Source organism: Zingiber officinale, chromosome 9B (assembly GCF_018446385.1).
Source record: "Zingiber officinale cultivar Zhangliang chromosome 9B, Zo_v1.1, whole genome shotgun sequence".
NCBI lineage: Eukaryota > Viridiplantae > Streptophyta > Magnoliopsida > Zingiberales > Zingiberaceae > Zingiber > Zingiber officinale.
Genome location: NC_056003.1, coordinates 10,969,213 through 11,041,301, shown reverse-complemented (window position 1 = coordinate 11,041,301; position 72,089 = coordinate 10,969,213). Strand labels below are relative to the sequence as shown.

Below are 72,089 nucleotides of genomic sequence, written 5' to 3'. Positions count from 1 at the left end.
AAATGAAGTTAATATGGAGGGAAGAAAAATATGATAATGAAGGGAAACTCCCCTCAATACATGCACTCAAAAAATATAGGGCACGCCTCTATAATTCATAGAAGCAAATACACATCAAGGAAAGGACACTCCCCCTAAACCTATGGAATGATAGGGTACACCCCTACGTATCACATAAGAAAATAATTAATCAATAGGGTACTCCCCTTTAAGATATGCAACAAAAGAGTGCATCCCCTTTCCATAGAAAAAAAATAAGTAAATAAATAAAGACAGAGTACACCCCCGCCAAAATATAAACCCATAAAAATGAAACATATGATATATCACACATGAATAGTAGCTACAACCCACCAAAATATTACACAAAGACTAAAACCATCCATACAGTAAGTGTCAACAACACATATCAAAGAGGGACATAGAACTTAAACATATCATCACCAGTCAGAGGATCAGTGTCAACAGGAGGATCAGTGTCAACCGAAGGATCAACAACAACCGAATGAACAACAATCACTAGAGGAGGAAATTGAGGAGGAGGATGATCTGACATCCATGAGCACACTAGATCAGTCAAAGAAGTAACTCTCATCTGAAAATCAATCTGTCACGCCTAATAGTCGCAAGTTTTGTGCTCATCTCAGCCATATCAAGGTCACAATCCATGCACAACTCCTTAAAATGTGTATCCATGGTCTCCTCAAGATCAAGGATGTTAGACCGAAGATCATCATCCTCACCATAGGCATCGTACGCAACAATATCCTCCTGACCAATTGCATCAGGATCTCTAGCAGGTGCTTGCCCTGCATCTTGTGGTCGCTGCCTCGACCCCTCACCCAAATTACAACCATCAATCCCTCTCAGGTGATCGCCATAGAGCTCGATGCTGTACAAAGAAAAGGATATACTGAAAACCCTGGAGTACTTCTTCAAAATCAACTCTGACTTACCGCGTGACACGTCAAATTGAACAAATAATAACTATGTTATGATAATATAACCAAAGGGCATATGAAATGTAATAAGAATCAGTTTGATGAAATGGATGATGTAGTGAAAAATATTCAAAGTCACATTGATATCAAGGGCATAACGGAATGCATATAGCATGAAGAAGTATGGAGGATGAATGATAGCCAAAGAACAAATCACGATAGAAAGAAGATAATTAATTACAACCTTAAAAAGAGCAATATCCTTAGTAGATATTTTAAAGGCATAAAAAGTTTTTATGTTAGCATTAAGGCCATCATGACAAGGTCACTGGTAAAAATGCTCATACATGAAGGAGATGGAAAGATGTTTAAAAGATAATGGCAATAGGTCAGGCAACGTTGGATAACAAACAAACTCATTTGAGAATGGATGACACCCTAAAAATTCTTGTAAGACTTTAGGAGTAAAGTTTAGATTTTGCTTAGGAACCCGAATTCAATATTGCAAACCATCAGATGAATGCATGTTGTTGTAAAATTCAGATACCAACCCCTCATTGATGTCATGCTCACCAAATATTGTGGACTCCAATTGATAATGTCGAATGATGTTAATAGCATCATAGCAATGATCCTGGACGAACTGTTGGTTGATCGACCGAGCAGGAATAAGCTTGAATTTGTTTGAATTGAATACATGTTGAAGTGCAACATTTGAAAAATTAGAATTTGTTGGCAGTAGAGGGCGGGTCAGGATGAAGCCTCACCAAAAGCAACCAGCTTTTGCTTCTTTCTAAAGATAATGAATGATAAATATATCAACAATGCAACAGCACAAAAACAATATGATGGATGATGCATGAATGGAATGCAACACTTAACAAATTAGCGAGGTTGTCATAAAGAATAAAATCAATGAATATAAACTAGTATTTAGGTTTTTACTTCGGTCGCATTTGTTGCTTAGCAAGTTAAATAGGTCAAGAGAGAAGGATGAGCTGACATAGGTTCACCAAAGGAAGAACTGTTGCTGGAAACATATCGACACCAAAAACCTAGGTTTGTGGACAATTATAAGCTATAACCGATTGAGTTTGAAGAGAAAAACAAGAACCTAAACGAACCTAGGGCTTACCAGAGTGACCTAAATCGGGCAGGCACTACTGAAGAGACATCAGAGACAGAGAATAGTGGGCAATGCCAATGTCGAAGGGCTACAGCTCAGGGAAAAATAAGTGAATGAATCGATTAGTTAGGGCACGTGTTTTGAATCGAGCCTTCCAATCGATTGGAGACTTTCACCAATCGATTAGGTGAGACTTTAATCGATTAGCTCAAGCAATTCAAAATAGTTCTATGCATAGAAAAATTAGCACCAATCGATTAGTATTGCTGAATCAATTACCGCGATCAATTCAGAGAGGTTCTGTTCGCAATAAAATTACTCACAATCGATTAGACCAATCAATTGGTTGGGCTGAATCGATTCAGTGAGATTCTGTACTTGTAAATTTTACTCATAATCGTTTGATTCAATCAATCAGAGACCATTCTATGGTAACCCACAAAAACTTGTAACTGATTGTCGACTTCTCTAATAGATTCTGATCCTCTCTGAGAAAAATCATAGAGATCACCAATTGATTGGTAACTGATACCAATCGATTGAGATTACTGATAAAGCCTAATTAACACCAATTTTTCCCAATTAGTCTGAATTGGGTTTAGTGAAATGTATTGGTGTATTTTCGTTTAGTGAAATGTTCGATCATGATCTTTGGACCAAATATACATTAATTATGTATTGATCTTCCTCATAATTGGTCAAGTCAATGATTAATAAAATATTTCAACCTTCTTGCTCAAAGTAATGCATTATAACAAGCATTATGACTAAGGAGATTATCCCTAGCATCTTACTCCCATCTAACTATATCAAAACACAATCAAGGGAAAACCTATGTTCTTGTGAGATGCATTTTGAAGGTAAAATGAGCTTCAATGAGTTCCATACTTGAAGTGATCATGAAAGGTTGTTTATTTACTCAACAAGACACATTCCAAATTCCCTTCATAAATAACTAAATTCAGCTACACAAAGTAGTTTAGTGAAGATATTGGCTAACTTAGATTTTGACTCAACATAACTAAGGACAATATTATCTCTAGCTACATGATCTCGAATAAAATAATATTTTACCTCAATGTGTTTTATCTTTAAGTGATGATCACAAAGTGTAAGTATCCAAGGTGAATTTTTATATGATCAACCGGGTTAAGTTAGACTTTACATTTTTGATGCCTTGTGTCTAAATGTGCAAGGATTTAAGAACACAAGAATTCGAGCTAAAGATGTAGTTAGCCAGAATGATGACACGGGAAGTGAGTCAACAGACGGTACATCCGAGGGACGAGGTGCTACAGAAGAATACATCGATGGATGAGAAGGATATACATGACGCTTCTCAAGGATAAGAATTCAGAGTGGAAGACTACTCGAGGAGAAGGCTGGAGTTGGGTTCAGGTGAGTTCAACTCTAGATGGTTGAAAAATCACCCAAGCGACCAGAGCAGAAGTCAAAAAAATTAACATGAAGTTGATTTGTCTAGGTGCCTGGAACAAGTCTAAGCGTCTGGACTAGGTCTGAGTATCCAAGCCAAGTCCAAGCGTCCAGACTAGCCTGGTACAGAATAGGCGGCTCATCCAAACGTTGTTGCGGATGACACTCAAAGTCCACATCAACACTTCAAACGCTCGGACTGGTCCATGAGCTTTGGGGAGGATAAAACTTTATTTTTAAGAGTCATTACGAAGCAGATAAGGTGCATCGCTAGGATGTCTGGACATGCTCTAGGTGTCCAAAGCTACCACATCAGCCAACGGACAAATTCAACCAGTAGGCTATAAATAGAGCTCTAGTCCTAGAAATTCGAAACAACACTTTTTGTACTTCATTTTCCTCTTTGTTTTTTGTATTTACAATTCATCCTTTCAAACGTTGTATGGGGCTTCTTTGCCTCTAACTTTGTTAGAAGAAGGAGACATTTCTAGTGCTTACATTACCTTGAATTAGCAATATTTTTGGTTGCAAACTAAGTAAATCTCGGTAGCCTAGTATTTTTTTATATGCATTTTTTGTTTATTTATTAAGTGTTTATCTAACTCAAGTTGAAAGAATGAGAAAGGTATAATCATCATTTTAGGGCAATTCACCTCCCTCTTGCCAATTGCACTGGGATCAACAATGGGTATTAGAGCTCAACCACCTCAGAAAGACTAACTACCAACTAAAGCAACAAGATGATGGTTGGTTCAAGCATTCATCCATCGAAGTTCGAGGGAGGTTTCATGTAATGGAAAAGCCAGATGGAGGTATTTAAAATAAATTTTGAAATTTTATTCATAATTAAATATGATTTTGTAGTACCCAAAGATCAACATAGAATAGAGAAGGAAGAGTATCTTTGGAACAAGAAGGAGCAAGTCGACTTCCTAGCCAACGGAAAAGCAAAATTTCATCTATTTACCGTACTACCGCCTCAAGAAGTCAATCGGATCGGAACCTATGACTCAGCAAAAGAACTTTGGGAGAAGTACTCAGAAACCAACCTATCAAGATAGGATATCCTCTAAAATCAGCTAACAAAATTCCAGATGAATAAGGGAAAGAAGGTAGCTCAACTCCATGTAAAGATCAAGGAGCTGATCACCCAACTCAACAACCTCAGAGAATCAATAATGAATCATGACTCAATCTGAAACGTGCTCAACACCTTTTTGAGAACACAAGAATGGTCAACCTTAGTATATGCATACTACATCTCTAAGGATTTGGAGGTAAGTACTCTAGAAGAACTATTCTTGACTTTTGAATTCATGAGTCTAGATGTGCAAGAGTTACAAAAGAAATGGAGACAAACCAGAACCTATCACTACAGCCAGAAAGGGTGAACCAAACTTAGAATCATCCCTCGACGAAGATAAAGAAGCATTCATGGTAAGAAAATTTTCAAAGTTCTTTAAAACTAACAAGTTCAACAAGTCTTAGGCCAAAAAGCTAATAAGGGGAAGAAGAAAGGTTCGGTGCTATAACTACCAAGAAGAAGAGCACATCAAAGATAACTGCCCTAAACTAAAGAATAAGATAAAAGAGAAGGATAAAGGGTCAAATAAAACCAATCACAAGAACCTCAAAGCAACGTGAGATGAGTCGTCATCCGAGTCCAAGCTAGAAGAGTATGCTAGACTAACACTAATGGAGGATCACCAGAAAGACAACAAAAGTACCTCAGAGATGAGCATAGATAAAGGGGGATAATGTTAGGATGTATACTAAAAGTCTAGCTTTTGGTATAAACATTTATCTAGAAATAAGAATCACATTGGTCAAATGTCTACATTTATGATAAATGTAGTTGTTCAATTAATTTATATTGTAGATAACATGGTGTGTGGTGTCACACACAGAAGATCATATTATCAGTACCTTATAAATTATAATCAGTAGCTCACGACCAAGATGGAAAGGAACAAATCATTGGAAGGTCGTAGTGTAATTAGGTATTAGTTTATCTTAACTATATAATTACACTAGTACACTTAAAGTGTATTGAGTAGGACCATTAGAGGTCATTTCTTTTATACTGACTTTATAAGGAACAAAGACCTCAGTTATTATGGAAGTGTGTGCTCTTAATCCTAATATAATAATATGCACATATATTTGATATTTATTTCTTTAATTTATCAATGGGTGAGATTTAGTTCGATAAATCAATAAGCCCGATAAGTTGGGAAATGATATCACTTATAGTGTGTGTTGTTGATTATAGAAGGAAACTGTGTCCTAGTAATCTAGGTTGAGAATGTCCCCAAGAGGAGCTCATAAGGATTGTCATGTTAAACCCTGCATGTGGACTTAGTCCGACATGACGATAAGTTTGAGTGGTACTACTCTTGGACTAAGATATTAATTAAATGAGTTGTCAGTAACTCACTTAATTAGTGGACATTCGACATCTTAAACACAGGGAGACTAACACACTCATAATAAGAAGGAGCCCAAAATATAATTTGGGATTGGTGCAGTAGTTCAATAATAGTTCTCTAGTGGAATGAATTATTATTGATAAAATTAAGTTGTGTGTTCGGGGCGAACATGAACTCCGCCCATGATGACCAGTCATGGCCGGTCCCAAGCCCGGATAAAGGAAGAGGGTTGCGTTAGGTTGCCAGCCAGCGTCAAACTATGGCAAAATTTCATGAATGAATCCATTAAACTATTGTGCTAATGCTAGGTTGTTCCCCGGAAGGAACGCGTTGCAGGGTCCGACTGTAACGTCTTGGCAAGGACCGCTACATCTCCAGAACTCGGGTGTAGTGATAAATATGCAAGAGTTCGCGTTACAGGGTCCGACTGTAATGTCTCAGCAAGGACCGCTACATCTCCATGAGAACTTGGGTGTAGTGTTAAATAGGCAATAGTTCTCACACCATAGGTTAGATAAGAACAAATATGATAGGAAAACTAATAATCTAAGATTTGGAACATGGAATATAGGAACTCTCACTGGTAAATCAATGGAGGTAGTAGATATGATGATTAGGAGAAAAATTAATATTTTGTGTGTACAAGAGACAAAATGGACAGGTGAGAAGGCAAAGATGATAGAGAATTCGGGTTTTAAGTTATGGTACACTGGAAATAGTAAAACAAGAAATGGAGTGGGTATTATTATTGATAGTTTGTTAAAGGATGAAGTTGTAGGAGTAGTTAGAAAAGGGGATAAAATTATAGCCCTTAAGATAATAGTGGCGAAAGAAACTATGAACATAATTAACGTATATGCACCACAAGTAGGATTAGATGAAGCTACCAAATTAAGGTTTTGGGAGGACTTAGATGAAATATTACAAAATATTTCACCAAATGAAAGGATTTTAATAGGAGGTGATCTAAATGAGCATGTCGGAGTGAAAAATGAGGAATATGAGAGAGTACATGGGAGCTATGGGTTTGGAACGAGAAATGAGGAAGGGAAAACTATATTAGATTTTGCGATAGCATATAACCTTATATTAGCTAATACGTTTTTTAAGAAAAGAGAAAAACACTTAGTCACATTCAAAAGTGGGAATAATAAATCGCAAATTGACTTTCTTATGGTTAGGAAGAAGGATAGAAAGATTTGTAAAGATTGCAAAGTCATCCCTGGAGAAAGCTTAACTACCCAACATAGGGTAGTAGTGTTGGATATACGCCTCAAACATAGTATCAATAGAAAGAAAATATATACAATTCCTAGAATTAAGTGGTGGAAGTTAAAGGATGGGAAGCAACATATATTTAAAGAGAAGGTAGAAGTACAAGCATTAGGTGAAATATACGATGACTCTAATACAACATGGGATAAGATGGTATCAAAGTTGAAAATAGTAGCTAAGAGTGTCCTCGGTGAGTCAAAGGGGCATGCACCGCTAAGTAAAGAATCTTGGTGGTGGAATGAGAAAGTACAAGAGAAAGTGAGGGAAAAACGAATAGCTTATAAGGAATTATATATTTGTAAGAACGAGGAAAATTTAAAAAAATATACAATAGCCAAGAAAGAAGCTAAGAAAGTAGTGAGTGAAGCAAAAAATGAAACTTTTGAACGGTTATATCAAAAATTGGATACAAAAGAAGGGGAAAAAGATATTTATAGAATAGCTAAAGCGAGAGAAAGAAAAACAAGAGATCTTAGCCAAATAAAATATATTAAAGATGAATGTAATAGGGTATTAGTAAGCGATGAAGAAATAAAAGAGCGGTGGAAGAGGTATTTTCATCAACTTTTTAATGAAGGTTTAGGAGACCAACTTAACTTAGGTAATTTAATTAGGTCAAATGAGCATCGAAATTTTAATTTTTATCGTAGAATTCAAACTTCAGAAGTAAAACAAACTTTAAATGAGATGCACAATAGAAAAGTTGTTGGACCAGATAATATTCCGATAGAGATATAGAAGTGCTTAGGGAAGCAAGGTATTGAATGACTTACAAAATTATTTAACATGATATTCAAAACGAAAAAAAGGTCTGATCAATGGAGGATAAGTACTCTAATTCTCTTATATAAGAATAAGGGAGACGTACAAAATTATGCAAACTATAGGGGTATTAAACTAATGAGTCATACTATGAAACTTTAGGAAAAAGTAATAGAAAAAAGATTAAGGAAGGAGACCATAGTGACAGAAAATCAATTTAGGTTCATGCCTAGAAGGTCGACAATAGAAGTTATACATCTTATTAGACAATTAATTGAAAAATATCGGGAGCAAAAACAAGATCTACACATGGTATTCATTGACTTAGAAAAAGCTTATGATAGAGTCCCAAGAGAAATTATATGGAGAATTTTAGAAAAGAGAGGTGTTAACGTAACATATATTGAACTAATTAAGGATATGTATGAGGATGTAACGACCAGAGTAAAAACTTCAGGCGGAATAACTGAAGCATTTCCAATAAAGATAGGGTTACATCAAGGATCAGCTCTAAGTCTCTATCTTTTTACACTAATTATGGACGAACTCACTGCACACATTCAAGACATAGTACCGTGGTGCATGTTGTTTGCAGATGATATTATTTTGGTAGATGAGACACGTGAAAGAGTAAATGCTAAGTTAGAATTTTGGAGGGAAACACTAGAAGGGAAAAGTTTTAAGCTTAGTAGATTAAAGACAGAATATATAGAATTTAAGTTTAGCGATATTAGAAGTAATGAGACAATTGTTAAGATAGGAGAGGACGAGTTGTCTGTAACCGAAAAATTTAAATATTTAGAATCATTTTTGCAAAATGATGGAGGGATTGAGAGAGATGTCTTACATAGAATACAAGCAGAATGGGTGAAATGGAGGGGAGCGTCGAGTGTTTTATGTGACCGTAAAGTACCTCTTAAACTTAAAGGTAAGTTCTATAAAACCGCAATTAAACCTGCTATGTTATATGGAGCTGAATGTTGGGCTATGACCCGAGCACATGAGCAGAAGATGAGAGTTGCAGAGATGAGGATGTTAAGGTGGATGTGTGGACATACGAGGATGGACAAAATAAGAAATGAGAGCATTAGAGAGAAAGTAGGAGTTGCATCTATTGAGGAAAAACTCAGAGAGACACGTTTAAGATGGTACGGACATGTACTTAGATGACCAATAAATGCTCCAGTTAGGCGATGTGAAACTATGATAAACATGCATATAAAACGAGGAAGAGGAAGACCAAAAAAGACTTGGTTAGCAACAATAAAACAAGATAAAATTTATTTAAATATAGATGATGATATAATAGGAGATAGAGCTCAATGGCGTAAAAGGATTCATACAGCCGACCCCACTTAGTGGGAAAAGGCTTGGTTGTTGTTGTTGTTGTTGTTGTTGTTCGGGGCGAACACGGGATGCTTAATTTTATCGAGAGACCAAAACCAATTCCTCCTCTCGGTCCCTATCGTAGTCTCTTGTATATAGAGATTTATACCCACCACATACCCACCTTCTTACCCATCCAATGGGGCCGGCCAAGCTAGCTTGGAACCCAAGCTAGGGCCGGCCAAGACCAAGTGGATGAGCCAAGTTGGTGGCCGGCCAAAGCTTGGGTCCCAAGCTTAGGTGGCCGACCACTAGAATATTAAAAATAATTTTTATTAAAATTATTTCTTATGTGGATATCATGGTTTTAAAAGAGAGTTTAAAAATTAAAAATTTCCTTTTATAGCTTTCTACAAAAGATTAAGAGAAGAGATTAATTTCTTTCCTTATTTGTAGATTAAAAGGATGGTTTTAATTTTTGGTAAAAACTTTCCTTATTTGTAAATCATCTACATGTTTAAAAGATAGTTTAAAATTTGAAATCTTTCCTTATTTGTTGATTAAAAGGTGGATTTTAAATTTTAAGAAAACTTTCCTTTTAACCATGTTCATGATTTAAAAGAGAGTTTAAAAAAAATAAATATTCTCTTTTATAAGTTTCTACAAAAGATTAAGAAAAGATTTGATATCTTTCCTTATTTGTAGATTAAAATAGATTTTAATTTTTAGAGATAACTTTCTTTTTATCCACATGTTAAAAAGAAAGATTTTAATTTATAAAATTTCCTTTTTATTAACCAATCATGAAGGGATGAAAATTATTGGAGAAATTTTTAAAATTTCCGGAGACAAATTAGGAAGTTTTAATTAATTAAAATTCTCCTTATTTGTAGCTTTAATATGGCCGACCATTATAATTGATGAGAAGAAAATTATTTTTAATTAAATAAATTTTCTTTTTCAATGGCAAAAGAATTAAGGAAGTTTTTATTAAATTTTCCTTATTTGCCAAGACCAAGGATTATAAAAGAGGGGGTAAAGGAGGCTTCATTGTGAACGACTCTATTCTATTTTCTCCCTCTTTTCTTCCTTGGTGTGGCCGACCCTTCTCCTTTTCTCTCTTCCTCTTGTGTGGCCGAAATCCTTTATCTCTTGGAGCTTTGAGGAGGTGGCCGGATCTAGCTTGAGGAAGAAGGAGAGAAAACTTGCATCCCTTGGAGCTTGGTTGGTGAAAAAAATTCTTCATCCTTTAGAAGATATGCTTGGCCGAAACTTGAAGGAAGGAAGAAGAAGGTGCCTTGGTGGTTCTCGTCTCGGAATATCGTTGTCCACACAACGTCCGGGATTAGAAGAGGAATGTGGTAGAAGACCTAGAGGTTTTTGTTTACAAAAGAAAAGGTATACTAGTATTTAATTTCAGCATCATACTAGTTTTATTTCTTTGTAAAAATACCAAATACAAGAGACATGCGATTCTAGTATTTTGAATTAGTTTTCGATGTTGTGTTCTTTTGTTTTTCTTTTCCTTGTGATTTGATTGTTCCTTTTGGTTGACCTAAAGTTATTTAAGGAAATTAAATATTAGCTTTCCTTAAAAGGCTTTGTCTAGGCGGTGGTGGTTGTTCCCATATCCAAGAAGGTCATGTGGCTCGCCATGCAGTCCTGGAAGCCAATTTTGGAAATTAATATTTAATGGAATTAATAACCTAGGTGATTTGGATCGAACGTGTTAAGTTCCACAGGAGATCCAAATCTAAACCTAAAAGAACAAATAAATTAAACTTAGGATCAAACGTGTTAAGTTCCGCAGGTGATCCAAGTTTAATTTAAAAGAACACATGGTAGCTAGGAGAAGGTTCAGACCTTTGTACAAAATTTTTGTACAGTAGAACCGATAGGTTTTCCGAGTAGCAACCAACAATTGGTATCAGAGATAGGGTTTTTGCCTCTATGTATTTGGTATTAGTTTAATTATGCACATGTCATACATAATTTAGGCAGGATAATAGTAGGATGTGCTAACTTTGTGGATGCAGGATCCAACTATTATGGCTTATAGATATTGTGTGTGTGATTGGACCCTTGGACATGTCAAGGGCATTTTATTACGTGTGCATGATTGTATTATAAAATACAGCAGGAGCTGTATTTAGTTTTATTAGGATTTTATTTTTTGATCTAGTTACATGTACATTCCTTTTATGGAATATATGATCTGATCCTGTCCGAATCAGAAGTCAACGGACGCTGGGGACGTGGCGCTCCCTGCTGGATCCTTGAGTGCTCCGGCAAACCTGCAACAAACCGAGCTGGGAGGGGTGTCCCGGCGACGGCCCTCCGACGCTCAAGTCAGGCGAGGAATAACAAAGAGGTGGCTTCAGAGATTAAGACCCGCGTACCTCCGATGAAGAAATGGAGGCCTTATATAGACCTCTCGAAGGAGCCTGGGCGCGCCAATCAAAGCAATCACCTGCTTTCGACCATACTCAGGTATGGGTTTGTCAGAAGGGCATCCACAAGGCCATACCGCTACTGTATCAACCTCTCCATGATGTGACGGCGAGATCCTCCATCGTGCACTCTTGTGTACGGCGTAATCATCAGACATGCCTTTGCTGACATCCCATATCCTGAGCCGAACGAATAGGCCGCTCGGCTAATCTTTGTATCCTCGCCCTTATCCTGGCCGAGCGGACCACCCGCTCGGCCCTTCGGTCCCAGCCGGGCGGACACCCGCTCGGCCATTCAGTCTTCCCGCCTTGGCGTCGGGGTTCCGCTCGGACCTACTCAACTGCTCGGCGCGGCCATTAACCGCTTAGTCAGCCCTCCATCTGTCCTCAAGCTGGGACCCTTCAGGAGGTGGGTCCCCCATTCTTACCGCCGGATCACTTGCCTTCCCTTCAAGTCTAGTCGAAGGAGGCAGTGAGTCCGACTGACTGGACTATGTGTCCGAGCGGGCGGTCGTCGCCTTACCGTCGCTTATAATATCCCTTGAGTCGTTCGGCCCTTATGCCAAATTCAGCCGCTCGGCTCTTCGTTTTGGTTGTCTTGTCGCTCAATGTGGATGTTTGCTTGTCTAAATCTTCTCGAAAATCATGCAAATCCTCTTCATTAAGCCGAAGCATGCGTGGTATGGGCACATTAATTGCGCCTGGTGACAGAGCGCCACGTGGCTCTTCTTGCGTGGCGGTGATGATCCGTACGATGGGACGCCGATTACTTTGAAATGGACGGTTAGATGATGACCTCGCCTCTCGTGACCTGCATCCGACGGACGAGGCCGACCATCCTCGTTCGCATAAAGCCTTCGTCTTCGCCTTTACGCTGCAGTCTCTGTTTCATTCCGCGTCTTCCGTCGAAGGTGCCCGCGGCTGCCTCATTCCGACTGTCCTAGTTCTTGCCTCTTGGTGGTTTTCGGCTTTCTGGTGATCTTCTCCGCTCATCTTCCCTCAGTAAACTTCTCCCTTCCTTTCATTCGGCCTTTCCCTTTCGCGTGGGACTTCTTTCGTTCCCTTGCTTGCGAACTTTTATCTGTCCTCCGTTTCCGAGTTTCTTTCGGCTTCCTTCTTTCTTTTTCTTGGTACTTTAGTCATGGCAAGCACTTCCGTACCCACTGTTGATGTTCATGGCCCTTGGTATCTAACCATGGAGAGTCGATTTGATGAAGAGGGCGCTCGGCGCCTTGTTCGGACGTACGGGATTCCTGATGACCATGAAATAGTTATAGCCGACCCGACCAACCGGCCCCATGACCCTCCGATCGGCACCATTTGTTTTTTTCTAGACCAATTCCAGGGCGGCCTTAGATTTCCTACCCATCCCTTTATTTTGGAGGTTTGTAATTATTTCTGCATCCCGCTCGGCCAACTTGTGCCGAATTCCTTCAGGCTGCTGAGCGGGGTGGTCGTCCTCTTTAGGCTGCACAGTATCCCACTCGACCCCCAAATATTCCACTACTTCTTCTACCCCAAACAATCCGAGTTGGGTACTTTTATTTTCCAAAGTAGAATAGGCTTCAAATTTTTTGAGAATATGCCGACCTCCAACAAGCACTGGAAGGAGTTCTTCTTCTATATACGACTTCCCGAGCGGCCAGCATTCAGAACCAAATGGCAGACCGCTGTGCCGACCCAGCCGGAGCTCGGCAAATTCAGAAGCAATCCAGCCTACCTTCATGCGGCAAACTGGTTGTCCGGTCAGCGGTACAAAATCGACCAGTTGCTTCTCAAGGGGGTGTTGTACATTTTTGGACTATCTCCCGTTCGGGCCAATCTCCCCTACCGCATGAGTAAGGACTCTTTACTCCCTTCGCCTTTTTTATCTAACTGATTTTAATTTTTTCCACTGCAGCTGAAGTCATGTGGCGCTCCAAGGCTACCGATCATCTGAAACTGAAGGCCGTGGAAATCGAGGCGGCTACAAAAAAAGAACTCACCGAGCGGGGTCTCATCCCCAGCCGCCCGGCAGGGGCGCAGTCCGCCCCTGAAACAGAGGTTGCCCCGTCCGCTTCAACGGAGGTTGAGGCGGATCCTGTTTCCTCCGCTCCAGCCGAGCTGGGAGTCCCCCGGGCCGGGGATTCACCACTGGAAGTTCGGCGAAAACGTCGAAGAGACCCCAGCCTTCCGCCGACCCAAGATGGCGAGCCACAGGCGCCGATCGGGGTCGCTTCGCCAGATCGCACGCCATCGCAGATCGGGACCCCAGTGGCCTCGCCCACCGCACAGCCCTCTGGCTCTCCTCCACGGACTCGTCGTCGCTTACGACGGTTGGGCGAAACTTCAACCATAGGGGAGTCCTCGGGCCAGGCGACTGCGTCTGAGGAAGTGCCGGCCGGCCACCCTACCATCAAGACTACCCTTCGATTCCCCTCGGAGGAATATTTATTGTCCGCCGATCGGCCATCAAGCCCCGTTCATGAAATAACCTTGACGGGTCCGCTCGCCAAGCTTTTCGAGGACGCCCAGATTCGGGTGGCCCTCATGACGCCTAAGCAGCTAGGCGATAACAACATGCAGCAGGCCACTCAGGTAAGTTCATTTTTCTTCTTGTGCCCTGCTACTGTTCGGTTCCTGATTTTATTATTTTCCTTACAGCATTGGGCCGAGCAAATCGCCACTAGCCATCGGCTAGCCGAGCTGGAGGATCTCATGGAAAAACTCCAAGTCTCGGGGGGTCCATCAGCCGAGCGGGAGAAACAAGCCCTCGAGGCCGAACAGAAGAAGGCCGCCGACCTGGCTACAGAGGTGGCTCGACTCGAAGACTTGGTGAAGAAGCGCGACGGAGACGTGAAGCGCGCCAGTAGCCGGAAGAGGCGGGCGATTGCTGATCTGGACAAGATGAAAGTTGAAGTCCGAGCCCTAGATCAGCAATCTAAGAAACTGGAAGCCCAACTAACTGCTGAACGGGAGGGGCGCTCGGCTGAACGTACTAAAGCGGAGGTCGACCAGAAAGTTCTCCAAGATTCACTTATTGCCTCCCGGGCGGCGCTCAGAAAATATAAGGAGGGAGAGCCGAGTCGCCTAGCAGCAGCGCGCCAAGAATACTTCCGCTCGGAGCGGTTTGGCACAAAATTCGGTGGCAACGTCTCCTCAACTTTCGCCGAGGCGGTCAAGGTCACCATGGCGTACTTGAAGAAGGGTGGCCACCTTCCTGCGGGAATGCACATTCCTGCCTCCGACCTGGCGGCCATGATAGATGATATCCCGGACGCCTTTTTTAATTTTGAGGACCCGGAGTGAGGCGAGTTCTTCCAAGTACTTCTTGTATTTCATCCTCTTTGCTGATGTAAATTTTTGCATGTGCCGATCGGCCAAATTGTGTTCCTTTGCCTGTATTTTTGTTTGCCCTTCATTGCCCTTTTTTAGTCTGTTTGGTGCTTATTCGTAGAATCAGTTAAGCTCCACGTGTTTCCCACTGGACGACCGCTCAGGTTAATCAATTGGCTTGTTTTCCTCGAAATCGTTTAGCGATTGGCTGCACTATTTGTATTCAGTGAATGCGAAGTATTGGCAAACCGATGGCCGATCGGACTTAATCAATTTAGTACTTGCGAACGCTCGTTATTTGGCGTCCTTAGTTCCGTCCAGTAAGTTCACAGTCGGGGGCCTTCGCTCTCGAGCTCCCAGCTCGAATATTTATAGCCGATCGGCGCGGCTCTCGATCTTTAACGACGGAGCTCGTCGGCGCGGATATTTATAGCCGATCGGCGCGGCTCTCGATCTTTAACGACGGAGCTCGTCGGGATTTTATAGCCAATCGGCGCGGCTCTCGATCTTTAACGACGGAGCTCGTCGGCGCGGATATTTATAGCCGATCGGCGCGGCTCTCGATCTTTAACGACGGAGCTCGTCGGCGCAGATATTTATAGCCGATTGGCGCGGCTCTCGATCTTTAACGACGGAGCTCGTCGGCGCGGATATTTATAGCCGATCAGCGCGGCTCTTGATCTTTAACGATGGAGCTCGTCGGCGCGGATATTTATAGCCGATCGGCGCGGCTCTCGATCTTTAACGACGGAGCTCGTCGGCGCGGATATTTATAGCCGATCGGCGCGGCTCTCGATCTTTAACGACGGAGCTCGTCGGCCTTTCAAGGCTACCTCCTTACCAGGCCGAGCGGCCTTGGCCTTCGTTTGATATCCCGTGCTCGAACAATATTTATGCCCGGCCGAACAGCATGGGCTATTTGCTTACAGAGTCTTTAAATATATAAACCTCCCGGCCGATCGGCTCGGGGGCCTTCACTTCTCGAGCGCTTGGCTCGACCAATTTACATCCGGCCGAACGGCTCGGGGCCTTTGTTCCTCGAGCGCTTGGCTCGACCAATTTACCTCCGGCCGAACGGCGCGGGGCCTTCGTTGTCGAGCGCTTGGCTCGGATAATTTACCTCCGGCCGAGCGGCACGGGGCCTTCGGATACTATACCTCCGGCTGAGCAGCTCGGGGCCTTCGTCGTCGAGCGCTTGGCTCGGATAATTTACCTCCGGCCGAGCGGCACGGGGCCTTCGGATACTATACCTCCGGCTGAGCAGCTCGGGGCCTTCGTCGTCGAGCGCTTGGCTCGGATAATTAACCTCAGGCCGAGCGGCACGGGGCCTTCGGATACTATACCTCCGGCTAAGCAGCTCGGGGCCTTCGTCGTCGAGCGCTTGGCTCAGATAATTTACCTCCGGCCGAGCGGCACGGGGCCTTCGGATACTATACCTCCGGCTGAGCAGCTCGGGGCCTTCGTCGTCGAGCGCTTGGCTCGGATAATTTACCTCCGGCCGAGCGGCACGGGGCCTTCGGATACTATACCTCCGGCTGAGCAGCTCGGGGTCTTCCCATCGAGCCTTTGGCTCGGCTAATACACTCCCGGCCAAGCGGCGCGGGAGTTTTTACTCAAGAAACTACAAATTTATGAGCAACAGAAATAATTGAAGAACTGACCTGCCGACTAGCAGGGGATCTGACCCAATTTCTTGACTCCCGAATACCCGTGGAGTGAGAAGAATATATACTTGTCGAAACTCATCAAGGCTTCCTCGTCGGACCGATATCGGGGCAGGCGTTGCTCCCACTTGAATTCCGGTTGGAACCCCATTTTTAATGCTTCTCCAGTCGTTCCTCCTGGGCCGCTCGGATATCCGCTCAGCTTGAGCCTTCTGTTTCTGTTGCTCCACGAGCTTAGCTACTCTTGCCTCAATTAGAGCGTCGAGTTTCTCCTGGGAGAGCGTCACGGTGAGGTCGTCCAGCTTCGTCCATTGTTTCCGATCGGAAGCAGGAGCGTTCTCACAGACGGCGCCAAATTGATCCTGTCCGAATCAGAAGTCAACGGACGCTGGGGACGTGGCGCTCCCTGCTGGATCCTCGAGTGCTCCGGCGAACCTGCAACAAACCGAGCCGGGAGGGGTGTCCCGGCGACGGCCCTCCGACGCTCAAGTCAGGCGAGGAATAACAAAGAGGTGGCTTCAGAGATTAAGACCCGCGTACCTCCGATGAAGAAATGGAGGCCTTATATAGACCTCTCGAAGGAGCCTGGGCGCGCCAATCAAAGCAATCACCTGCTTTCGACCATGCTCAGGTATGGGTTTGTCAGAAGGGCATCCATAAGGCCATACCGCTACTGTATCAACCTCTCCATGATGTGACGGCGAGATCCTCCATCGTGCACTCTTGTGTACGGCGTAATCATCAGACATGCCTTTGCTGACATCCCATATCCTGAGCCGAACGAATAGGCCGCTCGGCTAATCTTTGTATCCTCGCCCTTATCCTGGCCGAGCGGACCACCCGCTCGGCCCTTCGGTCCCAGCCGGGCGGACACCCGCTCGGCCATTCAGTCTTCCCGCCTTGGCGTCGGAAACCCAAGCCCATGGCTGGGTTATCTTTGGCTCCGCTCGGACCTACTCAACTGCTCGGCGCGGCCATTAACCGCTTAGTCAGCCCTCCATCTGTCCTCAAGCTGGGACCCTTCAGGAGGTGGGTCCCCCATTCTTACCGCCGGATCAGGATCGATGGATGTAAATTTTATTTTATGTTCGATCTAGTTTACATGTACATTCCTTCGAGGAATATAGGATCGAAAAATGTAAAATTCTATTTATGTCACGGATCGAATCTTGCAAGGTGTGGAACCTTTTGAGGACCAGAGGCGCAGCGAAACAAGGAGCAAGATGGATGCGACAACTAGACCCGGTGGCGGTGGCCAAAGATGGCAGCAGCTAGGGTTGGCGACACACGGAGGACAGCAATAGATAAAAGTCATAATAGTTGAAAATTAGTTTTTCTATTTATTGCTTTTTATGTTGTGATGTGTGTGCTTGTTAGTATGCATGTTTAGTAGGCTAGCATAGTCAAAATTCCTCACTTTAAATAACTAAGTGGGAGAGGAGTTTATTTTTTAAATAAATTCCACGGTCTCCATTACTGGTTTATAAGTGATGCAACAAGCTTGCGCGTTGACTCTGAGTGTCTTCCTCCATATCGGATGAGCTTGTTTGTGGATCACTAGATTAAACTTCCATTTTGGATGACTATAGGAAGTTAATTAAGAGCGTGTGATCTTCCCCATCGGAAGGGGCACAATCTTATTAATGGACTTAGTGTCAAGTAATGGTATACACTTAGGCACGTCTAATAGTATCCTCCCCATCGAAGTCACTGCTATTATTTGTGTGACCGAAGAAAACCAACTATTAATTTGTCAAATAAATAGGTTGACAAGATAATAAAATTAAAAACTCCTCTTACAAATGTTTGATTTTGTATACGTCCACACTATCGTGGCATACAAAATTCGCGGTATTTGAGATAATTTTATTTTGTCATAAAGATTTATTGACAAGATAATTAATGGGTAAAACCCTCCTCTTACAAATGTTTAAATTTTGTATACGTCCACACTATCGTGGCATGTAAAATTCACGGTGTTTGAGGTGTTGGTGAATTTAAATAATATTGTTTAAGGAATCAATGTTATTTTAAATTCAAAAGTTTTGACCAAATATTTGATCAAAGACAGATTAACTATTAATTTTATTCGTCATAAAGTAAAGTTGACAAGATAATAAAATTAATAGATAAAATCTCTTCTTTGATTTTGTATACGTCCACACTATCATGACATACAAAATTCATGGAGATTTTAAGGAATTGATCTTGATCAAATATTTTTGTGATTTAAAATGTTTGTCAACTCTCTAGATGTTATACTATAGAAAAGACTTAGTAGTCCCAATTGTAATAATTGGAAATAGGACTTGGACATTAAGGAAGACTATCTTCTTAGAATTAAGAACAATATAGGTGTATTTAATTCATTAGTTGAAACATGTTTAGTGGTGTTATCTACCAGAACCTGGAGTGTAGATACAGATGTCATTAATCATGTCCGTAATTCATTGCAGGGTTCTAGGAAACCCAACAACTAAATGAAAATAAAAACACCGTCCACATGGGCACTGCTGTAAAAGTGGCAGCTGTTGCAGTGGGAGATGTTTATCCTTTAATAGGAATAAAATATGGATTATTAGAAATTATCTTTACGTACTAAGTTTAGAAAGAACCTGATTTCAGTTTCTAAACTATTATAGAATAGATATTGTGTCTATTTTGATAACAAAGTTGTTATCAAGAAAAATAGAGAAGTTATCTATTCTGGTATGTTGGTTGACAATTTATAATCCAATAACTCCCACGATGCAATAAATGGAAATTATAACACATCTTCTAAAGAGAAAGCAACCTTCGAAAATGAACCAATCATATTTTTGGCATCTAAGGCTAGGTTATATTATCTTGAGTAGGATTCAAAGGATAATAACCAATGAACTCTTGGGTTCATTGGTAGTGGAAATCTTTCCAACCTGCGAGTCTTATTTGGAAGGAAAAATAACCAAGAAGCTTTTAAGTTTAAGGGGTAAGGAGCCAAAGATATGTTGGAATTGGGGCATTCTGATTCTGTGTAAACCTTTGACTATCCAGGCAAGAGGTTGTTTCGAATATTTCGTCTATTTTAATAGACGACTATTCGAGATAAGGATACATTTACTTGACGCACTGCAAGTCTAAGTACTTTGATTAGTTCAAAGAGTACTAGGCTGATGTAGAGTAAAGGTAAAAGTATCAAGACACTACGGTTAGATCATAGTGGCGAGAACCTCTTAGGAGAGTTTAGGAGTCACTTATCAGAAGACGGGATTTAATCTCAACTAACTGCACCTGGTACACCCCAACAGAATGGTGTAGTAGAAAGAAGGTATAAGGCTCTTATGGAATAATTAGATCGATGATGAGTTATTCAGAAAATTACCAAATTTATTTTAAGGATATACACTAAAAACGGAAGTGAACATAGTACCTTCTAAGTCAGAACTCTCTACTCCCATAGAATTACAGATTGGGCGTAAGCCTAGTCTGAAGCATATTCGGATTTGGGAGGTCTAGCACATGAGAGACACTGATAAAGTTGGACAGGAATTCACTTGTTTGTGGGTTATCCTAGAGAAACGAAAGTAGGTTTATAGTCTTAAAAAATAGAAGGTCATTGTTAGCATCAATGACCGATTTTCAGAAAATGACTATGTAATAAACCACAAGCTCATAAGTAAATTTGTTCTTAAAGAAATTATAAAGGACATGTCTAATCTAGTACCAACTGTACAAGATGAAATTGTAGGACCGTTGGGCCGGCTAGAAGGGTTGGTAAATAATCTGTCAATTAAAAACAGACAACCCTTCCTCGAACGATTAAGCTAACACTTGTAAAATGAATTAAGCAGATAAATAAAAGCATAAAAGAAAAGATGAGGCACCAGATGTTTACTTGGTTACAACCGATGTGGTTGTTAATCCAAGGAAGATTAAGCTCAAAAACTCCTTCAGGCGGAGAATCCTCTTACAGCGTTTAGGCACAGAAAACAGAAGCTTAATTACAACTAAAGCATACAAGTGTTTGGAAATAGAATGATCGTGATTGTTGAAAAGCTTCTGGACCAAGGCTATATTTATAGCCTTGGTCAGGGCGCCTGGAAGGGTTCCGGGTGCCCTGGGGGGATAAAATTTATCCCCCAACGGTTGGATCGAGTCAAAGCTCGATCCTGTGAAAAAGTCACTTCCGGACACCCGGAAGGGTTCCGGGCGCCCCGGACAGCTCCGGGCGCCCCAGAGCCAAAAGTCAACCTAGTTGACTTTTGGTCCGTGCTCTCTTCTCCAGTTCAGCTCGCCTCTGGTCCGGGTCTTTCTGCTCCGGCTCCGCTTGCTTGGGTGATCTCTGACATCCAGAATAGGGCTCACCCGAACCCATCTTCCGGTCTTCTCGAGAGTGCTTCCCTCTGGCTTCTCGTCCCTCGGAATTGCCGCGTGCCCCTTCTCGTCCACCAGCGTACTCATCCGCAGACTTCGTCCCTCGGTCGCACCCCGTGCCGACCTTCGCGCTAGCTGCGTCTCTTGCTCCCCGAGCAATCTTTCGCTCCGGCTTTCGTACCTCGGAACCACCGCGCGCACTTCCTTCTCGTCCGCCGGTGTACTCTTCCGCAGCACGCACCCCGTGCCGACCTTCTCGCTAGCTGCGTCTTCCGCTCGAGTACCTGTGTTCCTAAGCTCCTGCACACTTAGACACAAGGTTAAATACACACAGGACCTAACTTAACTTGTTGATCACACCAAAACAACCTTGGGGTTCCAACAATCTCCCCCTTTTTGGTGTGATCAACCCAAGTTAAGCTAGGGAAAAAAAACATAAAACATAAACTAACTTATATTGCAATTAAGTGCAATAAGATAGAAAATTTTAATTTTTCTCTACCTCCCCCTAGACTTATACTTCTTCTTCTCCCCCTTTGATCACAATAAAATGGGGTTTAAAATTCTAAGGGTTTAAAGACTTAGAAAATTTTGAAAAGTTATCTGTTAAAATATTTCTAAGTCAACAATAGCTTTATGAAAAGTTTCTAAGTAAAAAAAACTTTCTAAGCCCAAAAGACTTTTATGCAAGAAAATTTAAACATTAAAAAATTTCTATGCATTTATTTATTTATTTAGTTCTTAATTCTATTTATCAGAAAGTTTTAAATTTCCATTTTAACTTATCATAATTTCTTAAATCAATCTTTAGATTTAATGCCACAAAGATTATACATGCAGAAATTTGTATCATGTTAATTTCTATTATTTTTTGAATTTCAATTTCACAGAAATATTCAGATGGCATAGATTTTAACTTGATAAAATTTTTCGACAATATAAAAAATTCTTTCGGCAATGTGCAAAATTCGTTTGCAGGAATATTTTGTAATTTGCAAGAATTTTTTAACAATAAAAGTTTGCAGGAATCTATTAATAATAGATTTCTTAATCTGAAAATTTTGTTTGATGAATCAATTTCTAATTCACAAAACTTTTTCAGTAAAGTAATTTGTAATTTGAAATTTTTAGATCCGGAAAAAGTTTTCGATAATATTTCTAAGTTGCATAATTCTTTCGTAAAAATATTTTGTAATTTGCAACAATTATTCGACCGAAGATTTTCTAATCCGAAAAGTTATTTCGATAATTCAAATTTTGGTTCGCAAAAATCTTCAGGTAATTTGATTAATTGAATCAGTTGTTCAGAGGGTAGAGGTCATACCTTACTTACCTCGTCGGTCGTTGGTTCTCCCCCTGTTGAATTAATTTCTTCCAAAGATTCTCCCCCTTTATCGATCTCGGGATGTACTTCGGCTGTTGGGGCTGTCTTGGTAATTTCTTCCGTCTCGGATTCTTCTGATGGCGGCTCGATGTCTATTGAGGAGACGACTTCAACCGGTTCTTCGTAGAGCATTAAGAACTTTTCCCAAAGTTCTTTCGCGCTTTTGTACTCTCCGACTCTGTCGAAATCTTTAGTTGGTATTGCGCTTAGAATGTGAAACTCTGCCCGACCGTTTGCCATTGACTCGTCACGTTGCTTCTTGTTCTATAGGCGTAGATCGAGTTCTTCTCCGTTCGTTGTCTTTGGTGCTTCATAACCTGTTTTCATTATTTGAGAAATACCAATATCAGAGTTAAGAAATACCGTCATTTGTTGCTTCTAAAAAGCAAGCTCCCCCTCGAATGCTGGTGGGTAGTCGCTAGCTCCGGCCATTGTTTTGTTGCTTCAGACGGCGGTTAGTCCTTCTGAGGCGTACTCGGCTCTGATACCACTTGTAGGACCGTTGGGCCGGCTAGAAGGGTTGGTAAATAACCTGTCAATTAAAAATAGACAACCCTTCCTCGAACGATTAAGCTAACACTTGTAAAATGAATTAAGCAGGTAAATAAAAGCATAAAAGAAAAGACGAGGCACCAGATGTTTACTTGGTTACAACCGATGTGGTTGTTAATCCAAGGAAGATTAAGCTCAAAAACTCCTTCAGACGGAGAAGCCTCTTACAGCGTTTAGGCACAGAAAATAGAAGCTTAATTACAACTAAAGCATACAAGTGTTTGGAAATAGAATGATCGTGATTGTTGAAAAGCTTTTGGACCAAGGCTATATTTATAGCCTTGGTCGGGGCGCCTGGAAGGGTTCCGGGCGCCCTGGGGGGGATAAAATTTATCCCCCAACGGTTGGATCGAGTCAAAGCTCGATCCTGTGAAAAAGTCACTTCCGGGCGCCCAGAAGGGTTCCGAGCGCCCCGGACAGCTCCGGGCGCCCCGGACAGCTCTGTGCGCCCCGGACAGTTCCGGGCGCCCCGGAGCCAAAAGTCAACTTAGTTGACTTTTGGTCCGTGCTCTCTTCTCCAGTTCAGCTCGCCTCTGGTCCGGGTCTTTCTGCTCCGGCTCCGCTTGCTTGGGTGATCTCTGACATCCGGAATAGGGCTCACCCGAACCCATCTTCCGGTCTTCTCGAGCGTGCTTCCCTCCGGCTTCTCGTCCCTCGGAATTGCCGCGTGTCCCTTCTCGTCCACCAGCGTACTCATCCGCAGACTTCCTCCCTCGGTCGCACCCCGTGCCGACCTTCGAGCTAGCTGCGTCTCTTGCTCCCCGAGCAATCTTCCGCTCCGACTTTCGTACCTCGGAACCACCGCGCACACTTCCTTCTCGTCCGCCGGTGTACTCTTCCGCAGCACCTCGTCCCTCGGACGCACAGCGTGTCGTCCTTCTCGCTAGCTGCGTCTTCCGCTCAAGTACCTGTGTTCCTAAGCTCCTGCACACTTAGACACAAGGTTAAATACACACAGGACCTAACTTAACTTGTTGATCACACCAAAACAACCTTGGGGTTCCAACAGAAATATCACAAGAAATTGCAACACGTATCATAAATGATACACGATTACAGACAGTGACTCATCGTAGTGTGAGGGTTGTCAAGCAAACCTAAAAGATTCATGTTTTGGGAGAGTTTTTGGACTTGATCCCAAATGAACATGAGCCTGATCCCTGACATATGATGAAGCATTCCAAGATAAAGATGCAGCATCTTGGCAAAGAGCAATGAATACAGAATTAGAATATATGTATAAAATCTAGAAGCTTGTAAAACCACCAGATGGTGTAAAAGCCATTGGGTGAAAATAGGTCTACAATAGGAAAAGATGGATAGACAGGAAGGTGGAAACTTTCAAAGCAAGGCTTGATGAAAAAGGAAACTTTTTCACTGGTAGTCATGCTTAAGTCTATCCGGATTCTTTTATTTATTTGGCAAGTAGATGTCAAGACAACATTCATTAATGGAAGTCTTGAAGAAAACATCCATATAAAGCAACCAGAAGGGTTCATTGCAAAGGGCAAAGGGCATCTTGTGTGCAAGCTCAATCAGTCTATGGACTGAGGCAAAGCTTCAAGATCTTGGAACATCCGATTTATCAAAGTAATCCAGACCTATGGATTTATTTAGTAACCGGATAAGTCTTGTGTATACAAAAAGTATGATGGAAACGTGGTGGTATTTCTTGTACTATACGTAGATAACATTTTTGGTAGTTGGAAACAATATCAAAATGTTGTCAGAAGTAAGGGTATGGTTGTCCAAACAATTCGATATGAAGGACTTGGGAGAATGTATATATTATTGGGATCAAAGTAATAAGGGATCGCAAGAAAAGAATATTTTACTTATCCCAAGCTTCATATATCGAAAATATCCTTGCTCATTTTAAGCATGCAAAACTCCAAGAAAGATTTCTTACCTTTTTAGCATGGAGTAACTTTATCTAAAGAAATGTCTCCGTAGACATCAAAGGAGATAGAGGAAATGAAGGCAGTTCTTTATGCTTCGGCTGTCGGAAGCCTAATGTATGCTATGCACGAGATCAGAAATCTATTTTGCCAAGGACATAGTTAGCAGATATCAAAGTAACCCTAGACAAGGACATTGGACTGCAGTAAAGCATATATTAAAGTACCTTAGAGGCACTAGAGATTATATGCTAGCTTACAAGGCAGTTAATTTGGTCCCTGTGGGTTGACTTCCAGTCGGATAGGGACAATAGTAAGTCAACCTCGGAGTTTTGTGTTTACTTTAGGAGGTAAAGTCATAACTATGGAAGAGTGATAAGCATAGGTATTTTTCTGGACTCCACCATAGAAGCTGAGTATATGGCAAACCTCTGAGGTAGTCATAAAAGCTGAATGACTCGATAACCTCAAGATAGACTTAGATATGATTTCTGGTTTGTCCAAAGATTATTACAATTGTAATAATAGTGGTGCAGTAGCAAACTCGAAGAAACCATGAGTCTATAAGACAAGTAAACACAATAGAGCGCAAGTACCACCCAATACGAGAGATCGTATAAACGAGGAGAAGTTGTTGCTGCCTAGATTGCATCAGATGATGACCTATAGATCTTTTCACTAAAGCCCTTAAGGCAAGAGCTTTTGATGGGCATGTTGAAGGGTTGGGAATCAGATGTATGGCAGCAGATATAGCAGCTTAGTCTTTTAGTATAAGTGGGAGATTGTTAGGATGTATACTAAAAGTCTAGCTTTTGGTATAAATATTTATCTAGAAATAAGAATCACATTGGTCAAATATCTACATTTATGATAAATGTAGTTGTTCAATTAATTTATATTGTAGATAACATGGTGTGTGGTGTCACACACAGAAGATCATGTTATCAGTACCTTATAAATTATAAACAGTAGCTCACGACCAAGATGGAAAGGAACAAACCATTGGAAGGTCGTAGTGTAATTAGGTATTAGTTTATCTTAACTATATAATTACACTAGTACACTTAGAGTGTATTGAGTAGGATCATTAGAGGTCGTTTCTTTTATACTGACTTTATAAAGGAACAAAGACCTCAGTTATTATGGAAGTGTGTGCTCTTAATCCTAATATAATAATATGCACATATATTTGATATTTATTTCTTTAATTTATCAATGGGTGAGATTTAGTTCGATAAATCAATAAGCCCGATAAGTTGGGAAATGATATCACTTATAGTGTGTGTTGTTGATTATAGAAGGAAACTGTGTCTTAGTAATCTAGGTTGAGAATGTCCCCAAGAGGAGCTCATAAGGATTGTCATGTTAAACCCTGCAGGTGGACTTAGTCCGACATGACGATAAGTTTGAGTGGTACTACTCTTGGACTAAGATATTAATTAAATGAGTTATCAGTAACTCACTTAATTAGTGAACATTCAACATCTTAAACACAGGGAGACTAACACACTCATAATAAGAAGGAGCCCAAAATGTAATTTGGGATTGGTGCGGTAGTTCAATAATAATTCTCTAGTGGAATGAATTATTATTGATAAAATTAAGTTGTGTGTTCGGGGCGAACACAGGATGCCTAATTTTATCGGGAGACCAAAACCAATTCCTCCTCTTGGTCCCTATCGCAGCCTCTTGTATATAGAGATTTATACCCACCACATACCCACCTTCTTACCCATCCAATGGGGCTGGCCAAGCTAGCTTGGAACCCAAGCTAGCGCCGGCCAAGACCAAGTGGATGAGCCAAGTTGGTGGCCGGCCAAAGCTTGGGTCCAAAGCTTAGGTGGCCGGCCACTAGAATATTAAAAATGATTTTTATTAAAATTATTTCTTATGTGGATATCATGGTTTTAAAAGAGAGTTTAAAAATTAAAAATTTCCTTTTATAGCTTTCTACAAAAGATTAAGAGAAGAGATTAATCTCTTTCCTTATTTGTAGATTAAAAGGATGGTTTTAATTTTTGGTAAAAACTTTTCTTATTTGTAAATCATCTTCATGTTTAAAAGATAGTTTAAAATTTGAAATCTTTCCTTATTTGTTGATTAAAAGGTGGATTTTAAATTTTAAGAAAACTTTCCTTTTAACCATGTTCATGATTTAAAAGAGAGTTTAAAAAAAAAATATTCTCTTTTATAAGTTTCTACAAAAGATTAAGAAAAGATTTGATATCTTTCCTTATTTGTAAATTAAAAGAGATTTTAATTTTTAGAGATAACTTTCTTTTTATCCACATGTTAAAAAGAAAGATTTTAATTTATAAAATTTCCTTTTTATTAACCAATCATGAAGGGATGAAAATTATTGGAGAAATTTTTAAAATTTCCGGAGACAAATTAAGAAGTTTTAATTAATTAAAACTCTCCTTGTTTGTAGCTTTAATATGGCCGGCCATTATAATTGACGAGAAGAAAATTGTTTTTAATTAAATAAATTTTCTTTTTCAATGGCAAAAGAATTAAGGAAGTTTTTATTAAATTTTCCTTATTTGCCAAGACCAAGGATTATAAAAGAGGGGTAGAGGAGACTTCATTGTGAACGACTCTATTCTATTTTCTCCCTCTTTTCTTCCTTGGTGTGGCCGGCCCTTCTCCTTTTCTCTCTTCCTCTTGTGTGGCCGAAATCCTTTATCTCTTGGAGATTTGAGGAGGTGGTCGAATCTAGCTTGAGGAAGAAGGAGAGAAAGCTTGCATCCCTTGGAGCTTGGTTGGTGAAAAAAAATCTTCATCCTTTAGAAGATATGTTTGGCCGAAACTTGAAGGAAGGAAGAAGAAGGTGCCTTGGTGGTTCTCGTCTCGGAAGATCGTTGCCCACACAACGTCCGGGATTAGAAGAGGAATACGGTAGAAGACCTAGAGGTTTTTGTTTACAAAACAAAAGGTATACTAGTATTTAATTTCCGCATCATACTAGTTTTATTTCTTTGTAAAAATACCAAATACAAGAGACATGCGATTCTAGTATTTCGAATTAGTTTTCGATGTTGTGTTCTTTTGTTTTTCTTTTCCTTGTGATTTGATTGTTCCTTTTGGTTGACCTAAAGTTATTTAAGGAAATTAAATATTAGCTTTCCTTAAAAGGCTTTGTCTAGGCGGTGGTGGTTGTTCTCATATCCAAGAAGGCCATGTGCCTCGCCATGCAGTCCTGGAAGTCAATTTTGGAAATTAATATTTAATGGAATTAATAACCTAGGTGATTTGGATCGAACGTGTTAAGTTCCGCAGGAGATTCAAGTCTAAACCTAAAAGAAAAAATAAATTAAACTTAGGATCAAACGTGTTAAGTTCCGCAGGCGATCCAAGTTTAATTTAAAAGAACACATGGTAGCTAGGAAAAGGTTCAGACCTTTGTACAAAATTTTTGTACAGTGGAACCGATAGGTTTTTCGAGTAGCAACCAACAGATAAACGTCAGAAGAAAGTAGCAATAGAGGAGGAGTATCGAATTATGAGGATGATACGATAAGTGAGGTACGTCTCCTACTTCCTAATCTGCTATATAAAGGTATACAAAAGCTTTGTAGATCATTATGTAAGATAAGGACAAAATGCATACAATTAAAAAGGGAAAATTTAGACTTAAAACTACTTTAATGCATGACCCTTAGAAAATTTTGATAAACTGAAAATTAAAAAAGATAAATTAAAAGAATAAATAAAAACATTAAAAAAGAATTATACAGGTTCAAACGTTCAGAATTTCAAACTTTTCAAGTACTAAACTAGTATTTTAAATTTCATAAGGGTCAAATTAAAATACGAAATATATTCCAAGAAAATATATTGTTAATCCAGTAGACAAAAACTTATTTCGGGTTCCAAAATCCATTGTAGATAATTGGCAATTAATAGTATTACTGTCAAAGCATCTTTTCGTATACTTTATATTTGATTTTTTTTTTTTTAATTTTTGGTGTGATAAAACTTTCTGTTTTCTATATAAATAAAAAAATTTCAAGATTTTTTAACCAATAAATAATTTTTAATAAAGTTTCTATCGAAAGATGAAATTTTAATATTTAAAATTCTTGACATTAATTTTTTGAAAACTTTGATTTTTCTAAAACTAATGGCTAGATTTTGAATGTTCATAAAAATTTACAATAATCTTTTAAGTCAAAATTTATTTTTAAATATTTTTATTTTAAAAATACATATTATATCTAAAATGATTTATTTTCATTAAAATAAATATTGTTTTCTCAGGAAAAATTTAATACTGATCTAGATAATTATCTTTGTCAGTGAAAAAAATCTTTAGAATTTTTAAAAGAATAAAAATTATTTTTAAATTATTTTTAACAAATCTGATTTTTAATTTTTAGAAATTCGAATATTCAAAAAATATTTTTTTTTAAATTTTCTCAAACTTTGTCACTATTTCAATCACTCTTAGAAAAAAAAATAGATTTTTTTCAATATATGCCCCTATTTTTTTGATGTGATCAAAGGGGAGAAATTAGGAATTAAGTTTACGAGGAGGTATAGATTATTTTTCTTTACTTATTATAATTGCCAAATTATTGTATTAATTTACAATAACGACTTATTTTATTGTATTCTTTATCTTGACTTAACTTGGATCGATTACACATCAAAAAGGGAGAGATTCTAAGTACCCCGAGTGAGTTTTGATATGATCAACCAAATTAAGCTAGGCTCTACGTTTTTGATGCATTGTGTCTAAGTGTGTAAGGACTTAGGAACACAAGAAATCGAGCGAAAGATGCAACTAGCGAAAAGGATGGCATGAGAAGCGAGTCTATGGGCTTTGTGCATCTGAGGGACGAGATGCTACGGAAGAGTGCACCAACGGACGAGAAGAATGCATGTGTCGTTTCCAAGGATGTGAAGCCAGAGGGAAGACTGCTCGAGAGAAGGCTAGAGTTGGATTCAGGTGAGCTCAACTCTGAATGGACGTAAAATCACCCAAGCGACTAGAGCAAAAGCTGGACAAGTCAGTGCGAAGTTCACTTGTCCAAGTGCCTAGACTTGAGTCCATGCATCCAGACCAGCCTAGTATAGAACAAGCGCCTCATCGAGACATTATTATGGATGACGTTCGGATTCCACATCAGTAGCACTCCAAGCATCTAGACCGGTCCAGGCACTCAGGCGAGGATAAAACTTTATCTTCAAGAGTCGTTGCAAAGTACATGAGGTGCACCGTTGGGGGTGCTCAGACTCGAGGGCTGCCATATCAGTCAACGGATGAATTCAACCAGTAAACTATAAATAGAGCCTTGATCCTAAAAGTTCAAAGCAACACTTTTTGTACTTCATCTTCCTCTTTAATTTCATATTTACAATTTGTGCTTTCAAACGTTGTACGGAGCTTCTCAGCCTCCGAATTTGCTCGAAGAAGGAGACTTTGCTAGTGCTTACATTACCTTGGATTAGCATCATTTCTGGTTGCAAATCAAGTAAATCTCAGTAGCCTTGTATTTATTTATATGCATTATATTTTTATTTATTAAGTATTTATCTAACTCAAGTTGAAAGAATGAGAAGGGTATAATCATAATTTCAGGATAAATCACCACCTCTTGCTGGCCTCATCGGGACCAACACAAAGGACTTGTACATTTTGTAGATGAGTTTATAGTCCTCTAAAGTGTGAGTCATCCATAACAATTGTGATATATACTCTCCCATAGTGATATATTTAGCTTCAGTTGTGGAGAGTGCAATATAATGTTGATTGCTACTTGACCAACTAACTAAGGAGGATCTAAGAAATTGATATCCGCTACTAGTGCTCTTTCGATCCAACTTACATCCGGCATAACCAGAATTTGAGTATCCCACAAGATCAAAAGTTTTGGTTCTTGGATACTAAAGACTTACATTTTGAGTTCCCTTAAGATATCAAAGAATTTGTTTGACGACACATAAATGTGACTCCTTGGCACAAGATTGAATCTTAGACACATACCTACGACAAACAATATATCAAGTCTACTAGCCGTGAGATAAAGGAGGTAGTTCTCCATGCGACTCTTCCAGTAAGCAAAGTTGTTTCCTTCATAATAGGGTGGTTGCGTAGTACTATGGACCTCTTTTAGAGATATCTTTATAGCTCTAAACTTTTTCTCTTTTGGATGTGAGTCCTCTGAAGTAACCTTGCTTTGATACAACTTGTTAGGACACTTGGGGTGAATAGCTCATTTCAATTCTTCTTCTTAATTTTACAGTGGATAGTTGATGTTAAGCACACTACAATGTTATCTCCTTAATGTACTTGGTATCCACCTCCTTGAAGTGACTAATCCAAGGATTCACACTAATCACAACTTTCACTATAAACTCTCCTTTTCGAAACAACACTGAAGGTAAAGAAACCTTTTTATAGTGAGATTATAAAGCTCTCCAAATGAAATAACTAGGGGTGATCACGGATCGGGTTGGTTCGGTTATTGGGATAAAATACTATCCGGCCCTACTAGATCGGATAATGTAATATCATGACCCTACATCCGGCCCTATATCCGACGGTTATTATGTATTAAATATCCGACGGGTTGTCAGTTATTTGGATATCCGACCCTATATCCAATGAAATATAAAATATAAATATAAAATAATAAAAAATAAAATATTTTAAAATGATAATAGACATTACTCATTATACGTTGTAGTAGCTAATCGTCAATAGCTGCTACAACGTGTAACAACTTATCGACAGTAGCTACTACAACGTGTAGCAGCTTATCCGCAGTAGCTACTATAACGTGTAACAACTTATCGGCAGTAGTTGCTACAAGTAGGGGTGATCGCGGATCGGGTTGGTTCGGTTATTGGGATAAAAAACTATCCGGCCCTACTAGATCGGATAATGTAATATCATGACCCTACATCCGGCCCTATATCCAGCGGATTTTGTTTTTTCGGTTCAGTTCGGATCGGTATAAGCGGGTTGGTCGGTTTGGCGGGTTGACTGCTCACCCCTAGAAATAACAATAGTAAAGAAGAAAAGAGAGATTATAAGTTTTTGGCTTAGCTTTTCTTCTCTTGGTTGCTTGAAAATCTTGCAGATGGAAGCTTGGCACTGAGATAAGCAGAAGAATATCAATGGAATAGTGGTTTTTCCTTATGCCCTAACCCCCTTTTTAAACGCTTCATAATAAGGTCATTTCTCTACTTTTTTGTCACCACTAATTGATTGGCAAAAACCCCAACCAATTACTGATTGCCTAACTATATGTTGAACGGTCACTAACTTCAAATCAATGGTTGAGATTATCCCATTTTGAATCCTAATCAATTAGGACTTCCAACCAACCGATTAGACATCTTAATCAATTAACCAATTGATTTGGAAGCCTTACTTGGCCTTATATATAATAATGTATATGGACTAATGTCAACTCAAGCATGAGAAGGTTATAGCTACTTCATTACCTTCATCGATGATCACTCACGATTTGGGTATGTATATCGATTGAGATACAAGTCTGAGGCTTTTGAAAAGTTCAAAGAATTCAGACATGAAGTAGAGAAATAACTTTTAAAAGTATTAAGATAATATCGAGATAGAGAATACTTAAGTTAAGAGTTTTAAAATTATCTCAGAGACAATAACATAATGTCTCAATAGACTCCGTTATACACACCACAACACAATGGTGTGTTAGAGAGAGAAAACTAAAACTTGTTGGACATTATTACGTTGATGATGAATCATGCGAATATTTCCAAATCCTTTTAGGATTATCCACTCAAATCAGTTGTTTACTTACTAAATAGAGTCCCAATTAAGACAGTCTCTACTACTCCATATGAGATATAGACTGGTAAAAGACCTCACTTGTCTTACTTAAATACATGGGGTTGTCCTGCTTACATAAAGAGGATTGTATTAGATAAGTTGGATGCTAAGTCTGATAAGTGTCTATTTATTGGTTACCCTAAGAAAATAAGGGGTTACCATCGCTATCATTCCTTGGAATAAAAGGTGTTTATTTCAAATCATGTTATATTCCTATAGAGAAAGTTTTTCTTGTAGAAAAATAGTGAGAGTGAAGTTGAACTTGGGGCATTTCAAAAGACTCCAATAGACATCGAAAATATGTCTAATCAGGAACCATAGCCAATTACTCATGAGGATAAGGTAACGGCTAAACCTATTATTACACTACCTTTTCATAGATCTAGTAGAACACGTCTAATTTCTGAGAGATATGAATTTCTCGTAAGTGAATCAAAAGACGTATTACTTATTGAGGATAAGGACTCTATTAGTTAAGAAAAAGTTTTGAACCGTTTAGAAAGTGACTCATGGTTAGAAGTCATAAAATCAAAAATGGATTCCATCTATGAAAATCAAGTTTGGAACTTCATGGATCCATCTAAAGGTATAATGCCTATGGGAGTAAGTGGATTTTCAAGAAGAAAATCGACATGAACGGTAATTTAATCACCTACAAAGCAAGATTGGTAGCGAAAGGTCATTGTCAAAAATATTATGTTGACCATGATGAAACCTTCTCACCAGTAGCTATGCTTAAATATATTTGGATACTTCTGACCATTGTAGCTCATTATGATTATGAAATATAGTAAATGGATATAAAAGTAGCTTTCTTTAATGAAAATATGTTCGAGGATGTATATATAATACAATTTGAAAGTTTCACATCGGTTGACAAAACCAAAGTATGCAAACTTCAATGGTCCATTTAGGGACTGAAGTAAGCATCCAAGAGTTAGAACATCTATTTTGATTGGAAAATCAAAAAGTTTGATTTCTTACAAAATCCAGATGAACCCTACGTGTCCATGAAGGTTAGTGGGAGTGCAGTCTTATTCATAATATTATATGTTGATGGCATATTACTCATAGAAAACAAAGTGCTTATTCTACAGTGAGTTAAATTTTTATTGTCCAAAATGTTCCCCATGAAAGACATGGGAGAAACAACTTATATCCTTGGGATTAAGATCTATAGAGATCGATCGAGAAAGTTGCTTCGTCATTCACAATCTACATACATAGATAAAGTGCTAAAATGATTTACCTTGAAAAAATCCAAGAAAGGTTTTCTTTCCATGAGACATGGAATTCACTTTTTGAAGTTTATGTGTTTAGGAACACAAGACGAGAGGATGCGTATAAATCAAATCTCATAGGCATCAGCTATAAGATCGATCATGTATATTATATTATGTACTAGGCACAATGTATCATACACTTTGAGTGTCATGAGCAAATATCAGTTAGATCCATGAATGGATCACTGGATGGCTATTAAGACAATCTTTAAGTACTTGAGAAGAACTAACAATGTGTTCTTGGTATATGAACATGATGATATGGTAATATATAGATATACCAATGTCAGCTTTTAAACAGACAAGGATGACTCCAAGTCCTAATCTGGATACATATTCACTTTAAAGGGAGGGGCAATAAGTTGAAAGTTGGGCTAATGAGAAGAAAGAATATGACCCTCATTCATGTTTTGACATAAGAAGAAAGAAGTTGGGCTAATGAGTTAACCTAACTTAAACATATTGTCAAACATCAAAAAGGAGAGATTATTGGTGCAATCGACCTCAGGTCAAGGTTGACCAGGTTGACCAAGGTCGAGTCGACTCGAGTTTAGATATTGATGTTTGATCAATATGTTAGTAAGATATCGAATAGGTCAAGGTTGACCGGACACTTGGTGATCGAAAATCCAACGAAAAGTTAGCAAGAGGAAAGTCCAAGTGGGTCAACGATAACCAGGCACTTGGTGATCGAATGTCCAATGGGAAATTGGTAAAAGAAAAGTCCAAGTGGATCAAGGAAGATCGGACACTTGGAGATCGAAAGTCCATCGAAAAGTTGACGAGAGAAAAGTCCAAGTGGATTAAGAAGGATCGGATATTTGGTGATAGGAAGTCCAATGGGTAATTAGCAAGAGAAAAGTTCAAGTGGGTCAAGAAGGACTGGACACTTGGCATGATTGAGGAAGTCCTGACAGGTCAAATTTGACCGGATGCTAGGCAATGATAAAATCTCAATAAGTTAAGGTTGATTGAATATTGGGCAACGAAAAGTCTCAACATGTCAAGGGTGACCAAATGCTGAGGAAAGGAAATCTTGGTAAGTTGAAATCAACCGGATACCAAGAAAGATGTGAATTCAGCCTTGAAAAAACTAAAATCAAGGTTAGCAATCAATTGGTAGGAAGTGTCAATCGATTGGCAAATCTTAAACTCAAAAATTTGGATTTGTTGTATGGTCATTCACCAATCGATTGGAAGAAAATTATCAACAAACAAAAGGGTCGGAATCGATTGAAATAATTGATTGGCAGTATTTTCTCGAGCGAATAGAAGGATGCAGAATCGATTGGTCGGGTAAAAAGAGTCATTATGCAGGTTTGAACGGTCGGACTTGACGTGGTAATCGATTGAGATAATTGATTGGCAGTATTTTCTCGAGCGAATAGAATGATGCAGAATCGATTGGTCGGGTAAAAAGAGTCATTATGCAGGTTTGAACGGTCGGACTTGACGTGGTAATCGATTGAGAGAGAGATTAATCAATTGGAAGACGTATTTCAGCTCGATTACAATCCTAGAAAAGGGGGTTTCATGGAAAAAGCAAAGGGTCGATTTTTGGAGATTCTGAGGTGAAGTGTTGATGTATTTCTGAGTCAACAAAAAGTATTTCCCAAGTAACAAGATAGCAAGCAAACAAAGTTCTCAATTGTAAAGTTATTTCCACTTTTGATTGTATTTGTGTTTGCTTGTGTAATCAAGATTGTAACAAACTTCTCCGCCTCTGGAAAATTTTCGAGAGGAGGGAGTTCTTAGTGGAAGAATATCACTAAGAGTAAACTATTGGATTAGTTATCTCAAGGAAACGGATATCAAGTAAAGCCTCAAATCGTTGTATATGTGACGTCAAGTTTGATTCAAATTTTTGTTGCGCATTCAAACGACATGCACAAGATCAAGATGAGAATCGATTAGAACTATCCCCTAGCTTATACATAATCTTTAAAATTAATCAGTTTGAAGATCTAGATATTTACATTAAAAAAATACATTATCACTATGCAATTGTTCATCTCAAAACTAGATTATCGATGTATTAATTTTATTTTGTCACTAGTCCTCAAAAATAGTCATAGAGTAGGGTTTTAGGGCTCTTTTTCCTTTGATGTTTGTTTGTTTTTATCAAAAGGAAGTCCTCAATATCAAACATCATCATGCCAATGGATGGAGCACTTAAAAGACAAGATAGTGCTCATGGATCGATTATTGCCTTTTTCCAAAGAGAGTGAATTATTGAATTATTTTACTTTTAAATCCACGATGAACGACAACTTTTCGTAAATATTTTACTCTCTGATGGACTTCCATTTGAAAATAAAATAAAAATAAATTGATTTCATCAAAGCTCATAATATTCCCATGTCCTATATTTAGCTAGTGAATAGCAGCACCATGTGAGGGAAATTCCAAACCCTAAAAGAAGGGAGACAACGTACACTAAGTTGGTGGATGATACTATTCGAACATTTACACATGTTAGCATTGAGGAATTTGAGGTGATCATTTTTACATTTTGAAACTTTTGAAAGAAGGATGCATCGTATCAATTGTAGGCTCTTAATGGGACTGATCCTAATGATAACCTAAATGAGGCTATGCCCAAAAAATAATTTCATTAGGCATGTTTAGAATGTGAGTATCATAAAAGTCATATCTTTCTATATCGATCCTATTGTATACACGACATCTAAGAAAATTATTGTTTTCCTATTTTTCTATTCATCATTTTGATTAAATTTGTTCAATTATTTTGCTCATAACTAAGATAATTTCACATTACATCAATTCTCTTCAACTAACTAGACCGATTAATATTGTACTATGATCAAAAATTCTAACCTAAAATGAACTTGAAAAGAAAAAAAAATAAAATTATGCAAGCCAAATTGAAAAGGATCAAAATTAATGGGCTGAGAAAAAAACACTTTGGGTTTGGGCTTTGAATGACACAATATCTTTTGTAATAATATAATGTGTGAAATTCAAAACAAATAGGAGCCAATGTGCAAAATATATCTATAAATATTTCTGTAGTAACAACTAAATATGAAAGTCCTGATCGCAGTAACAACTAATCTACGAACACGTAGATCTCAAAGATTATACTTGGGACAGGGTTTGACTGTATGTCATAGTACTTTAAACCACCTACAGGAAGGTCAGAGCCGAATCCAAGAAGTCAACGCCGTAGACATACGAGTCAACTGCACAGATCACATGGGTATGCTCGCCGTCTTCGTGGATTTCACGTGCGCCTACGGACAGCATTCCACGTGGCGCGCCCCCGCACGGCCTTGGCCCTGGTCCCTTTCCCGATCGTTAGCTTGTGGCGGCGGCTAAATTCTTACTACACGATAGATTCTGTAAAATCTTTTTTAGATTTGCTTGCGACGTGACACGTAAATTTTACAGCTAGCCGGACTGCGAGTTTATATAAGATCTTCCCTCCCCCATCTTCCTCCTCTCAATTCCGACAATCGATCACGTTTACTTTGGCCCATAGTTCATGGGAGGATCCGAAGCTGATTGCGGCTGGATTCTGTACCTCGCCGCCAAATGCGGCGGCCTCGACCTCCTCTCCCTCCTGCTCCTCGCATCGGCTATTTCCCTTACCACTCTGCTTCTCCACTGGGCCTTCCCCGGCGGCCCCGCCTGGGGACGCCACTGGTGGCAGCTCGGCCACCGGCCGTGGTGCCCCTCGAGCAAGGCCATCCCGCCGGGCCCCCGCGGCCTCCCCGTCGTCGGCAGCATGTTCCTCATGTCCGGCCTCGCGCACCGGAAATTGGCCGCCGCCGCTGCTTCTGTCCCCGGCGGCCACCGTCTCATGGCGTTCAGCCTCGGCGACACCCGCGTTGTGATCACGTGCGATCCGGAGGTGGCACGTGAGATCCTCCACGGTTCGGACTTCGCGGACCGGCCGACCAAGGAATCGGCCTACGCGCTCATGTTCCACCGCGCCATCGGATTCGCCCCCTACGGAGCCTACTGGAGCGGCCTCCGCCGCATCGCCGCCAGCCACCTCTTCTGCCCCCGCCAGATCTCCGCCTTCGCCACCGGCCGGGCCGAGATCGCGGACCAGATGGTCCGCGCCCTCCACCGGCTCAAGGCCGAAGCTAACCCGGTTCAGATTCGGGAGGTCGTCAAGCGGGCGTCGCTGAGCCACGTGATGTGGTTCGTATTCGGGCGAAGGTACGAGCTGGTAGAGGAGACCGAGGAGTGGAGGGAGCTGAAGAGCATGGTGGAGGAGGGATACGAGATGCTGGGGAAGCTCAACTGGTCCGACCACCTGCCGGCGATCGCCGGATTCGACCTCCAGCGGGTCCGCTCGCGGTGCGCTCGGCTCGCCCGCCGAGTCGACCGATTCGTGACCCGGATCATCGACGAGCACCGAGTCGAACGCAACTCAGGCGACCGCGACGCGCCCCCGCGCGACTTCGTGGACGTTCTGCTGTCCCTGCAGGGCGCCGATCGGCTCTCCGACGACGACATGGTGGCCGTCCTGTGGGTAAGCTCACCGGAGTTTCTACTGCCCAAAACATTTTATTAGAATTTTATTTTTTAAAAAATATATATATATATTTAATTGCAGGAGATGATATTTCGAGGTGCGGACACCGTATCGGTGCTGATAGAGTGGGTCTTCGCGAGGTTGGCTAAGCACGAAGACGTGCAGGCGAAGCTCCACGCGGAGCTGGACGAGGCGGTGGGGAGAGACTGGGCGGTGACGGGAAGCGAGCCGAGGCAGCCGCTGCCGTACCTTCAGGCGGTGATCAAGGAGACGCTTCGGATGCACCCTCCGGGCCCGCTGCTCTCTTGGGCCCGCATCGCCACGTCGGACGTCCGTGTCGGCCGCTACTTGATCCCCGTGGGGACCACCGCGATGGTGAACATGTGGGCCATCGCGCGTGACCCGGCCTACTGGGTCGATCCTCTCCGGTTCGATCCGCTCCGGTTCAAGGGGACCGAATTCCCGGTGATGGGTTCGGACCTGCGGCTGGCGCCGTTCGGGTCCGGGCGGCGGAGCTGCCCGGGGAAGGGACTGGCCGTGGCGACGGTCGAACTATGGGTGGCGGCGCTGGCTCTGGAGTTCGAGTGGCGGCCTCCGGAGGGCGAAGAGATCGACCTATCGGAGGTGCTCCGGCTATCGTGCGAGATGGCGGCGCCGCTGAAGGTGAGTCTACGCCAGCGGCGAAAACGGGCGGTGGCTTAAAGTTAAAAAGAAGAGTGAAATGAATTTATCTTTTGTAGTATAGTTGGTTTGCGCTATGTAAAATGGTTTTCTATTAATTCCGTATATTTATTTTATTGTGAGTTTTTATTTGTGCCGCGCGGACTTGTTAAAGTCCTACATGTAAAATAGTGGAATGAATATAATATTGACGGTTTATGATATTTCTGTCCTTAAATATATAGATATATATATTTAATAAAATATTTCTCGTTTAAAATAAAAATATATATTTTATCATTTAAATCATTATATTTATATATATTTTTAAGTATACATGAAATGAAAGGCTGTTTTTTTTAGTTTGAATTAATCAAATAATTTGTCCTCCTATTTGAAACTCGAAACCAATCAAACCACATTAAAAAAATATGTGTCACAATCCACAAACGAGTAAAACACCAAATGCCTTTTAAATTGGATGACACTCAAAAATAAACAAATAATATATTGTTAACACTTAAAAATAAATAAATAAAAAGGTATATTTATTGATAGATTGATCGTGATTCCTAAATGATTTAAGTGACCTTGATCAAGATAAGAGATGATCTATCTATCACTCACTCCTTGATCACTAGATTTTTTTTAAAAATAAAAAATTGTTGTATGTACTAGCTTTGAGTCGGCACTTGGATACCTTTGTCACATCTTATCATTTAAACAACCCACTTGCACAATAATGGTGGAACAACTCGCTTTAATTTTGCCATTGTGGATAGCTCAACTCAAGTGGTAGGGCATCCGGTTGTCGATTCGAAAGGTCATCGTGAGTTTGACATTGAGTAGTTTATTTCAAATGGATCCTATGAAGTCGTGAGGCCTAATAAAAGTATCAAAGTCCTCTCGAGAAAGATTGTGTGAAGGAACACAAGGCGATCGATCAAGAGAGGGTTTGCATATATATAATTTTTTGTCATGCGGTTCGTTGAATTCCACTTGTGTTTGGCAACTCATGAGGAACTCTTTATTGAAAAACTTCATACAAGTAAACTCCATGTGAGTCGCTCTCATGATGGTTCTATTTATTGATCAAGGCACTTTCAAGCATCTTTAGGTGCAATTCCAAGGAGGTGAGACAGCGAGAGGATAGATAGAGGTCGTAATCTAAGCAATTAATATTCTAATTTTTTTTTAATAGAATATTAATAAAAATCACGAGTGGTTCAAATGGTTTATAAATTATAAGGACGTAACTTGAGAGCTATTTATTGAAAAATCTAACACCAACTAATTCGATCATATCTCATGTGCAATTAAAGTGGATGGACAGACCCTAAAGGGAGTGGAACGAGGATGTTGAGTGAGGGCTACTTTAGTAGATTTTCCCATGAATTTAGATACTACAATGAAAATTTGAGTGATGGTAGAATTCCTAAAAACCTAAGCCACTTAGTTGTGGCTACTAACAGAGATACTCTATCTTACGCTTCCCTAAATAACCGCCAAGTTTTCCTTAGTCGAGCTCGAGCCATCGCTATCTTTTGTGGCATCATACATGCACCTTGTTTTCATAATTTGCTTTGTATTTTTTTTAATCTAGATATCTACCATTCGAACCGACTAATACTTTTAGATGTATGATTAATCCTTTGAAAGACCTAAATGCACCATTGTCATGAGGGCACCATGCACCTTTTATTAAAAGATATTATTCTTGCCCTTCACATGGATGTTATATCAGATAGCTTCGTCCAAGTTAGGTAGGCTCTATCGGTTACTTCGTTCGTAAACAAAAATCGTATACTTTTTAGTCAAATTGGTCTGATATTTTCAACCTTGATGAATATCTCCGAGAACAAAGAAATCATTAAAAAAAGAAAATAGAGTTGATGTTGATTAGATTCTCCAGATAGATTTGAATATCTTGCTCAGTATCTGAATAGATCTTCTTCAATGTCTTTGCCTGCTGACTCAGCAAGAAGAGTATCTAAATTTTCTCAGATTGGTTAAAAAGTAAGAAGAAGTCAACCTTAAAAATTTATTTTTCATTCCTAAAAATATAAATTAACATGGCATGTTTGTATGAGTGGTTGGCAAAACATTTGCCAACTCCTGTTGCTTTGATGATCACACTTCCTCCCTTGTCTGTAAAGAAGATATGAAAATGTCTGGTCTTAATTAGTCCCGAGTTTGAATCATATTCATCAAGATCAATTCATTAATGTACAACAAACATAACTATGAAATCTATGAACCAAAAGATAGAATTTTATGCCTACAGCCGATGTCGTGACACGAGACTGAGTCGTGCCACGTCAGGCCGGGTCGCGGGCGATCTGAACAATCCAACTGAACTGACACCTATGGTAACTTGATCATAACTGTTTACTACACTCAACTGCAATTCAATCAGGGAGTAAGCAAGTACACAAACAAGTGGAGAATCAGAATTGAATTTTGTTCCTTTACGTGAATTGATTGATTGTTGCAGCAATGACACAGTGAAATCTCCTGCACTTTGGGCTGGAGATAGATGATGAGTTTGTTTTGTTTTGTTTCGTTTAAGCGGGGACGAACATGGACGAGGTCGGAAGCAACAGATCGGTGATGGCAGCGAAAGCAAGCACCGCGAGATCAAATCTTCTGGTGCAGGCTCGTGACCAGATCATGGGCGTCATCCAACAGCCTCCAAACATCTAGGGTCCCTGCCATGCTGTTGCACTCCGTCACTATCTCATCCATGCTGTTGTACCTCTCGATGATCAGTTTGCGTCGCTGCAGCACGCATGCGGCGACGGCATAGAGAAGCAGGTCGTCGGTCGGGGGCGCCCGCAGCCTCATTATCTCCCGTGCAGACTTCCCAATCCCGGACCGAATTGCTGCCTGGTCCGCCCACATCACCTCCCACATGCTCATTGTCTGATCGAACGTAAGCTCCCTTCGTAACAGCACCAGCACCATTCTGTACACGAAGAAGCAATCCTGTGCCTGCAGTTTTTCCAAGTGTTTGTACAGGTGCAAGTCCTTGCACTTGATGATCTTTGAAACTGTGCTCAGTTGTCTCTGGATCCCAACCTCGTCGAGCCTGAAATTGTGTCGGGCCTTCCTCATGAAACCCACGAAACACCAGAAAGCTTCATGATCTTCTTTGATAACGGCGAGGATGGGTGTTAGGAGGTCACTCATTCCTTGGCAGTAGCCTATCTCTGGATCGTAGACTGCATATGCTTCAAGAACCGCGACCATACGAGCAGCATGGTAAATCATGCATGGGTCCAACTGGTCGTAATTTTTGAGACCGACGGATATTGCAGATTGGAGTGCCTTCTCTTTAGTGACAGAAGCTAGATTGGGAGAGTAAACCACCCAGTCTGAGTTGGCTCGGATAGCATCTAATCGGATTATACGCTGCCATGTTACAAAATCTTCAGATGTACGGTTATATTGAGAAAAATCACCTCGAATTGAAGGAAATCTTGTTAACTTGGGATCATGTTGCACGAGCATGTCTGAGATTGATGATCCGAGCAAGCTTTCAGTTTCATCTTCGTCCGATGATTCAGATGTAGAAGATTCAGTGCCCCAAGGATAGTTATCAAAATGAGTAACCTCAGTCTCATCTTCTATCTCCTCAAAGTTACATAAGCTGAATTCATCACTACCACTGTGAAGTAATTGATCGACTTTAAAGTTGTATAAGTTCCCTTCTGTGACAGTGCAGGAAGTTCTGGCACTTGTATCATCTTGAGAATCATGAAACTCACAGTCCTCGTTGAAGCAAGAACTTACTGAATTACCGCCTTCATCTATTGTGTTTAACCTATTTTCCTTACGACACTGACTCAGAAGTTGGTGGCATTTTCTCCTTAAACTTTCATATTTTTTCCTGTTAAGGGAGAAAATCATTAGAATACTAAGATAGTAAATCTCCGAACGAGCAACTAGGGATTGAAGAAGATCAGTGAAAACACATTCAACATTGAGCTTAACAATGAGAACAGTGTTGTAATGTTACCAAAGATGAATCAAGCAATGAACAGGGCATGAATTAACATTACAACCTTAAAAATTTAGTGTTGTTACCTTATCTGGTTTCCAGTGAGTGTTCGTTCAGCGTGTGAACTATTGAGATCATAACTGCATAAGGGCAAAATTATATACATTACATGTACAGATATATACAAAAAAGTGATAAATTGAAAAAATCTATGATACTTGGAAAGAATAAATATGATTGTACTTGGCATATGTGAAATATTTCTAGATACATTACATGTACAGATATATACCACCTTATGCCAAATATTATAGGTGTCTAACTATCTATCTTAGGTGCATCAAAGAGGCATACAAATAGTTACAGTTCATATTAAGGTCAATCTGGATACATCAGTGTCAATTCCTGGACGGTGCATGGTTGCTACTCCCACATCGGATGATCTCATCAAATCTGTAGGATTGTGTTTGTGACATTAAAGCAACCTAAATTTGATCTAGGCCGGGTCATCCCTAGTATTCAAAAACAACGAACTTGATGTCTTTATGTTTGCCCACTAAAAGTGCTCACTGTCCACAAAGATGAACCGAAAATTTTAGAATTTAAAGGACAAATGTATTATCTCCTAATAACGTCTGATGTTCGGCCTCTCTTCCCTTCAAATGGTCTAACTGATCAGAAGAGAGGAACTATCCCCTCCTTCAGTGCCCACTTTTAGACACAATATGGGTTCCAGTTGAATTTAATAAGAGCATCAGATTGTTTACTGGTTTTCATGCCATGTTGGTTCTGGTATTCATACTAGATATCCAATGATGACAATTAATACAGAGGAAGTGATTCGATGTCCAGTCACTCAGAGGTTTCCCTCTCATAAAGAGCTGAAAGGCCCTTCAAGGATACCAAGAGAGAGATACTCAGAGCAGACAGAGACAAGTGATTCAGAAAATGAATTAATGCTTAGTTGTTCCACCCGAATGTTTTGATTAACTAATTTCTCTTTTATTAAGGTAAAGGTGGACATTGAGCATCAAAAGTCATTTAATGTGGTCACCGGAGATTTATGGTGAACTATTGACTAACAACCAAGGTTTGCATCAGATATAGCAGAGTACAAAAGAACATAGCTTTGTGTCCAAGAATCGTTGCATAGTATTACTCCATAACACTTTAAAGCACTTGTCTGTTATTACAATGTTATCTTGATGGATTTCCAACTGTCTAACAAAGCAAGAAGGATAAGAATTGAAAATTTACATGTAGATCTGTATTATTTTAGAGCTGCTTAAACTGCTTATGCATTCGCATAGAGCGGTGAGGTACCCCCCTTGCATTCACTTATTAGAGCACCAATCCTAGCTTGTTAAATTTCAATCCATGTTCAAGTTAATATTTGTTAATATTGATTGGCTAACCATTTTTCCCAAATCTAGCATTGTTAAGAAAGGAACCGATATATACTTATATGGTATAACTTTCCTTTCATGTGTAGACGGCACTCCCCCTCCATGTGTGGGTAGGGTATTTTACTAGATTGGCCTGACCTCTGAACATATGAGTTGATACACATTAGTCGATTAGATTTTTGTTCTCTGATGCCATGTTAAGATTGATTGGCTAACCACTTATACCAAAAGCTCACATTAGTTGATTAGATTTTTGTTCTCTAATACCATGTTAAGATTGATTGGCTAACCACTTATACCAAAAGCTCAAACTCTGAGAAGTTTGACCAATTTATATTTATATGTTAACAATATTAAGAGTGATTGGCTAACCACTTATACTAAAAGCTCAAATTGTGAGAAATTTATATTTATATGTTAACAATATTAATTTGATTAAAATAGTTTCGCCAAATGCACAAACAAGAAGCACATTATCTACATTGCTTAAGTCACATATAGATTTTTTTGGGGCAAAAATCAAAAGGGTTCCCCAAATTTATATAATGATCAAACGGGGCTCCTTTTTTATTTTCATCAAAAAAATGCCCTTATTCTCAAATTACCCCTTCTATCATCTGCTCGTCATCCCTGCTAGGATGTCCTATTTCCCCTCACTGTCAATCTATACTCATGCATTCCCACATTGTAACCCCTTCCTCCACCTCGATTTCACCCTCGCCCCCTTTCTTGTGGTCCATAGCCTTAGGTGCACTTATTCAGGATGTTGATGGAAAATTTAATAATGTGTGGTCAGTCTCAATGCATGGTGGTGTGTTGACGCTCCACAACATTTGCAACGATAAGTTAAATACCAGCAAGCTAGTTTGATTGTTCAATGGCATGTTGTAGAGCATTAGTAACATGGAGGAGATCAAGTGGTAAATGGTGGAGCAAGGCGTGATGGCAGCCTTTCTAAAGCTTATAGAGGCGGGCAATGATATGGTGCAAGTGCAAGCATCGAGCTTCTGCTAGTTGTTGCCTATGATAATGAGCAAAGCATAATGGTTAGAGAGGTGTCTCGAGGTGTTGGTTGGGGTGCTTGACATTGACTCGCTCAAGGCGAAGGAAGTGGTACAATTAAAAACCTCTGGATTGTGCTACCTCAGGCATCCTTTTGATGAAAAATTAAAAGGAAAAAGGACATTGGTGATTCTATAAATTTAGGGCATCCTTCTGATTTTTGCCCAATTTTCCTTTATATTGAATGTGTTGGTTACTTAACATGCATGTGGATATATGTCATGTATATGTTATGTGTTGCTTAGATTCATGTGAAAAAAAAATATTCTATATAAAGTTATTGATTGAATCAGAGTTACGATAATTAGTTTAAATGTTTATTGATATGTAAAATTTGTTACATATACAATGCAACGAAATGAATCTGAGGTCTAGAGTACTCTTTACAAACAAGCTCCAATTGGCACAACCGGTGGTTTCAAATATGGACTGATAACAATCCATTTAAAATATTTCAGGTGAAGTCGTGAAGAAAACTGTTGGTTGACTCATTTCAAGAAGCTATGGACTATTAGAAAAGCTTCATAAGGACACTTAATAACTAAAATTTGAGAAAGACGACAGAAACTTACACTCCAAGGAGAAAAGGCCATACTTCAGCCCTGATTGATGGATCAACTCCCTAGCAACAGAAGGATGATAATTAGACATAGGCATAATATTTAAATATTTGATTATACAAGAGTATGGTGTATTTAGATACTAAATTAAAATCTATGGCATTTAAGATATAAAACTTACTCCACTTCTAACTTTTTTAATAAATTTGATTCCTCCATCATGAAACTTTCCTTCTGGTGACAATAGTCGGTGCCAATGTCGATAAGAAAGTGCATGTTTTCTTTTCCTCCTAGACCATGGTGATCTCAAGCTACCTCTACATGTAATTGACAATCGAATAAGCAATGAAGGAAATATATTATATACAGTAAAACAACCAAACTAACGTCAAAGAAAGAGAGACAGAGAATGATCCATATTGCGAGGCAACCTACAACTAGATAACAAGATGACAGGAAAATGATGAAAAATCTTCATCTGAGAATATAAGAGTATTGGCTACGCCAGGCTGAGTGATACTGTATACACAATAAAGATGAACCATTCAAAATCTAGTATAACATTTCTTATAGTTTGAAGGTCCACATTTATTGGTGAAAACATGATAAAAAGTAAATAAAGAGTAGCTTTTTAATTGTTAATAGGAAGTAGCAGATATCAAATTGTTAGAAGGTAGCCTCCAATGAAGAGATCACTCAACTAGTAAATAAAGAAATGACTTGAGATATAGTAATATCAATGGAGAAACAAATTTTACAGATACACAGAATCATTAAAATATTGATTCTGTAATATAATGTCCACAACTAGTAGGTTAATCATTAACAGACTTGTAAGCTATGCCATAACCTTCATATGATGCCAGGTTCAAAAATGAATAGGTTATAAAATAAAGAGAGAATGAGAAACTCATTCTGCACCTTGAAATCCTACACAAAAATCTTCTCTTCATGGACATTCTGGGTCCCCAACTACTGAGCAGCATGTAATGAAACAAGAGATATCAGCATAATCACAACATTTCTTCCCCCTAAGACGTAGGGTGATAAATGCAGATCTAGGACCATTTGGGGCAAGAGTTTTCAAGATAGACCAATCATATATACACTTGAAGTTTCTCGAGAGCAAAAAAAAAATCATTTAACGAAAGGGGAGGAACTAGTGATCATACGTTACCTTCATGTCAAATAACAAGCTTTAGATCAGAACTAAGAAGCTTCCCAACAAAATAGAAGAAAGCTAAAATCATGAGGGGAAGAAAGCGTCAAAGATAGAATATAATCGAAAACCAAAAGACTTTCTTTGAAAAAAAAATATATAGAAATACCACTGATAAACGAAGCCACAAAAAAATAAGAGATTGAATCAGCAACTAGTGAATTCCTTCCCTTTTATGCTTTACTTAATTACATTAAGAATGAAAAGCCTAAAAGAGATCTCCTTTCACTGATTCTCTTACGCAGTGCGACGTGAAGTGTGGAACAAGTAAAGGAAATTCTTACCTAATTTAGCTAGGAACTAAAAAGTTCTCCATGTGTACTGTAAGGAGAAGGAAAAACCCTAAGGATTTGAATAACTCACCGGTCAGGAATAGTGGCGGAAGCAACGATGAGAAGCGAACGCAGATGAATCCAGGACGACGCCAAGGGAGGCGACGAGGAAGGAGGAACCGAAGAGGATGATGGCGAATGCCTCAAGCCTTTCATCTACTTGCTATCCCCTTCCAGTTACCTTCCCTTCTAGCCCCCAATTGCCGATGAATCCAAAGACGAGATTTTTTTTCCCCCTTTTTTTTTCCCTATCCTTCGTTCATTTCGTCGCACCTACTTGAAAAGAAAAAAATAAAAAGTCGGCGAGCGAAGCCGGCCGAGGCCATCACGCTCGACTAGACTCCGGCATCCGGGCGCCGGACAAAAGGCGGAAGGAGACAAAACCGCCGAAGCCGATCGGACGCTCTGCCGCCTCCTTCTTGGCTGGCTAGTGGTAGATCCCGATCCGGCGCCCAAGTGCCGGAATTGATGAAAGCGATCGGAGAAGGATTTGATCGAGTCGACGCGACGACGCGGTTTATGGTAGCACGCGTGATCGATTGAACTGAGGACGTATTTTATTAGCTCTGTTCGTTGCAAAAAGGCAAAAGACCACCAAAACCATTTATTGCTAATTTAAATAATACATTATTTATAAAAACATCCTCATCCTTATTTAAAATTATGTTAATTTAAAAAAAATACTTTTTTTATTTTTGAGTCCGTGTCTTTTAAATTTTATTAGATAAATTTAGAGTATTTTTTTTATTTTTCATCTTATGTTATAGTAGTCTTAATAAAAATTAATATAATATAGAAAAAAATTACTCAAACCTAATAAAATTATCATATATGAAACTTTAAAATATTTTTAATTTAATCGAGTAGTAATTTTAGTCAAAACTGTTATATATTATATAACTTTGACCAAAGATATTACAGTAATAATGTTGAAATAAGAATATTTTTGAGATAAAAATAGGATAAGGTGTTGAAACGCAATTTATAAAAAAAAAAACATGTTGGAACAAATCCGTGTGAATTGTAATGAAAAAAACTCCTTTTTCAAAAATAATTTTTTTTATATTGTTTTTTTTCTAATTAAAAAGTAAAATGTTTAAATTTAAGGGGCTAGAAGCAAACTTCCCCAATTGACTTGAATTGAATAAGCTCAAGCCTCCTTCTTATCTTTTGTTGTTGAGTAATAATTGTTTGAGTGGATATAACTATATGCAATGGTTTTAAGTAGCATGTGTTAATGCACATGGAAGAAGAGATAAATGAATTGAATGGGCTTTAATAACAAAGTTTTAAAAATCGAGATAGAAAATTATTATGGAGAAGAAACAAATCGAGATAGAAAATTATATATATATATATATAAACTCCGAAGATTTAAAAAATTTGGAAGTCAAATCCTAACGCTTAATATTTTTCCCTAACATCCATGGAGGACTAGTTTATTAGTTATAGTTGAAATCGATCGAAGAGACCTCGTCATTAATTCGAGTCCATGTGCATTTGGTTGGCCTTCACATGAGGCATAAGAGAGTGGCATGATGCACGAAGGAGGTGGTAGGAAAGAAGGGACTAATTTAAAAGGGTTAACTTTTAGGTCATCAATGTGATCAGGTGTGCCCTTCGTTCGTGCCTCATAAGATTGACGACGACTTTCGACATTGGAAATATCTTCTATTTAGTAAAATTTATGTTGACGTGGGGAGAGAAGCTTCCGTGTATCCAAGAAAATTCACGATCAAGATTGAGATGAAGGTCAAAGTCAAGATTGATCAACGAAATCACCAATCTGATCGCCCCATTCAGTCGGATTGCTTCACCGATCCAATCGCTTTTCTCAGTCGAATTTACTTTGTTAATCCGATCACCTTGCTTAGTTGGATCAGTTTCACCAATCTAACTATCTCGCTCAATTGTATTACATTCATTTGATTATACTGACCGGCGACGCCTCTCAGTTTCACCAATGATCTCGGTCTCACCGACTGGATACTCCTGCCAATTTTGTGCCCTCTCGGCCTTGCCAATCTGACACTCCGTAGCGGACCATATCCTTTGGCCTATCTATCTCAATATGGGCTGGCATAGCCTGTGGGACAACACGTGGACTGACGTAATATGTGGAATAGCGTGTGGGTTACATAGAGCAGTATGGTTATCGTAGCGTGATCCCACACTATCTTTCATAAATACAATAAATACAAAATGTGGGTGACATGACTGTATAATACGATGGTGATACGACGACATGATATTTTCTCTACTAGGAGGTGACGTCTCATTAATTAATACCTAGAGAAAGATATTAGTCCTCTAGCATTATCATAAAAGGAGTCTGCCCTTGCGGTACGCTCACGTAAAAATGCATACATATACTTTCCGTCATTTTTGTTGGTGCAATCGTCCTTGAGTAAAGATTGACCAATTTGACTAAGCTCAAATTAGCTCGAGGTTAAGTTTCGATATCTGACAAAACATGAGAGAGAAGTCGAGTAGGTCAAGGGAGGACCAAATACTTGTCCAGAGAAGTTATAATTGGAGGTTAGGCAACGAAAAGTCCTAACTGAAGGTTAGGCAATGGAAAAACCATAGTAAGTGAAGCTAAGCATTGGAAGTCCTAGCGGGGGTTAGGCAGTGAAGACCTAATTGGGAACTAGGCAACAGAAAAGTTCTAGTGAGTGAAGCTAGGTAATGGAAGTACTAATGGGCCTAGGCAGTGAAAACCTAGTTGAGAACTAGTTAACGAAAAACCCTGGTCAGCGAAGCTAGACAGTGAAAGTCCTTGCAGGGCTAGGGAGTGAAGACCTAGTTAGAAACTAAGAAATTGAAGTTCTAACGAGGTTAGGCAGTGAAGACTTAGTTGGAAACTAGGCCGTGGAAGTTCTAACGAGGTTAAAGAATGAAGATCTAATTGGGAACTAGACAATGGAAGTCTTAGTGGGGTTAGGTAAAGGAAAAGTTCAAGTGAGTCGAAGGTTGACTTGGCACTTGGTGATTGAAAGTCCAACGGGAGTTGGCACGAGATGAAAATTCCAAGTGGGTCAAAGGTTGACCGGACACTTGGTGAAGAAGACCTGGCAAGTCAAGGATGACAGGATGCTAGGCAACGAAAAGTCCTAATGAGTGATGGATGACTTTAGGGTTAGGCAAAGAAACCCTAAACTCGAGTTAGAGGTCACGGTTGGACAATCAATTAGATCAATCGATAATTGGCTAATCGATTGGGACCTACTCCTATTGATTAGGCATTTGATTAAGTTGATTGCTTAATCGATTGGGAGGTTTTCGTGAAGAACTATAAGAGTTTGAATCGATTGGCTAATCGATAAGGTCTTATGTTAATTGATTGGGGTAATCGATTAAGGATGTTTTCGTATGAGAACAGTAGGGTTTGAAAATGATGGGGGCAATCGATTAAGACTTCAACCGTCGATTAGGGTAATCGATTGAAGCCTGTTTGTGAGAGCATTGTAGGTGCTGGAATCGATTGGGAAATTTTTGTAGGACCAGACCAATAATCCGAGGTTCGATATTATGTGGTTCAATATGTTTTTTTTATTTCAAAAATAACACCTGGTAATGTATTTTATAAAACAACATCATTACGGTGATGTATTTAAAAACTCAACGTGTTTATTTTAGAGTTTATGCAAACATTAAAGTGATGTTGATTTTAAAAAAAATAGTACAATCATGTTATTTTTTGAAATCCATTTCTATAGGTCATACCCCGAGCACCCCAGTCAGTTTCACCATCATTGGTAGAGAAGTAAATTATCTAATTGGGGACCAGATACTTGTCCAGAGAAGTTATAATTGGAGGTTAGATAATGGAAAGCCCTAATTGGAAGTTAGGCAATGGAAAAACTCTAGTGAATAAAGGTAGATAATGAAAGTCCTAGCGGGACTAGGCAGTGAAGATCTAGTTGGGAACTAGACAACGAAAAAGTCCTTGTAAGTGAAGCTAGACAATGAAAGTCCTTGTGGGGCTAGGGAGTGAAGACCTAGTTAGGAACTAGGCAATTGAAGTTCTAACAAGGTTAGGCGGTGAAGACTTAGTTGGGAATTAGCCAGTGGAAGTCTTAACAAGATTAAACAGTGAAAACATAATTGGGAACTAGACAATGGAAGTCCTAGTATAGTTAGGCAAAGGAAAAGTTCAAGTGAGCCGAAGGTTGGCTAAACACTTGGTGATTAAAAGTCCAACGGAAGTTGGTACCAGATGAAAAGTCCAAGTTGGTCAAAGGTTGATCGGACACTTGGTAAAAAAGACCTGGTAGGTCAATGATGACCTGATGCTAGGCAACGGAAAGTCCCAACGAGTGACAAATGACTTTAGGATTAGGCAAATTAAGGAACCCTAAACTCGAGTTAGCAGTTAGAGTTGGACAATTGATTAGACCAATTGATGATTGCCTAATCAATTGGGCCCTACTCCTATCGATTAGGCATTTGATTAGGTTGATTGCTTAATCGATTGGGAGGCTTTCGTGGAGAACTGCAAGACTTTGAATCGATTGGCTAATCGATTAGATCTTATATTAATTGATTAAGGCAATCGTTGTTGGATCGTAGAATTTGCTAGAGGGGGGTGAATAGCGATCGTTAAAAAAAACCATTATTAAATCGAGTACACAGTGGAAAAATAAAAGGCACAACGCTAACACAAACCAATTTTACTTGATTCGGAGTCTTAGTCGACTCCTACTCCAAGGTCCGCACTCGTCGAGTGCTTTTGGTGGGCAATCACTAATAGTTCACAAAAACGATTACAAAATAAGTACAAGAACTATGAAAAGCATACCGACAACAATTGAAAAGAAAATCGAGTCGCAGGTTATCGGAGAGGCTTCGCAACGTCGCAAAAACATAGCGCAATAGAGCAGTCGTAGAAGAAGTTGTTGTCCGTAGCTCCAGAGGAAGGCTCCTTTTATAGGAGTGCTCCGGGCGCTTGGATCCCTTCCGGGTGCCCGGACCGTGAAGTCGGCCCGGCCAATCAGCGCGCTCCACATTTACTACGAGATAGACTTTTGCCTTCCGGGTGCCCGGACCAGTTCCGGGCGCTTAGACCAACTCCGAGCGCCTGGATCCCTTCCAAGCGCCCGGACCACCATTTTCCAGAAACTCGTTTTCCTGCAAGAAAATGTTAGTCCGAGGTAAAATAAAAATTATACTACCATGTAAAACAAAGTGTTAACACAATTATAGTAAAAATGATAGTAATTAGATTCTGTCTCACCAAGACCAAAATCTAGTCACGATCTCAACTTAGATTCCCGAAATGGTTCTAAGTTGGATTGACGCCTACTGTTCCCTCGAACGGGGAACGCACCCTCACCAAGTCACTCCTCTCCACTAGCTTACCTTAACTTACCTGCTAGACATCCGGACAGCCCGTCAACCTGTCTAGACTTCGTACCAGCTATCCGGTCAGCCCGTCAACCTAGCTGAACTTCCCTGCAATACTGAGTTAACACAATAGATAAGATGGTAAGGTAAAATAGTGTTAACAGAATTCAAGTATAACCTAGGGTTATCTCCCCCTAGGATTGCCTAGCTTCACTCACTAAGACTTACATTGTCTGACTTCACTCACCAGGACTTCCTCCTCCTAGCTTCACTCGCTAGGCCCGGCTTCACTCACCAAGACTTCCTCCGCCTAGCTTCGCTCGCTAGGGCCCGGCTTCACTCACCAGGACTTCCTCCGCCTAGCTTCGCTTGCTAGGGCCCGGCTTGACTCACTAGGACTTCCATCACCTATCTTCACTCACTAGGGTCCGACTTCACTCACCAGGACTTCCACTACCTAACTTCACTCAATAGGGTCTGACTTCACTTACCAGGACTTCCACTACCTAGCTTCACTCAATAGGGCCTGACTTCACTTACCAAGACTTCCACTACCTAGCTTCACTCACTAGGACCTGCCTTCACTCACCCGGACTTCCACTACCTAGCTTCACTCACTAGGACCTGCCTTCACTCACCAGGACTTCCACTTTACCTAACCTCCAGTTAGGACTTCTCCTTGCTAGTCATCTAGTCCTGACTAGACTATTCTTTTCCAAACATCAAATCCTGTTTGGATTAACCCTTGGTCAAATTGACCAGACTTATATATATTGTCAAATATCGAAACTCTATAGGTCAACTGCACCAACAATCGTTTAAGGATGTTTTCGCATAAGAACAAAAGGGTTTGAAAATGATTAGGGTAATCGATTCAGACTTTAACAATTGATTGGGGTAATCGATTGAAGCTTGTTTACGAGAGCACAGTAGGTGCTGGAATCGATTGAAAGATTCTCGCGAGAACAAAAAGCTTCTGAATCGATTGGGTCAATTGATTAGAAGTTGTTAAATCAATTAGTATAACTCACCAATCAATTAGATGGGTGAAAAATAGTCGTTTTGCAGGTTTTGAACGATCAAGCTAATGTGACAATTAATCGGGATAAGTCAATCAATTAGGAGGCGTCGAAGTAATCCTGAAAAGAGGTTTCGTAAAAATTTGAAGCAAGAGTTGTTAACGCTAGTTCTTGGAGATTCTGAGGTGAGGTGCTGCTGTATTTTATTTTTTAGTAAACAAGTGGCATTTCCGAGTAACAAGAGATCAAGTAAGGTTTTATTGTATTGTATATTTATTTTCTTGTTCTTGTTGTATTCTTATTTCGAGCTTGTACGAGACTTTTTCGTCTTTGGAAAGTTTTCAAGAATGAGAGATTTCATAGAAGATGAGATCGTGAGAGCCGGATCTTGAATTAGTCATCTCAAGAAGATGGAGGCCAAGTTAAAAGACGAATGTGTTAGCATTACTTCAAGTTTTCCGCTGCAAATTAAGTTCAAAGAAGCATTAGAAGTTATTCACCCCCCAAGCTTTCTACATGTTCTAACAATTTTCTTTATCTACTATTCATCTTCTCCACCTCCCCTATCGGAAACTTACTTGATCGTGGAAGTGGACAAGATAGGGCACCCCGACCTCTATTCTAACTCTCCTCTTTCAAGTGTAGGTGTAGCAAGTGCTCCTGGTGATCCGACTCCTTTCCTTTTCTTCCTGGAAGATTCAACGACTCAATCGACGTACAAGACCGTTCACTGATGGTTCACCATCGTTGATGACAAGAACATAGGTGATATAAGTTACATCACCTACAATAATCTACTGAGCCAACTTTGTATTGATTTTTTACATCAGTAGAATTCGATATCTATCATTTGAAAAGGAAGGGTTGACTATGTCAGCTAATAATCTTGTCATAGTTATAGTTAAAAAGTCTCATTGAGAATCCAAATCAATATGTTAAAGGGGGATCTTCTCTTATCGTATTTTTAAAATGGTTTTTTGGATGAACTAATAGTTCCATCAATCAAGTTTTCCAATTGATCGACTCATATTAATTTTAAATTTTAATTTCAAAAACATCGATCAATCTATGCGTAGAGCCCTCTTACGCTCAGCTACAGTTTGTGAATGTTGTTCTATTCTATTCGTACTATGACATAAGTCTATTTTTTTAATTCACACCCGCTATCGACTCAGTAGAGTGTTTGGTCAAATATCAAAATCTTGTAGCCTACGCTTGGATCGTCCAATCTCGCTTTGACTCTTTCTAATATGGAAAAAAAACGTGGAATATTGTTCGAGGAACAGGTCAACCCTTTCCTTGTCAATTTTCAGACGCCGTCAATTTTCAAAAGAAAATTTCTTTTTGAATCAAGCCGAAAATATTTTTTTTAAAAAAAAATCTCGTGTAAAATTTCTCTACCGGAAATTGGCGGGAACCAGCGGGGACTTTACCCGCCCAACTTCCACCTCGTTTCCACCCAACTGCCGATCTCGTTGACCAAAATCTCGTTTCTATCAAGTCAACTCTTCGCGTTCGACTTGGTGCGTTTGTATAAGTAGCTCTGATCGGCGCTGCTCAACTCTTCGCGTCCTCGATGGTCTCCGTCGGCCTTCAGCGCCGTGCCGCCTCAGTTTGGCATTCCGCGATCCTCGCTGCGGAGGCGGCCCGGCACATGGGGTCATCCATCTCGTGGTCCAGCTCGTCGGCGGCAGCCGTCTCTGGCCGTTGGCTGCCCATTGGTGGAGCAGGCAGAGTGGCGAGGGTTGGCGATTAGGATCCCAGTGGGTTGGCCAGCCGGTAGAGCGGGTGCCGCTTTGGCGCTCAAATTAACTGACTCAATTGTAAAATTATTACAATAATATTAAGTATTTACAAATATAAATATATTTTTATAAAACTAAAAATAAATATTATTGAAAATAAAAATGTCCAAGTTTCAAATTATACGGTCATACCTCTATGAATATGATAAAAATGTCCAAAGTTTCAAATTAACCGACCTCGCGCGCTGGCGGCTGTTTCTTTTCCATCTTCTTTTTTATTTATTTAGTAATTGATTAAAGGGCACATGATTTTTTTTAAACGAACCTAACTATCAGAAAATTTTCCAAAGCACATATTTATTTCTCATTTTACTCGACAGAACACTAATGCGATACTTAATTTCAAAGAACAACGCTCATAGGCGTAAGGATGTCATTTAATCTCTAGTTATGTTATATTTATAGAATTTTATGTTTCAAATAAGATGTGTAATCATACGATGTTAGACTTATGAAATATTCATCATGAGCATTTTCTGATTTACTCTAGCGGCTGATGAAAATTTTCATAGAATCAAATTGATAATTCAATATTCGATATTATCTGGTTCAATATTTTTTTTTATTTCAAAAAATAACACCTGGTAATGTATTTTATAAAACAACACCATTAACATGCTTATTTTAGAGTTTATGAGGGGTCGGACCAATAATCCTAGGATAATTAACGAGGTTAACTGAATTATCATTTTTTTTATTTTTTATTTATTTTAGAGTTTATGCAAACATTAAAGTGACATTGATTTAACAAACAAAAAAAAAACAGCACAATCATATATTATTTTTTGAAATCCATTTCTATAAGTCATACCCCGAGCATCTCAGTTAGTTTCACCGTCATCCATAGAGAAATAAATTAGGAAACTAACTAATCCTTATCCATTTCTATAAACCTATCATGTGGTATGATCCTGTCCGAAGGCGCGAAACTGGAAAGTCGGAGAGGTGGCAGTTCCGCTAATTGGATGAAGACCTCGCTCTTCTCTGTAAAATAAAATAAAAACTAAGGAAGGTGTCTTTAGCGCTGACCCTCCGACGCTCAAGTTAGAAATAGAAGAAGAAGAGAGTGAAAGTACTAGGGACAGAGATTCATCTTGTCTTTCTTCATACCTGACATACTCTTTTATACCTTTCTCAATGACCCTCTATCTTCCCCTATTTAATGATGTTATTAATTACCGACGGAAAGCATCTTTGTCTTGGCTTCTTCTCATTTAATGATAGATGAAGTGTTCTTGTTTGTTTTCTCTTTCCCTCATTAATTATTTATCTTTTCCTCTTTTATTATTTTATCGGTTCATTATGTGTACAATGCCAACGCCCTACCTCGAGTCGAATGGGTGGCCCACTCAGCTCGAGCTCCTGGCCCCCTCAGTTTGCTCTCCTGTCGACCGGGTTGACCAGTCACCGATTTACTCAAATGGCCAACTGGACAATGATCACTCTGATCGGTGGATGAACCGCTTCACGCTCGGGTGCGGTCAAGCCTTACTTAAGCCCTAACGTTTACCGCCTTAACTTTGACCTACACTATCACCCACTCGTGCCAGATAGGCTCCTCTTTATCGTCGCATTACAAACCTCTCCTTTAAATCTAGTCGAAGGAACTGCAAGTCCAACTGACTGGACAAGAAGATGTTTCTTCGGCGATTTCAAGGTCTGTTCGACCCATATGTCGATCGGCCTGTGCTTGGTCTTTAGTCGCTGATCGGCCTACAAGCCAACTCCACTTTAGCTTCATTCTACCGTTGCCAGGTTCAGCCCTGTGACTCGTTCTTTGTGCCGATCGAGATGATATGCAACAACACTTGACACATGTTTTTCGTTTTCCCTACGCATCCTCGGGCGAGCTCGATCGTGACTGACATCTTCTAAATTTCTTGAAGATCGTGCAAATCACTAATAATTATGGACGAGTATGTGACCATACCTTTTTAATTAAGCTCATTAAATGCTACCCGGTGACCGAAGGACACGTGTCCTTCACTGCCGCCGTACGCTCGACGTGACAGACGGATATTCTCTTGTAACGAGGTGTGCACCTTTTCAAAATCAATGATGGGATCTTCTTCTAGGTTTTCGTGGCTTTGGATCGAACGACTGAGGTCTATTGACCGCAAGGTTTATAAACCTCGCATGCATCGTCGTCTCCCTCACTCTGCGTCTTCGTCTTCGAACTTTCCGGTGACACTACGTTCTTCTTCTTTTCCGACGGTCGTAGCGATCTCTCTAGTAAGCTTTCTGTACCCTTCAACTAGCTCTATTTGTTGTTCTTTCAATCGAACTTTTTCGTTGTTTCCTGTCGACGTTTATTTTCAATAGCAAGCTCCTCTCAACCTCCTACCTTCGTCCCTGGGCTCTGGTACACGTTCATCGAGTCCAGGTTTGATAAAGGTGATGCTTAGAGTTTGAGAGCTGCCTTTGAAATTCCTTCCGATTATGATATCGGTCTTCCTTCAGCCTTTGACCACCCGAATGAACAGCCTCCGGATTTTGTATGCTTTTTCAGGGACCAATTTACCGCCGATATACGGTTCCCAATCTACCCTTTCTTTTCTACCATTTGTAAATATTTTCTGTAGGATCGAAAAGAATTTAGATATCTCCACAATGGTATGATATTGTCCACTTTGGGCCTAGGCCCTCATGGCTTTGCTCTTGGGCTCTCCCCAAAAGGTCTCATGCTAATGGAGATATCTTTCTCTTATAAACCCATGATCTTTCCCATGTATTTTCAATATGGGACTATGTTTGTAATTTTGCAACACCAACAATCCCCCCCCCCCCCTCAAGCAAAGGACCACAGGCTTCCCATGTCCGATCCTCGACCCACCAGGTCTTCCTGCCCCTCGGTCCACCCGACCTACTAGGACTTCCTTGCCTAGCCGCAACTAGGACTTCCTGCCTGGTGTCTAGTTCTCTTGATCCGAACATAGGAGCCCCCTCTTTCTTTGTTCGAGGTCAATATTGTACCCACATGACTTAATCAGATCATAGCTCTTGTGCACAGTCGGCGGTTAAACCTTCGGCCGATCCGGGCTCTGATACCAATTGTAGGATCAAAAAGAATTTAGATATCTCCACAATGGTATAATATTGTCCACTTTGGACCTAGGCCCTCATGACTTTGCTCTTGGGCTCTCCCCAAAAGGCCTCATGCCAATGGGGATATCTTTCTCTTGTAAACTCATGATCTTTCACATGTGTTTTCAATATGGGACTATGTTTGCAACCTTGCAACACCAACATTTTCATATTTCTCTCCATCAACTAGTGCCAAACTCCTTTCGGCTGTTGTGCGAGGTCGTCGTTCTGTTCTGCCTGCACAACATTCCTCTTACTCCTCAGTTCTTCTACTATTTCTATGATCCCAAATTGTCCGAGTTGAGGACTTTTCTCTTCCAAGCCCGAGTGGGCCTAATCTTCTTTGACAAGATGTCGTCCTCCAACAAGTATTGGAAGGACTACAATTTCTTTGTTCGCTTTCCTGAGCGGCTGGATTTTCCGACCAAGTGGCAATTAGAAGTGTCGAAACCTCCCGAGCTCAAGAAATATAAGAGTTGCTCGGATTACCTTCATGTAGCTTCCAGCTTGGCCAGTCAGAAATACCATATACATAAGTTGCTACTAGAGAGTGTCCTCTATGTGTTTGGCCTGAGCTCGATCCGCACAAGGCTTCCGTCCAGCCTAGGTATGCTCTTTCTTTTCCCTAACCTTTGAATCTAACTGATTTTTTTTCCTTTTGTGCAACTTGAATCATGTTACGAGCGTGTTTGGCCATCAAGTGTAAGTTTGCGGACGCAGACATCAATGTCGCAGTCGTGGCCGAACTAGAGAGTCGCGGTCTGCAGCCAGTCGATTCCTATGAGTGCTAGGGAGAGGCGCTGGAGGAAGTCGGACAACCGCGAGTGATGCGGCGGCTGCCACAATGTACCTTCTACCTGAACGACCGTTCATGGTCTCGATCGCTGTCGCTTCGAAGTTGGCAACTTCCGACGTGCCCCTGCAACACCGCAAGAGGCGCCGAGTGGAAAGTTCCTCCCAAACTGCCACTCAACCCTATAGACTCCTACCACGATCAACCCATCGACCTAGCTGGACTTCGTGCCAGACATTAGATCAGCCCGTCGACCAGTCTGGACTTCGTGCCAGCTATCAGGTCAGCCTATCGACCTAGCTGGACTTCGTGCCAGCTATCAGGTCAGCCCATCAACCTAGCTGGGCTTCTCCTACACACTTATTCAAAGTATTAGATCACAACGAGACTAACTTAACCTACTTTGTCATTCATCAAAACCTGAGTTTTGCCTTCCGGGCGCATGGACCAACTCCGAGCGCCCGGATCCCTTCCAGACACCCGAACCACCATCTTCCAGAAAGTCCTTCTCCTGCAAGAGAATGTTAGTTCGAGGTAAAATAAAAGTTATTCTACCCTACAAAACAGAAGTTAGCATAATTATAGTAAAAGAGTAATAATTAGATTCCGTCTCACCGAGACCGGAATCTAGTTACGATCTCAACTTAGATTCCCGAAATGGTTCTAAGTTGGATCGACGCCTACTGTTCCTTCGAATGGGGAGCGCGTCCTCACCAAGTCACTCCCCTCCAGTGACTTACCTTAACCTACCTGCCAGATATTAGGTCAGCCCGTCGACTTATCTGGACTTCATGCTAATTATTAGGTCAGCTAATAGACCTAGCTGGACTTCGTGCCAGACATTAGGTCAGCCCGTCGACCAGTCTGGACTTTGTGTCAGCTATCAGGTAAGCCCGTCGACCTAGCTGGACTTCGTGCCAGGTATCAGGTCAGCCCATCGACGTAGCTGGGCTTCGTGCCAGTTATTAGGTCAGCCTGTCGACCTAGTTGAGCTTCTCCTGCACACTTATTCAAAGTATTAGATCACAACGAGACTAACTTAACATACTTTGTCATTCATCAAAACTTAAGTTAGACCATTGGTGCTAACTGCACCAACACCATTGACATATATTCTCCAAGTTGCTGTCAGCTCAGCATTCTGGACCTCTGTGACGAAATCGGCCAAGGCCTGAGCTTCGATAACCGTTCATGGTTGATACTAAATATTAAATTCACTTAGCTCGGTTGTCCATTTGATTAGTCGTCCAAACGCCTCTGGGTTGAGAAGGACTCTTCCCAGGGTACTGTTGGTCATGACGATGATCGGATGAGCTTGGAAGTACGGGCGGAGTCTCTGAGTGGTAAGAACCAAAGCGTAGGCTTTTTCGAGACCAGTGTAGCGGGATTTGGCGTCTTTCAATATATGGCTTAAAAAGTACACGGTTGTTGTTCATGGTCGTTCTGCTTGACTAATGCCGAGCTGACCGCATAGTCGATGGACGATAAATAGATCCAAAGTGGCTCCCCGGTGCTTGGCTTAGCTAACACGGGTAAAGAGTTAAGATACTCCTTGAGTTCTTCCAACTTTCAGTCACACTCCGCGTCCCTTAGAATCTTCGCTCGGCGCAGCACCTTGAAGAATGGTAGACTCCGACCGGATGACCTGGATATAAATCTAGATAATGTTGTGATCCGTCCGGTCAGTCGTGAAACGCATCGAGCATGCAAATCAGCTCATAGTGTTAGAGTGTATACTGAAAGTCTAAGCTTTTGTAAACATTTATTTTGAATAAAAAATCACATTTGGTCAAATTATCTACATTTGTTTGTAGTTGTTCAATTAATTTATATTGTAGATAACATAATATGTGGTGTCACATACAGAAGATAATGTTATCAGTACCTTATAAATTATAAACAGTAGCTCACGACCAAAATGGAAATGAACAAACCATTGGAAGGTCGTAGTGTAATTAGGTATTAGTTTATCTTAACTATATAATTACACTAGTACACTTAGAGTGTATTGAGTAGGACCATCAGAGGTCATTTCTTTTATACTGACTTTATAAAGGAACAAGACCTCAGTTATTATGGAAGTGTGTGCTCTTAATACTAATATAATAACAAACACATATATTTGATATCTATTTCTTTAATTTATCAATGGGTGAGATTTAGTTCGATAAATCAATAAGCCCGATAAGTTGGGAAATGATATCACTTATAGTGTGTGTTATTGATTATAGAAGGAAACTGTGTCCTAGTGATCTAGGTTGATAATGTCCCCAAGAGGAGCTCATAAGAATTGTCATGTTAAACCCTGCAAGTGGACTTAGTCTGATATGACGATAAGGTTGAGTGGTACTATTCTTGGATTAAGATATTAATTAAATGAGTTGTCAGTAACTCACTTAATTAGTGGTCATTCGACATCTTAAACACAGGGAGACTAACACACTCATAATAAGAAGGAGCCCAAAAATGTAATTTGGGATTGGTGCGGTAGTTCAATAATAGTTCTTTAGTGGAATAAATTATTATTGATAAAATTAAGTTGTGTGTTCGGGGCGAACACGGGATGCTTAATTGTATCGGGAGACCAAAACCAATTCCTCCTCTCGGTCCCTATCGTAGTCTCTTATTTATAGAGTACTATACCCACCTTCATACCCATGTTGTAGGGGCCGGCCAAGCTAGCTTGAGGACCAAACTAGGGTCGGCCAAACCTTGGTCCATGGGTGGCCGACCCTAGCTTGAACCCAAGCTTAGGTGGCCGGCCCTATTAAATTAGAAAAGAATTTTAATTTAAAATTTTTCTTATGTGGAAGATATAATTTATTGGAGAGATTAAAAATTAAAATATCTCTTTTATAAGTTTCTACAAAAGATTAAAGAAAGAGATTAAATCTCTTTTCTTATTTGTAAATTGGAAGGATATTTTATTTTTCTTCTTTGTAAATTATTCACATGTTGAAAAATTAAAATTATAGAAATTTCTTTTTATCTGGATTTTAAAAGGAAATTTTATTTTTTTTAAAATTTTCGAAGATAAATAAGGAATTTTTAATTGGTTGATTGAAAATTGTCTTATTTGTTCTTCCATGAGGTGGTCGGCCATGACATGGGTAATTAGGAAATTTTGTTTATTTTTTCTTAATTAATTCATGTCAAGGAAAGTTAAGAAAATTTTATTATAATTAAATTTCCTTATTTGCCAAAGCTATGTGATCCGGCGGTAAGAACAGGAAACCCCCGTTCTGGGGAGTCAATGCCACGTGGAAGTCAAAGGGCCAAGTGGCCGACCGGAGAAGGGTGGTCCGACCGGAGAAGGGTGGTCCGACTGGAGAAGGGTGGACTAACCGCCCGGCCGGCCAGCCGGTGTCTAACTAATGGCAAAAGGCGCCCCGGCAGGAGTTGGGGTTCCGACGCTCATTGAACAGGATCGCAAGGCTGAGCGGATGTCACGCTTGGCCAAAGACATAAGGTAGCACACTGCTAACAGTCTCCACAGAACACGTTATCAAGAATCCCCCAAGTAGACCACTATATATGACCGGCCGGACGTAAGGCGAATGCGGGCCGGTCGGACGCCAAGCCGGGAGTAAGGAGAAAAGGACAAGGGACATCTTCTGACAGCGGGCATGCTCTATAATTCGGCCATACTCCAAATCTTACGACCAGGAGTTCCGCTGTCCCATCGGAGACGTGCTCGGACTGTAGCAGTATGGGGTCATGTAAGCTCACTGACAGGCCTTTACTAGGGTATGGGCTGAGGACACGTGTACACCTCGGTATGTGTGCACCCGCTTCTCCATAGCCCTATATAAAGGCTCTTAACCTTCGCCGGAGGTATGCATTCTACGATTCTTGTAGCCACTTCCTTGTTGAGCTTTGCCTGACTTGAGCGTCGGAGGGTCACCGCCGGGAACCCCTTCCCGGCCCGACTTCTGTGCAGGTTCGCCGGAGGACCGTACGACCGGTCGGAGATCCACGTCAGTGACTCGGAGAGCGTCACGTGCCCAGCGTCCGTTGATTCAGCTTTCGGACAGGATCAATTTGGCGCCGTCTGTGGGAACGCTCCTACATCCGATCGGAAACAATGGACGAAGCTGGACAACCGCACTCGGTGATGCTCTCCACAGAGGAGCTCGATGCTTTGATCGAGACAAGAGCCGCCAAGCTCATGGAATAGAGACAAAAGTCACAAGCCGAGCGGGCGGAGCAGCAAGCAACATCAACATCAGGAGGCCGAGCGGAAGCACCGCAGGCCACAGTTGCATTCCATCGGGCCCTATTCCGCACCCCTGAAGCCGCAGCAACTAATCGAGATCGGGGATCTTCTTCGGATGAAATGCCAAGACGAGACGACAAAAAAGGGAAAGCCCCCCGAACGGACGCATCGCCCGAGCGGATCAATCGCCAATTTTCAGAGGCTATTCTACGAGACCCTCTGCCCAAGCACTATATGCCTCCGACGATCGGTGAATACAATGGAACCACCGATCCGGATGATCATTTGGGTAAGTTTGATAACACGACAACCCTGCATCAATACACAGATGGGGTGAAGTGTCGGGTTTTCCTCACCACCCTCTCTGGATCGGCTCAACGGTGGTTTCGGAGACTGCCGGACGGATCTATCTCAAGTTTCAAAGACTTCCGAACGGCTTTCCTCCACCACTTCGCAAGCAGTCGGCGCTATCAAAAAACCAGTGTTAGTCTGTTTGCCATCAAACAGGAAGCCCGCGAATCGCTCCGAGCCTACATCCAGCGGTTCAATAAAGTGGCCATGGATATTCCAACGGCCACCTCGGAGACCATGATGAATGCCTTCACACAAGGCCTCGTGGATGGGGATTTCTTCCGATTACTCATTCGGAAGCACCCCGAGACTACGACCACATGCTACACCGGGCCAACGAATACATCAACGTGGAAGAAGCCCAAGCGGCCCGGAAAAAAGAAACTCCAACCGAGCGGGCTCCCCCTGCCGAGCGAAAACAGCATGCCGCTCATCAGCCACCCAGAGGACCGAGGGCCGAAGCAATCCGTTCCCCCCATGCTAGGTCCCACGTGCAAGAGGTAGCTGCTGCTCGGCCCAAGCCAAAGAAGAAATGGACCCCAATGTTCTGCTCCTTCCACTGGACGGATACGCATAACACAAGAGATTGTCGAAGTCTTCCCTTGATCGCTCAGCTCGTTCCCCGGAGTGGCGGTCGTTGATCGCCATCAGCCGACAGGCGACAGAGGCCTCATGAAGCAGATCGGGCACAAGTTGACAGGCGACAACAACAGACTCCCGAGCGGCATCGCTCTCCGAGGCGGGAGAATCTCCGGATGTCTAGAGAACGGTCCCGACCGTCCGCTCGGGAAGAAGAAAATAGAAGTAATACTTCCCGGGGCGAGATCAACATTATTGCTGGCGGGCCGATCGGAGGCGACTCTAACCGAGCAAGGAAGGCGAGCGTCCGACAACTCCAGATCCATGCGGTCGGCTGCAGCCAGGAACGAGCAAGTGGACCCGAAATCAGTTTCAGGCCCAGGGACTTGGAAGGAGTTGAAGTCTCCCACGACAACGCTCTTCTCATCAAAGCGGTAATAGCCAATTACACTATTTATCACGTTTTTATTGACACAAGAAGCTCGGTCAATATCATATTCAAAAAGGCATTTGAGCAACTGCAAATTGATCGAGCCGAGCTGCTGCCCATGATAACCCCCCTTTATGGGTTTACGGGCAATGAAGTTCAGCCGGTCGGACAGATCCGGCTGGCCATATCGCTGGGAGAGGAGCCGCTCAGAAGGACGCGTACTGCAAACTTCGTCGTGGTGGATTCTCCGTCAGCATACAACGTCATATTGGGGCGACCAGCTCTCAGTGAATTCCGAGCGGCCGTTTCCAGCTTCCACCAAAAGATCAAGTTCCCCGTCGAGGACAAACTGGGAGAAGTACGAGGGGATCAACTGGCAGCTCGGCGATGTTACGTCGAGATGGTCCGAGCAGAAGCCAATGCCGCTCGGAAGATGTCCCGGATCGAGGTGAACGCTATCACTGAAAGGCCACCCTCTCTGATTTATGAAGAAAAAGAGAAAGTGCAAATTCACCCGACCCGATCGGAGGCCACGACATTTATCGCGTCCGATCCAGAGGCGAACCAGAAGGAGGAAGTGATCCAATGCCTCCAGAGAAACCATGATGTCTTCGTCTGAGCGACGCATGAGCTGCCTGGAATTTCACCAAGTATAGCGCAGCATGAGCTCCATGTCCGACCGGATGCTCGGCCGGTGAAGCAGAGAAAGAGGGATTTCAGCGCCGAACAGAATGTCATCATCTGAGCGGAAGACCGTCGAGCTCCGACGTTAAATATCGAGAGACGAGCCGGCGTCTATAAACCTTCCGAGCGGAAGACCGTCGAGCTCCGACGTTAAATATCGAGAGACGAGCCGGAGTCTATAAACCCTCCGAGCGGAAGACCGTCGAGCTCCGACGTTAAATATCGAGAGATGAGCCGGCGTCTATAAATCATCCGAGCGGAAGACCGTCGAGCTCCGACGTTAAATATCGAGAGACGAGCCGGCGTCTATAAACCCTCCGAGCGGAAGACCGTCGAGCTCCGACGTTAAAAATCGAGAGACGAGCCGGCGTCTATAAACCCTCCGAGCGGAAGACCGTCGAGCTCCGAGCGTTAAATATCGAGAGACGAGGCGCCTATAAACCCTCCGAGCGGAAGACCGCCGAGCTCCGACGCGTTAAATATCGAGAGACGAGCCGGCGCTATAAATCATCCGAGCGGAAGATCGCCGAGCTCCGGCGTTAAATATCGAGAGACGAGCGGCCATAAATCATCCGAGCGGAAGACCGTCGAGCTCCAATGTTAAATATCGAGAGACGAGCCGGCGTCTATAAATCATCCGAGCGGAAGACCGTCGAGCTCCGACGTTAAAAATCGAGAGACGAGCCGGCGTCTATAAATCATCCAAGCGGAAGACCGTCGAGCTCCGACGTTAAATATCGAGAGACAAGCCGGCGTCTATAAATCATCCGAACGGAAGACCGTCGAGCTCCGACATTAAAAATCGAGAGACGAGCCGACGTCTATAAATCATCCGAGCGGAAGATCGTCGAGCTCCGACGTTAAATATCGAGAGACGAGCCGGCGTCTATAAATCATCCGAGCGGAAGATCGTCGAGCTCCGACGTTAAAAATCGAGAGACGAGCCGGCGTCTATAAACCCTCCGAGCGGAAGACCGTCGAGCTCCGACGTTAAATATCGAGAGACGAGCCGGCATCTATAAATCCTCCGAGCGGATGAGGGCAATAAAAAGGATGCGAGTGTCCAAGGAACTCGCCATCAATATTGTTCGACCGTCACTGCGTTCCGCTCGGCTCAGTACCCAAAGGTACTTCATCAGCATCTAACGAATGATCTCTGCTATCAAGGCGGAATGTTACGTATCCGGAGTATTACATATTTAGTCGAGCGGAAGGGTCACGCCAATTACTCCGAAAAAATCCCTTTCGGGTACTAGAGGTGTGATAATAGACGAGCGGACAACACACATCAACTAGCAAAAGGACAAAGTACGCGAAAGGAAAAACATTGCATTAAAATTAAAACTTTAGGCAGAGCAGCCTAAGTACAAAAAAAGATCCATTTTTTGGCCTAGCGGCCTAACTACATCTAAAGACGTCTACTCAATGTAATCATAAAGGTCCTTGGGGATGTTTTCCAGGAGCGCCACTTGATCGCCGGCCAGAATCGTAGTGGACTCTGGAAGGAGACCCTTAGACTTCAGATACGTGGTGGTGGCGGTCATAGTCAAGTCGAAGGATGTGTACATCCGCTCGCATATTTTCTCCGAGAATTCAGGTGAGCGGATGTAGCTCTGTCTTAGGGCAGCAACCCGACTCGGCTCGGCCTCTTGATATTCTTTGAGGGCCGCCTGGGAGGCAGTAAGGGAATCCTGCAGATTTTGAAGTTTCTCCGCGTCGGCCGAGCGACCCACCTTCTCTCTATCAAGCTGCTCCGTCAGCTCCTTTACCTTCAGCTCCAGGCCCCGAGCCTCCACGTTCTTCTTCTCCAAGTCGGAAATGACCGTGTTTTTTCGAGTGGTGGCCAAGGTTATTTTTGTGTCGAGCGACTTGACTTGTCGCTCGGACTCGGCCAAGGCATGGGCCTGATCGGCCGTCTTTTTCTGCTCGGCCGCCAACAAATCTTGAGCTTTCTTCAGCTCCTTTTGTAGCTCGGCATACAAAGGACCTTGAGAGCCGGACGGACCGCTAGCTGCCTTCAGTTGTCTCAATTCCTCGTCCACCATCGCCAGGTGGTTGGAGACAGCTATCTCTTCCACCCATCTCTGGCGAGAGAGGGAATTAGAAGTTGTTAGTGGTCGAGCAGAGATAATGCATACCAAACTTTGAAGAAAACAAACTTACCCCCGTGGCCTCCTGCATATGGCTATTGGCCAAATTTCGAAGGGGGATCAGCGCGACGCGCGCCCGAGCGTCAGCCCACATCAGGCGATCGGCCTTTGGCAGCAGCTCTTCAGTCGGGAGATGAAGAGAGACTCGTACAGTGCGGCCATGGACGGGGGTCGTCCGACCGGCGGTCGGAAGAGGATCAGTAGCCGGCACCGAAAACTGAGAATGAATGGTTGAGCGCTTGACTGGTTAACGAGCGGGCGGAAGGGTGCTGACCGGAATAGCCTCAATCGGGGCTGCCGGCTCGTCCCATTCAGAAGGCGTCCGGTCAGACGAAATAGCTTCGACTTCTGGAGCCTTGCCGCGAGCACGTGCAGTAACTCGGGCGGACGGTTGAACGGCAGAGGTAGCCGAGCGGAGTGGAGTTTCCACTCGGCGCCTCTTCGAGGCGGGTTGTCCCTCTTCCCGAGCGGAACCTTCTTCTGGGACAGTTTGTCCTTTGCTGGGGGTGGCTCCGCTTGCCACATGCTGCTGAGAAGCCTGAGTGGCCGACTCTGCATGAGTCCCGCTCTCTCCTTCATGCGAGCCGACCGGCTGGATGCTGAGCGCCTCCATCTCCTTTGCTGCCGCGGCTTCAAGCGTCGCCGCCTTTTTCTTCAAAATGCCGGACTTTACCGACTCCATGACAATGTCCGCTGCAAAGGAAAGGAGAAAAATCAGTTAGCAATCAAAGTATATGCCCAAGTTAAATTCTTACCGAAGCTGCTCGGAAGGGGAGTCCGCATGGGACTCAGACCGAAGATGTACATCACTCCTTCGTGAAGAAGCTTATTGATGTCGAGCCGTAGACCGGCTAGCATATTTGCAGCATGGAGGTAGTCCGGTCGGGTCTTGAATTTCTTCAGCTCAGGAGTGGGGGGTAGGTCGACCTGCCACTTGGTCCGGAAATTGGCCTGCTCGGGCATACGGATATAGAAAAAATACTCCTTCCAATGTTTATTGGAAGAAGGCAGTTTGTTAAAGAAGACTAGGCCAGGCCGAGCTTAAAACATGAAGGTGCCCGGCTCGGACTGCTTGGGGTAATAGAAATAAAAAAAGACGTCCGGTCGGAGGGGGATGTTGTGGATTTTGAACAAAACAACAACCCCGCAGAGAAGACGAAAAGTGTTGGGTACTAGACTACCGAGCGGAACACCGAAAAAGTTACAAACATCGATAATGAAAGGATGTACAGGGAAACGCAGACCAGCGGTAAACTGGTCGCGGAAGACACATAAGGCTCCGCGCGGCGGCCTGTGCGGCCGAGCGGAGGGACCGGCCAAAAGAAGTTCAAAATCATCGGGGATTTCAAAATTTTCTGTTAGAACATCAAAATCACGCTGGTCGAATCGGGACTGCATGGTGGTGTACCATGGGTCGAGGGACTGGTCTTCAGGATGAGAAGAACTAGCCATGATCCGAGCGGAAGGAATCAAAAAGGTAGAAAGGTAGAAGAAAGGCGGCAGCAAGCGAAAAGAGGCCCCAAGGATTGAAACTGGGGAAAGAAATGCGGAGGAAACACCGGAAATAAGGAAGAAAAGATATAGAGCCTTACTGCGAGGAAAAGGATCAAGGAAGAGGCGCCGGAGAGCGTCGAAGAGCAGGAATGGAATCGCCGGAGCACCGAAATACCAGGGACGAAGGTAGAAGTCGCGAAAGCAAATGAGGGGGATAGGGGAGAACGAAGATTTTATATGGCGGGGGCCGAGCGGCCTCCACCGTTGGATCCAGGTCACGGGAATCAAAGCGCACATCGTGCCGTCCATTTCGAACCGCCTCGATCCCATCAAAGCAACACGCCGCCGCCACCGTACGATGACGACAGTACGCCACGTGGCATTCAGCCATTCGAGGCATTTAATGAGCGCATGCTCAGCCTTAATGTCGAGGATTGGCGCAGATTACGAGGAGATTCGAGGAAGGTTGATGTTGACTAACCTTACGGCCATCCCTGCGGGAAGCCGAGCGGAGGAGGAGTGCCTGAAAGCGCCACCCGGCTAGGCTAGCAGTCCAGTCAGTCGGACTAATCGCCTCCTTCGACTAGACTTGAAGGGGAGGCAAGTGATCCGGCGGTAAGAACAGGAAACCCACGTTCTGGGGAGTCAACGCCACGTGGAAGTCAAAGGGCCAAGTGGCCGACCGGAGAAGGGTGGTCCGACCGGAGAAGGGTGGTCCGACCGGAGAAGGGTGGACTAACCGCCCGGCCGGCCAGGCGGTGTCTAACTAATGGCAAAAGGTGCCCCGGCAGGAGTTGGGGTTCCGACGCTCATTGAACAGGATCGCAAGGCCGAGCGGATGTCACGCTCGGCCAAAGACATAAGGTAGCATACTGCTAACAGTCTCCACAGAATACGTTATCAAGAATCCCCCAAGTAGACCACTATATATGACCGGCCGGACGTAAGGCGAATACGGGCCGGTCGGACGCCAAGCAGGGAGTAAGGAGAAAAGGACAAGGGACATCTTCTGACAGCGGGCATGCTCTATAATTCGGCCATACTCCAAATCTTACGACCAGGAGTTCCGCTGTCCCATCGAAGACGTGCTCGGACTGTAGCAGTATGGGGTCATGTAAACTCACTGACCGGCCTTTACTGGGGTATGGGCTGAGGACACGTGTACACCTCGGTATGTGTGCACCCGCTTCTCCATAGCCCTATATAAAGGCTCTTAACCTTCGCCGGAGGTATGCATTCTACGATTCTTGTAGCCACTTCCTTGTTGAGCTTTGCCTGACTTGAGCATCGGAGGGTCACCGCCGGGAACCCCTTCCCGGCCCGACTTCTGTGCAGGTTCGCCGGAGGACCGTACGACCGGTCGGAGATCCACGTCAGTGACTCGGAGAGCGTCACGTGCCCAGCGTCCGTTGATTCAGCTTTCGGACAGGATTACTATGGATTATAAAAGAGGGGGTTTGGGGTGCCTTCAAGGTGAACAACCTCTATTATTTTCTCCCTCTTTTCTTCCTTGGTGTGGCCGGCTCTTTCTTTTCTCTTCTCTCCATCCTTGTGGCCGAAACTCTCTTCTCTCTTGGAGATCAAGTGGTGGCCGGATTCTAGCTTGGAGAAGAAGGAGAGAAAGCTTGCATCCCTTGGAGCATTGGTGGTGATTGAATCTCTTCATCCTTGGAGGTGCTCTTGTTGTGGCCGAACCTTGCAAGGAGGAGAAGAAGGTGCTTTGGTGGTTTCTCATCTCGGAAGATCGTTGCCCACACAACGTCCGAGGTTAGAAGAGGAATACGGTAGAAGACCTAGAGGTTTTTGCTTGCAAAAGAAAAGGTATACTAGTATTTAATTTCCGCATCATACTAGTTTTATTTCTTTGTAAAGATACCAAATACAAGAGGCATGCGATTCTAGTTTTTCGAATTAGTTTTCGATGTTGTGTTCTTTTATTTTTCTTTTCCTTGTGATTTTATTGTTCTTAGAGGTTAACCTAGGGTTACTATGGGAAGGTTAAATATTTAATTTCCTTAAAAGGCTTTGTCTAGTCGGTGGTGGTTGCTCCCATATCCAAGAAGGCCATGTGCCTCGCCATGCAGTACTGGAAGCCAATTTTGGAAATAGATATTTAATTGTCTTCGTGACCTAGGTGATTTGGATTGAACGTGTTAAGTTCCGCAGGAGATCCAAGTCTAAACCTAAAAGAACAAATAAATTAAACTTTGGATCAAACGTGTTAAGTTCCGCAGGCGATCCAAGTTTAATTTAAAAGAACACATGGTAGCTAGGAAAAGGTTCAGACCTTTGTACAAAATTTTTGTACAGTGGAACCGTTAGGTTTTCCGAGTAGCAACCAACACATAGCCCATCGTAGAGTCCACCATTTGGTCTAT

General features: G+C 41.7%; 2 protein-coding genes across 2 annotated transcripts; one reads left to right on the top strand and one right to left on the bottom strand.

Moving 5' to 3' along the window:
- The first annotated feature begins 37,468 nt into the window (after nt 1–37,468).
- LOC122025258 (cytochrome P450 78A9-like) lies at nt 37,469–39,405 on the top strand. The gene is made up of 2 exons (XM_042584042.1): nt 37,469–38,518; nt 38,603–39,405. The coding sequence occupies exons 1-2, from the start codon at nt 37,520–37,522 to the stop codon at nt 39,221–39,223; spliced, it is 1,620 nt and encodes a 539-aa protein (XP_042439976.1). The 5' UTR covers nt 37,469–37,519; the 3' UTR covers nt 39,224–39,405.
- Nucleotides 39,406–41,353: 1,948 nt separating this feature from the next.
- On the bottom strand, nt 41,354–48,339 carry LOC122023477 (rab GTPase-activating protein 22-like). The gene is made up of 5 exons (XM_042581599.1): nt 47,792–48,339; nt 46,391–46,526; nt 46,222–46,271; nt 43,268–43,321; nt 41,354–43,070 (listed from the first exon to the last, which is right to left on the bottom strand). The coding sequence occupies exons 1-5, from the start codon at nt 47,914–47,916 to the stop codon at nt 41,819–41,821; spliced, it is 1,617 nt and encodes a 538-aa protein (XP_042437533.1). The 5' UTR covers nt 47,917–48,339; the 3' UTR covers nt 41,354–41,818.
- Nucleotides 48,340–72,089: the final 23,750 nt, after the last annotated feature.

Coding starts and splice junctions, on each gene's coding strand:
- LOC122025258 (XM_042584042.1), top strand. CDS start 37,520: ATGGGAGGATCCGAAGCTGATTGCGGCTGGATTCTGTACCTCGCCGCC. Junction 38,519..38,602: donor ACATGGTGGCCGTCCTGTGG/GTAAGCTCACCG, acceptor ATTTAATTGCAG/GAGATGATATTTCGAGGTGC.
- LOC122023477 (XM_042581599.1), bottom strand. CDS start 47,916: ATGAAAGGCTTGAGGCATTCGCCATCATCCTCTTCGGTTCCTCCTTCC. Junction 43,322..46,221: donor TGGCCTTTTCTCCTTGGAGT/GTAAGTTTCTGT, acceptor GCCCTTATGCAG/TTATGATCTCAATAGTTCAC. Junction 43,071..43,267: donor CTCACTGGAAACCAGATAAG/GTAACAACACTA, acceptor CTCCCTTAACAG/GAAAAAATATGAAAGTTTAA.